At 39.1% G+C, this 58462-nt stretch overlaps 1 protein-coding gene and 1 long non-coding RNA gene across 17 annotated transcripts in view; both read left to right on the top strand.

Moving 5' to 3' along the window:
• Positions 1–9879: 9879 nt before the first annotated feature.
• On the top strand, positions 9880–42929 carry tle3b (TLE family member 3, transcriptional corepressor b). 16 transcript variants are annotated; one of them, XM_048184472.1, is made up of 22 exons: positions 9880–10025; positions 11545–11747; positions 12486–12586; positions 12937–13000; positions 14398–14442; positions 23579–23641; positions 23747–23851; positions 28271–28303; positions 30100–30304; positions 30449–30465; positions 34187–34306; positions 35152–35202; positions 35288–35440; positions 35858–35990; positions 36207–36382; positions 36977–37041; positions 37973–38222; positions 38967–39214; positions 39325–39472; positions 39786–39936; positions 40280–40356; positions 41332–42929. In XM_048184472.1, the coding sequence occupies exons 2-22, from the start codon at positions 11724–11726 to the stop codon at positions 41437–41439; spliced, it is 2337 nt and encodes a 778-aa protein (XP_048040429.1). In that variant the 5' UTR covers positions 9880–10025; positions 11545–11723; the 3' UTR covers positions 41440–42929. The 16 variants fall into 16 exon arrangements, with proteins under 16 accessions (XP_048040429.1, XP_048040431.1, XP_048040430.1 ...); XM_048184474.1 differs by having other exon boundaries at positions 9974–10109; XM_048184473.1 differs by having other exon boundaries at positions 10004–10025; positions 11460–11747.
• Positions 42930–58082: 15153 nt separating this feature from the next.
• The window catches only part of LOC125264125, a 4354-nt gene continuing 3974 nt past the window's right edge, over positions 58083–58462 (top strand). The window contains exon 1 of the long non-coding RNA XR_007183988.1: positions 58083–58345. This is a non-coding gene — a long non-coding RNA (uncharacterized LOC125264125). The remainder of the gene's footprint in view (positions 58346–58462) is intronic.

Raw genomic sequence — 58462 nt, 5'->3', positions numbered from 1 at the left:
TCTATCGATCGATCAATCGATCGATCGTTCTATCATTGTTCTATAATTTTTTCTATCATATTAAAAAAATTCAACCAACCAAACTTGATATTAAAAAATGTTTTTATTTTTATTTCAATTCAGTTTCAGTTTCAATTTATGCCTTTTTTTTATTTATTTATAATTCTTATTATATATATATATATATATATATATATATATATATATATATATATATATATATATATATATATATATATATATATATATATATAAATTGCCACCTAAATTACAGTTTTATTTGTTCCCTTTGGTACTATTTTCACAAGTAAGGTGTACATTTTCAAATAGTACCAAAGCAAAAAAAAAAAAAAAAAAACTGTAAACGGGAATTTAAAAAGCATTTTCAAAGCGATTCCAAATGACGCATGACCCTGGTGGGAATTTTGCAGTTAAGATTACATCCATATTGTAAGTGACATTACTCAAATCTATACAAACATTTTCCTCAGACGTCAGTCTGCGTCGATACTTACATCAGCAGTGATGTGTAAATGTAAATAATCTCATTTTATTCCTCTGATCTTGTTCTTTGTTCTTGTGTCCTCAAATATTTGTGGCTGACTTTAGCAAATTACTGTTGTGTGATGACAACGGCTACGCCTGTAATGTGATATTAATCGCCCTTCTTTATGAAAGCAAGTGTGCAGTTCTAATTCATCAACTGTGGTTTCCACACAATGTCTGTGATGTTTACCTTTCCTTGTTTTGACTGTTTGCTGGTTCTGGTTGGCTGAATTCACCTTTGAAACCATTTCCTATTGTCTCTGCTTGTGATGGCAACCAGTCACTCCACCTAATGCTGTTGAGTTATTTGTGTTTGTGGTGCTGGTGTAGTCAGCTATGTGTACGTATATGTGTTTGAGAGAGAGCAAGAGGGAGATTTCACACCCTGTAGGTTGTAGGCTGTCAGTGACGCACATTCCAGACTGTCCGCCCAGGCCTCTGTCACAGTGCCATTAACACTAGTGCATGCTGGGAGTGCCACTCTTCTCTGTGAGTGCATTAATGGAGCCTTTAAAAAAGGAAGGTTAAAAGCAACACATCCTGCTCAGATCAATTCTTTATTGTGGTAGTGAACCGTGGCTGCTGTGACTCTTTCCTCTTGTTAACATAATGCTTTAAAAAGCAACCGAACGGATTTTACAGTATAAATAATGCAAATGGAAGGTAATCACTAAAAGCAACAGGTTATGGCACGCTCATCACTTTTCAGTGCTGGCGGCAAACTGTACACAGACTTAAAAGCTTTCTGCAGTGAGAGAAGGAAAGAAGGAGGAAAATGCAGAGCTTTACGTGAGTTGAATAAAGCAGCAGCGTTGACAGAGAAGTATGGAGACAGCATTTTGTATTTCCAGAAACCCCATAACCTCACAGAAGGGGACAAACCTCTTAAGGCCTGAACATTAGATACAGCACGGCTGCTTTATTCCAGCAGTGTTCATTAGGTCAAGATGTCGGGTTGAGCTTAAAAGCACTCAGGCAGAGTTTATGGTCATTTATGAATCAGGCAGTACAGGTTAGAAAAATACAGGCATGTTTTGAGGAACTGAAGATTTTGCAAGAAATAAAGGAACACTGAGATGTAGTATTTTTTTCAATCTCATAACCTTGTTCTAAACTTTACGTAATTGTGTTTCTCACTATTAAGAGGTCATGTTAATTCTCTGTAGCATAATTAGAATAGGATACAATAGAACTTCATTGATCCCTGAGGAAAATGTCTTGCTACAATAACAGACCCCAGCACACAGCAGAAGGGCCTAAGATGTCATATCAGTCTAAAGTGATGAAACGTATATATCAAAGAAAAGGGAAACCTATTTTGAAAAAATAATTCAGTTTTTACTTTAAAATATATGAAAATGCATTCAATGATATGTAAAGTTGATGAATGAACATAATGTTTTTGTGTATGTACATTATTTAGTCTTTTTTTATATTTTTATAAATATATTTTTCCTACTGTGGAAGTCTATGGGGTCCATCAACTGTTTGGTTACCAATATTCTTCAAAATATCTTTTTTTTATAAAGAAATTTATACAGGTTTGGAACAACTTGAGGGTGAGGAAATGATGACAGAATTTCCATTTTTGGGTGAACTAACCCTTCAAGGAGGAACTAAAGACTTGTCACAAGTCCTCCGGCATCCCTACTCCAACTCTAGTTATATTATGTATTAAAAATTATATTAGCATTACAATTATAATTAATTAGTCCGGGGGATCCAGAAGCTGAAGGTGAGTTTTGCTTTCAAGTCTTCCGTCACGGACAGCAAGCCAAATATTTTTTTCTTTCATCTACCTCAAAGATTATATGAAAATATGAACTCATAAACTAAGGTCATCAATGTTAGAATAGAATTTGTAATAAGATGTTTAGTAAATCACGATTTGAATACATAATAGATTTTTTTTTACTCTGAAAACATTTTAGAGGACTAACATAGTATAATCCAAGGCCAAAAAAGCACCCATCCCCTTTGAATGTAGTAAACAAAATAGTACCATCAACAAGAGATATCGATCTATTTTTCACATATTCACCCATCCTCCGAGTCCTTCTGAGGTTATGAATATCATTATGAAAAATGCCTGCAGAGATATGTGCCTGATGGTGGGTTGTGGGCCGTGACAGCGAGCTCTCTCCTCCTGCATGAGTATCAAACTCACTCTATAATATTATCAAAGAGTACTTAACCTTATCTGCGTTTCAAAATGTGATTGACTACACACGGATGGAGTTTGTCCAAGAGTTTCTGAAATGTGTTACTATCTGAGAGATAGATTAAGAGAGAGAACTGCAGTGGCAGAATAGTCAGTGGTCTCTAGTGAGTTAGATGGACCTTGGGCAGCTCCCTAGCCCTAAGCGCTAAGTGGACTACAGGGAGACGCTGATAACAAGGTAGCAGCACTCTGTTAAGTCAACAGAACGAGAGAGCAAAGGATTGTAGATGTTAAAAGCGTGATAGAGGACACAGGAGTTTCAGATCAAGGATGTGATAAGAATATCTTCTTCTGTTTGCGTAAATGCGTAAAGAAGAAAGAAATGTTATACAATACAAAAGTCTGCACAAGGCATGATATGATATATTTGATAGTGTCTATAGTGTATGTGACATAGGTCTCTGCTTTTGTGTGGTCTGTTTATTTCAGTTCTGCCATCCAAAAACATACAATGCTGTATGTGTTTGCACCTTTTGTCATGTATATTGGGGATTTATCTTTGATCAAAGTAATGACACGAGATAATGGGCAATAAGAATGATATAAGGGAGAAGACAGCTGCTGGATGATAGAAAGTTCTGAAAAAGAGGACAATTCACAAATTAAAGCTTCACCTTTTAAATTAAAAATCTGAAATCTGAAGCTTTTTCATGGGAATGACAGCTGGGAAAAAAAAGTAGATAAAGGCCCTCAACAAAACAATTCTCACTAAAATTATTTTAGAATAACCTGTGGTCTTAAGCATAAACTCCCATACAGATCTCTGGCTATTGGGCAGAACAACTAAAAAAACTGGGTTCTGCGCGATATATTTTTCACATATTCATCTATATTCGTAATTCAGAAAGGGAGACCGTCACTGCAGACTGCAGATCCACAAACCGTAATCAAAGCAGCGCGTGCTTACCATTTTGAATATCATACACGCTGATCGCTTTCTATATTCCACTCGGCTAACGTTAATATTAAAAATTCGCCCAGGCCCACTCAGGTACATGATGTAAAATTAGAACAGCCTTCTGTCTGTACGGCCTTGTTTGCTCACTGTTTCGCTATTATTTTCGCTCTTCGACTGAACAGCCAATCAGAGTTATCTCTCTCACCGGACGGCCTGACGCCGATTCTACATGTTGAATCGGCCCACAAAAACCAGACGGCGTCCAACTAGAGCCAACGGTGCAGAACACACCGGAAAAACTTAGTCAGCCAATGCTTAAAAATGGTCTGACGTTGCCCGACGACCGATTGTCGGCTTGGTGTGTCCCGGGCTTAAGAGTAAGTTCAATTTGACCAATTTGTAAAAAAAAAAAAAAAAAAAAAACATACCTTGTCACTGACCCTAATTGAAAATGTGACACTCCTAACTATAACTACTTATATAGATTTTTAAGTATAATATTTAAAAAGAAAAATGAGAAAAGCAGGTTCACTTTAAGACTTATTTGCAGTGATGTTGTTGTCAGTGTTGCCAAGTTCACGGTTTTCCTGCGGAATTGGGCTACTTTTACACTGTTGCCGTGGGTTGTTTTTCATGTCCGCGGGTTGAAGCAACCACAAATAACATGATATTTAGCCCCTGGAATGCACATTTTACCAGGGGAACCACGCCAAAAATGCAGATTTTACCCCCCGGAACGTGATTTATACCAGGGGACCCCCCTAAAATGTGAATGGGCTAGTTTTGAGTAGCTACTGGGCATGTTTTGTTGTGGAAAAACTGGCAACCCTGGTTGTTGTGCAGGGGGGGCTGATAGCATGGGCATATTGGGCGTGCTAACCTGATCACAGCTGTGTCATGCTAATGAGACCCTCAGGACCCTCAGGGCAGGGCTGGACTATTGCTCTTTGTTGCGTGTCTCCCATAAGACCTGATCTGAGGTGATAACCTTTGTTTTACACTGGGCCTCATACAATACTGCATTTAGACAGGTGTGCGTGTGTCACAGGATAGGGGAATACTTACGTGAAATCTTCCTCAAAGAACAATACATTGAGTGTATGTGATTTGTCAAATTCAGTACAAATGACACAAAATATCTGAAAGTAGCTGAGAACAAAGGATAGATGTTTTCATCATGCAAAAGCCTCACATTTACAGTCATCAGTTATGGATTGAATTGATATCTTGCTTTATTAGAAAAAAAATATTGTTTCTCATTAAACAGTTGTAAAAAGGTAGTTTTTAATGAAAGGTGGCATGTGAGAGAGTGTTCAGTAGACCCACTTCACAGCTAGTGAGCATGAACAAGTATATCTGTGGGTGTTTGTGTGTGTGTAGGTGTAAAGTCAGCTATATTTCCTCTCATCCACTGTTCTCTCTGTCAGATGATTGCTTGGTTGGCACTATAGATACTGGTGGTGTTGAGGAGGTGCTTGACTTTTCATCCCCCCAAGCTTTCACACTCCGCCTGCAGCACCTGGCCACTTTGTTGACCTGCTTTTAAAGCCCTATCCACTTGTATCTCAATCACCAAAAATAACTGCACCCCTCTGAAGAACTCCGGACCCTCTCGCTTCTTTCTGTTTCTCTCGCTTTTTCTCTCAAAGTGCAAAAGCACCTATGTAAAGCGTTTTCTATTTATTTATTTAAAATTAAAAATAATAATGTAACTTATACTGTACATATTAACAAATGTTTAAAGTCAAGACAATTTAATCTGTCTCATTGAGCAGCAATATAACAGTTGAACAGCACTGGTCATTTCTTTTCACTGAGTCACTAATTCATTCATTCAACTGATTCCTTCAAACACATTGATTCATTAAGGAATGTAATGAGTCATTGAATCAATCATTGATTCATTTAGTAATCAGTCATTATTGATTATTAATATAAGACTTCTGCTGTGGCTTCATTTGGAACATTGGAGGAGCAAAAACAACTGACAATTTTGTCTAAAAATATAAGGGCCTATTTACACCTGGTCACTTCATGCGTTTTCTCTGATCTGATAGCGAAAAGACGAGGCTTTCAAGATCACTCAAACCACTTCAGGAGATGGTCTGAGATGCATTCCAGATGAAACTGGACAAGTGTAAATGCATCTTGGTTGTTGAAACCACATATGTAAATTTTACTTCTCCCAAAATGTTAAAAAAAATGTGTGAAAGCATTATTGGCTATATGACGTTATAGCCAGATATGACAGCGCTACTGCAACACACATCACCACAGGTGAGTAGATGAGTATCAAATGAAACTGAAATTAAGTTGTAGATGCTCAACACACAATCTTCTTCATTATAAGTAGTGAAACTAAATGTTCTTACCAGGGCTGATGGCACTCTTTCTCCTGTTGCGGTCTTGAAAACGCAACACAGGCTCATTGGAAAAACATAGCCTAACTGTGGCAACATTTCGGCAAAACGCAAAATATGTACCAATACATATAGTTTCCAACAGAAATCAACACCTAGAGGCTGTAAAAGCACTTTTAATCCTTTTCATATAACATTATGATTATGATTAATGATAATTTTCACATGGCTCCTTGCAAAATATTATGCTATGACCTCAAAACACTTTTTACTGTAGTAGCCATACATGATGTGTAAATGAATACATTTTGGAGTTTGCATCACATAATTAGCTGCATATGTTTGGCTTTTTTTGACATACAAAGCTTGCTAGCTCAGCTGGTATATTCCAAAACAATATCCGTAAAAATAGGACACAATATACTGTATTAATTTAATGGAATTAAATGGAGAAAATGCAGCACATTCTGTTGCTTTCGTTGACGTGTACTTTGCATATAGCGTGGGAATTGAAGGATTTATATTTGTTTTGCGAAGACACATTTATGTGGAACCATTTTAACAAATCAGATAGCTATCCGATCAGTAAAAACACATGAAGTGACCGGATGTAAACAGGCCCTAAATTACTACACATTAGGCTTATTATAGTAACTATATACTATAACTAAAACCATAAAAACACTTATTACTTATTTGAAATAAACCTTAAATTAAAGGGATAGTCAACCCAAAAATGAAAATACTGTCATCATTTACTCCCCCTCAAGTAGTTCCAAACCTGTATAAATGTAATTATTTGGAAGAATGTCAGTAACCAAACGAGATCTGGTCTGGTTACTGACATTCTTTCAAATATCTTCTTTTGTGTACAGCAGAACAATGAAATGTATACAGGTTTGGAACTACAACTAATTTTTGGGTGAACTATCCCTTTAAATGAAGTAAAATATTAAAAACTTATTTTATTTTAGCTAGTTGCTGAAGAGTAACACTTCTTATTTTCATTTTGTTTAACTTGATGTATTAAAGTAACAAACTGAAGTAAAAATTTGCAAAAAAAATACAGACCTTTAAAAAAGAAAACTATTACAAATGACAAAAACATACTACAACTTGAACTAAAATTAAAACCAAAAACTAATAATAGCATCTGAGTGATACTAAAGTCCATATTACCTTTTTGTTTGTATAAAAGCAATAGTGCTGCTTATGTAATACTGGTTATTTCACAGTAGCTTTTACACGGATAATGTACAATTTGTGTGAACATTTAGAAAGGAAAAACAGCATTCCTTCTCCAATAACCAATGAAACGTCAGACTCTTATGGATCATAAAATGTTCTCCATTACACCATTTTTATGGAGAGTCTAACATACACAAAGAGGGCCCATAAATGTTTTAAGCCTTGAAAAATAATCCGGATTCTCTTTAAATGTGTACTTAACCCATCTCTGAACCTGAGAGTGGACACAGCTATTGATTCCTTAGACAACATGGAGTAAAACTCAGCAAAGTATTGCTGCCAAGTTTTTTCACGAGAGCTCTCATGCCCCCTGTGGCTTACCCCCGGAGCTTTTCAAATAGCTGTGATAGGCAGCTGTGTCCCAAACAGGCTTATGAACATATAACACCCTCTTCAAATACACACACACACACACACACACACACACACACACACACACACACACACACACACACACACACACACACACACACACACTCAGCTGTGCTCAAAACAGGCTTATACACACTCACACACACGGTGACAGCCAGCTGAGTTCTCAACAGGCTTATATGCCACAGGTTCCTGTGTGGAATCCCTTTCTTCTTTATGGTGAGATTATAGTGAATCCATCAGTACAGATGCAGATTGGATTGGGAGGCGAATCCCTAAAGAGAAGCTTTTCTTTACCCATCATCTCTGGCAGCTCCCAAATCAAAGTGTTGGATTAACGGTCACAGATCCACAAGCACCAAGTCCTTTTATATGGATATATATCATCCATTACCTGCACATTAGCATCTAATATAAGCTATTTCTTCGAGCGGTGTGCGAGTCAGCGTGGTTATGACGCAGCTCCGGCTCCTGTTCGAAAGATATTACTTTCACCTTAACAGAAGCAGAATTTCCAAGTGCTCATTGGCTCAATTTCTCTCCCTCTTTCTCACACACACACACTCCGCATACAACAGGCTAGGGCCAACTGCCAAAACTCCATCTTTCTTACTCTTGTTTTCATTTGGCAATAGTGCTCATGTCTGCATTTGTCTCTTTTGATAAGGCCTTTCATCCTGTTTGCATTGATTACAGCCTGACAAGTCGCTCTGATACACCATGGCCTATTCAGCCGAGCGCTGCACACTGAAGCTATTGTAAGCAGGAATGTCTCTTTTCAAGCCCCAATCCCACATATGAAAGCACGTCAATAATCCAGAGACAGAGGCGCCCCACAATGCATGCACGCCATGCAGAGTCGAACCTAGTTTTCTGCTCCACTACCAGGGAAATCAAGCAAAGAAGAGAGAGGTAGGTAGAGGAGGGTTGTGTGGATGAAAAAACAGCCAGGCAGGGACTGAGAAAGAAGCATTTCTCACATACTGAGGATAATCCTGCCAGCTATCATTTGGAGATACATTAGCATGAAAATACAAAGTGTGTTTGTCAGAACAAAGGTGTGAATGAACAGGCACCATTGTGTGTTTCCTCTCCATAATTACGGCTAAATCAGTTCGATGCTTTAGCAATGGTTATATAGCAACACATAAATCCAGAGTGAAATTAAACTCTTGCAGGTATATGACAAATACTTGCTTTTATAGCCCAGGCAATAATTTGAAAAGAGGGGTGGGGTGCAGTCTGTCATCTTCAGCTGCTGTCAAAATAGACTTGACAGGACTTTGTTAGCCCTTGAAAACTCATTGACTCACACTTTTGTTGTATTATACAGAACTTTTTTGTGAGGGGTCACTGAGCAGGCAGGAAATCTCTATTATCTCAGTGTATACAAGTAGCTTGAAGATGGCTTAGTCAGAAGTATGTCTGCCATTAACCCAGTTTAGAACATTTCTGTAATTCCAGGGGGAATCAATATTACATTTGTGCACTGACAAAACGTTGATGTACAGTTCTCTTAAGTGTTATAGCGGTGATATGTCAATTATGGCTGTCTTTGTGACTCCATGCTCCGTCTCTGGTTCCACTCCTGACATTTGTTCCAGCCAATAACCCTCCCAAATAGGATGGACAAAAGTTTAGTATAATAGAACAATGTTGGCTTTTTCCCCAGACCTTTTGTATTGAAATGACCCTTAAGTACCTTAGTGCAAACATCTTAAACTGGAGCTTCTAATTGGACACATTTAACAATATGATCAGGAATCCCAGATTTCTGTTTTATACAGCAAATGTCTAATATATTTTTTTTTACTTATTAAAAATAATAATAACAACAATGGAGGATTATTAAAAATATATTAGATTATACCCCTATTTGGTGAAACAAATAAAGCCAGAAACAGTTGGCAACGATGAACCAGCCTCTGAGTGGAATAAATGTTTTGTTTTGTGGTAATGCGACTTGCATACATAGAAAAAAAATCAAACTGATATTTAGCCCCTACTAGCTTTTCCCTCTTTTGTTTTACGCAGGGCTCTTTTTACCACATGGTAGTGACAGATTGTTTGAGCTGGAAGGAAAAGCCATTCGAAGCTAATTAAGCAGCCATTCCAAGCACTATTCGCAGGCGGGAGGCTGAGAGGCACAGGCATTTGTCAGCGCTCTACCCCTCGTGGGCTTGATTGACAACTTAGGTCTCGAACTGACAACCCGTGTCGCTCTAAGCCAATCAGATGCAGGCCAGTGCTCTGATTGGTCAGCGGGCGCAGAACAAGGAGCTGCGCCCCACGTGGGTATGAGCAACACATGATAGGTTGGGTTTTTTTCGGGCGCAGACGTGGGCATGGAGGGTGTTGCTGAGCAGACAGCGTGAATCAAGTAATGAGGGCTGATTTCACAGATTATGCTGTTAATTTGAGTTACATTCAAAATCGGTAGCATAACTATACATTGGCAATGAGGGTGAGCACTCGCATCTCTGCTATCCATGTTAGGCGTCCTTGAAGGGGATAAAACGGGACATTTGAAAGATGCTTCCGCTCAAACCGGTCGATCAGTCGCTCACATATTTTTTTAAATCAGTGACGAGTTCGTAGTTTAGTGAAAACATGATATTAAGACATTATTTATGAAGCGGGAAAGAGTCAAAAGTATAACCAGATTTGGTGAAACAACTGATTTTCGCTGAAACAACAACAACAACAACAGCAGCAGGCGTGGTTATAAATCAGTGAATAGAAGCGCAACAGAAAATTTGGCTTGTAATATGTATTTCATAGGCTACAATCTATCTCTTGCGATTTCAGTTAGTGGCTAGACTTCGAACAATCGTCGCTCATGTAAGTTGTTTGTCTACGGGGAAAGCAACCTATTTTAGAGCCAAAATGGCGAACATGAGGTCAGTTTTATATTGGCCAATCAGCATGCGCCGAACAGACGAGTCCCACGTGGGATCCCAGGTTTGATTGGTCAGTCGCGGCGATGTTCTTTCCGAGATTTGATTGGTCGCGTTCGGTTGTTCTCGCGGTAGTTGAGCCCGCGTGTCAGTGGGCAGTCTGTGTGTGGTACTGCGAGTGTTGGAGAAACTAGTCAAAGCGATTGCAAGCGGCTGCCTCGTACGAGGCAAACTTTTCACAACCAGACCTTTTTAAGCAAACAAGCAAATAGGGATTAGGAGAAATTTCCAACAACGACAATTCTGCGAATTGTGTTAAAGCGAGACCCGAGTCTTGACTGAGGAAAACATTCTCGAAGCGACTGTAGGCGCTGCTTTTCTCGGGTTGGATTGATTCCCAACCAGCGCCTAATACTGATCGTATAAGGTCACGAGTGGAGGACTTCGACGTTTCCGCGGAGCGAGGAATTATTGCTGCATTTACATTCGCGGAAAAGGATTTTATGGAGACTAAAGGTAACGCGGAAGATAACTTTCAAAAATCCACTTGTAATATACACTGTTTATTTAGCAATTGAGCGCTCTTCGTGCTTTATTTTCTCCGTTCCTGTTTCCTAATTTGCAAAGCTGCCATTTCGTAATTTACTTCGAGGCGCGACATTGTGCTAAGCGGAATAAATGTGTATTTATTTTTTTAAGTTCTGTTTATCGCTTGGGATTCTCATGCTATATGTCTTCTCTCCCGTTTCTGACATTGTTCTGTAATCTTGTCCGGTTACATTCAAGCAAACAGCAGTCAGATAATCTTGTTATTGCGAGGAGACTTGTAAGCAGCTTGTTAGTCGCAGCTCGCAGCGCAGTTGACAAGCAGCAAATGTGTGTTTGACTCGCTCTACACAACTATTCTGTGTTTACAGCACACGCGCAGCTGAATGCTTGACTCTTATTGGAGATAATGAGCCAACGCGCTGTGTTTTTGTTTTGCTCATCGGCTCTGTGAAGGATAAAGGGGTTAAATCGGGGGAAAGGAGTGCAAGAAGCGCGTGGATCGGGTGGACGAACCGGGCTTTGTGTGTCCGCGAGTGCAGGGAGGGGTGACGGACGGGCTCTCGCTCATCTACTCGGATTACTGAAGAACGCCACATCCCCTGGATCTTCACCTCAGAAAGGATACATTCAAGATGTATCCGCAGGGCCGGCATCCGGTGAGTAACACATTATATTGATGCTCTGTGTCCGGCTCCACGCGGGCTCGTTACCGTTACCTTTTCGACCGTCGAGCTCGTGATCTGGTCTCTCGCGCACTATTGTGTCGCGTGACGTTTCTCGAGCGCGGTGTGTCCTTTATTTTTGTTTTAACTTAATGATGTGCTGCTCTTGATGTCCGTTAACTTGCTTCCGAACAGTGGTACATTTTCATCTCACTTTAAAGTAAAAAAAATAAATAATGGAAGGAGGGGAATCAGTTGCTAGTTTTTCTCCGGGGCTGTTTAGACGCAGTGACCCGTCTGTGTCACGCCGACCGCTGCTGACTGAGTGTTGGAGGTTGTTCCCACTAGAGTCTCCAAACCACCGACAGGCCGAGCTCGAGGGAGCTCCTGGGCACTTCTGACAAACCGCAGTTCTGCGCCGATAAAATATAATTTCCCTGAAAATCAGGAAGCATGAAATGTGTTATTGACACCCGTGGTTATACCCATGACTTGTTCAAAAACACCGTGAAAGTAAAACCTGACGCCTATGGACTGCTGTAAAAGGAGTAATAGAGAAGCTCGTAGTTTGTTTTGGTAATGGTGGTAGGAGGTCAAAAGTGACACATTAAAACACAGCTGGTGTAATAGCCTAGCATATTGCATCAGTGACGAGGTTAGGTTAGGTTATATTAATAATGTGAGGGTTATGCTTTGCTACAGTTCACATAAATTATTGATATTATTTTTCAGGCACCTCACCAGCCTGGTCAGCCAGGCTTCAAATTCACTGTAGCAGAATCTTGTGACAGAATCAAAGATGAATTTCAGTTCCTTCAAGCTCAGTACCACAGGTAAATATTGCTGGTAATGAACTCGAACTCTATCATTTCACACCTGTTACTAGACTCAGAGACTCGGACTCTGATGCTACTTTATGTCTGTGTAAATCAAACACGGCATCAGCGCAACCTTAAACGTTGCAGTTGTCATAAGAGTTAATGAGTAACTATATTATACTATGTATTATGTAATATACCTTTTTATATAAGTAACTGTAATAGTAGTTTCATATTTTTATTTGTAATTTCATGTGAATGACTCTAAGTATTCGTGTCAATAAGTCCCATGTGTATGATCTTTAAGTGACTTTGCCGTTCAGGAACACTTAGGGCTCATTCTGGGTCTTTTTCTCTTCTTACAGTCTTAAAGTGGAGTATGACAAACTGGCAAATGAGAAGACAGAGATGCAGCGACATTATGTCATGGTAAGAGCAAGATGTATTTTGTTTTTAATCTGAGGTCTGCTATCTGTTGTTCTTTTTTCCATGAAAACAACAATAGGGCCACCAGCCAACTATCTGAGCTAATGTTTAGTATCCACTACCTCTGTTTATTGTTTGATAGCATTTGCATTGATTGCACCAAAGGATCAGTGGTGAGATTATAAGCATGTGGGTGTTTTTATTTGTTGAAAAATGCCTGGAGGGTGTTTTGGACCGGGAGTTACTGCTCGTTCCATCTGCTCTGACCTGAGGTGCTGAGTGTCTCTTGACTTGAGTAAGAAAAAGGCAGGCTTGCTCAGTTTAATCAGGTGTTTTTTTTTTTTTTTTTTGGTTGCAAACAGCATTTAAACTCTATTGTAACTCATTTGTCAAGATTGAATGAGAATTTTACGATAATGGCGTGCAGTGAATGTAAACAACGTCGATTGTTGGGCTGTCAGCGATTTTCTCGGCTAACCATTTGAAAATCAAACAATGTATGCATTTATACAATTTAAGTGTGTATAGTTGTTTTTGTCTTAAATTACTCAGAGACCTGACCCAGCTGAAATGTTATCAACCTTCAGGATGATTGCAGTCTCACTCAAAATTGGCTTTTGTGTGCAGTTCAAGAATTACATTAATATTAGTTTGGCAGAACACCTCTTATTAGAAATCCAGTGAGTGGAAACTGAATTCCATCAGGATGTGATGTAATAGTGCACAGGTTGAACACTGTTAACTGAGCTCTACTCTCTCTTATCTTATTTGAACATGCAGTAGGTATTGACTCAACATGCCGGCACCTTTGTTAAATATTATTTTTCGGAGGAATGGCGTGTGGTGAAAAGGCCACTACCAGATAAACAAAATGAAATAAACAGACGTGCTCCGAGAAAAATAAATGTTTGCCTTAGTTGTTCGGATGAACATAGCCTGATCGGCTATTTTGAGTGTAGACTTTTATCTTGAGATGACACAGATGCCTATGAGGAAACTCTTCACTGAAAGTAAATGTTTCTTAGAGATGAAAATGGTGTAGAAAGAGAGAGTCAAGGGTGGCAGATAAAATACTTATTTGTCAGTTTTTGCTTAGTTTATTGTTAAGTGCTGTTTAGTAACAGGTTTGAGATTACTGTGCCTACATGAATGCTAGTGGTGAGTAAATGGTAAGTGGTGGCTGCTAAGGTAGTGTTACCAGAAAGATTCATAAACACTGCTTTCTACTCTTATAATCAGGTAATTATCTGTGTCTTGGCTTTGTGTACACTTTTTTTGTGTGTGTTAAAATGGGAAATAAATTGGTTGCATGATGTATAAATAGAGGTGCTACTGTAGGCAGTTGCACTGTACTAGCCTATTACTTGTGTGCTAAATGTATTTCTCATTTTCTCTTGCAGTACTATGAGATGTCCTATGGGCTGAACATTGAAATGCATAAACAGGTATGTGATCTATTCTGACACCAGATTCTTTTCATTGTGCATTGTGTATGCCTTATTTATGTGTATGCCTAATTTTTTGATGTGTGTCCTCTGCCACGACAGTAAACAAATTAGTCAAAGAGATGATAATAGCACAGCAAGGTCTTTGCAGACATTCTTGGACAGTGTAGGGGTTTTAAGAAATGTACTGCAGCATAATGGATTTTTTTTAATCTGTCAAAGAGTCTGCAAGCGGTGCATGCACAAAAACATGCAAGTATATGTTCTGAGTAGTGATGCATATGATTAAATGGATTACAGTGGTCAGAGACAGTGGTTAGTGCACATGTTTAAATCTGGCTTGTGCAAGTTTGAATTTGTTTCCTGAATCTGTTCTTTTTGTTTCCTATGCTGCCCCTTTAAATAAAAGTGGTGTCTGCAAAGATGAAGGCACAGACAGAGGCTAGGCCAGTTAAAGGTCATTAGGTCAGCTGTGTCCAGCAGGAATTATGTAACCTTTTTTAGTAATTGATGTGAATGGTTGCCATCACAGGCTGTCCTAATTGTTGGCAGGCTGTATGGTGTTTTTTTTTTTTTTTTTTTTACTGAAACTGATCGATTGGTTTTGTAACGAAAGCATTTTATGCATTTTAAAAGCTAGTCCAGCCAACATCTCCACTTTTCCTCTTTCTCTTTGTCATTAGTAGTGATATGATGTATAGTCATATGAGGAGGGCTCAGTTTGAAGAGGCCCTTTATGGTTCTCACCCTGAGGCCTCACAAGGTTAATGGTATCAATGTGAGGGTGGTGAATTGGAACAGCATGCACGATCCATCAGCTACTCCTTGTGTGTGTGTGTGTGTGTGTGTGTGTGTGTGTGTGTCTGGGCCACATGTCTCTCTCTCACAGACACTGCATTTTCTGAAAGGTTCTGTCAGGCACTTATCTCCAGCTGTGAGAGAGACGAAGAGAAAATGAAAAGGGAGGGAAGGGTAGGTGCAGGGGCTTTGCGCAAACAGGTTAATCGACTGGCTTTTTTTTTTTTTTTTTTTTTTTGCAGAGCCTCTCTTTTGTTTATCAATAGAGCTCTGACTGAGTGGACTCAAACGCATGAATTATTCATTGGAGCATGGACTCCCTGCTCTCTCTGGAGTTAGTGATGACAGCAGTCTGATAACACATAGTCTGCCCTTCATGTAGTGCTTTTGGCTGAAAAGGAATGGGAGGAAAATGCACCGAGGTGCCAGATTTGTCATGTGCTTTCAGGATCCACCAGATTCAGAATACTACGAAATAACTGTTTCATGTAAACACGCTTGAGAGTTTGTAATGGCGCTGATCGTGCGGTACGTTAGAGCCTCAGGGCAGGATGGCGAGTGTACAGTCATGAGGGGGAGGGCTGGCTATGTGGGGGCAGGAACTGGACGGCTGTGCTTGTCAATTTAGCCCTTTAATTACTGAGCCTCAGAGGCCCCTCATCTGCTGTCCCTCTGTGTTTAACACAGTTCCCTCTGTCTTCATTTTCTTCCTCATTTTGTCCTGAAGTACTTTCTGCTGAATGAATGCAGAACTAGTGTGTGTGTGTGTTATCGTTGGTGTGGCTGTATTTGGTCAGTTCTTTGTGTGTGCACACACTAAGCCAGATTCATTAAGTGAAGCTCAGTCTGTGGCCTTAGAGGGTGAGAGAGAGCGAGGAGGGGGATTGAGACAGGCGGCGGGGTGGGAACTTGTTCAGATGAATAATTTATTCAGGATTCCAGGAATTGTTTGCCAAGGTGATGATGGTCGATTTGATTCTGAGCCAAAGCAAACTGACTCAGAGCACACTGCAGTCTCTCTTCAGAAGTGTTTGTGTACATGTGAGTGAGATGTCTAGTTGTGACAAAGTGCACCCACATTATCATGGCAGGCCAGTGAATTCCTAAAAGGCAATCATGAGCTGCTTAAATTAAAGAGTGCAGACAGGGTTATATTATAATTGGTGGTCAGCTGATATATAGATCGATATTTGGCTTCTTTTTAAAAAAAATATCGGCATCACCCATTAAGTTTTTCTTCTTGGCCGATGTGTCAGAGATGGAACGTTTATTTTGACAGCACTGAGAACCACCAGTACCTGAGCACACAGTGCTATTCTGTCTTCATTAGTTTACGGTCTGTTTAATAGGGTTGTGCTGATAGACGATAGTATTGTGTATCAACGATAGTCAGAGATATCGGCGATGGCTGATGCTTTTGACGATATCAAGACGATAATTGGCTTCTCTTCCAATTAATTTATGAAATTATTATTAATATTGTTATCAAATTAATATTAGGACCTACAATTTATTTGCCTTCCCTAATTTCATAACGACATCGCCACATAACCACACTTGCAACACCGATACGCATGTATAAGAATTGAGGACCCCTTATAGTAAATGTTTTTAAAACAGACTACAAAACTACATCCCACGTCAAAATTGAATTGCAAGGTGATCTATTCAGACATTGACGAGTGCTTGTTATAAAAGACGCATCATTCTTATAGTTGTTGTTTAAGCCATGGCGATAACGACAGCATTTGTTGTTCATCAGCATTTGTTTCCATAGCACATAAACAAAACATGTAATGACACTAATAACACTTATAGCAATACAATTACAAATATTTATTATTACTACTAAAATTATATAGGTCTAATAAGTCTTTAGGTCCGAACACAGCACTATAATCAGCCTTTGTTGAAAATCAAAATCAGCTTCAAACACCAACTTAAAAAAAAAACTTGTTTAAGAAGAACTATTGATTCTTCTCATTTATTCACTATCATTAATGTATGGTCCACAAGAGAAATATTAAGCCAATAAATTAAGATTGATATACCTTAACTACCAGTGAGGCAGATTCAGCTCTTGTCGTCTCTGAGAAAATTAATGCGCCATGCAGCATCAGATGCCAAAAGCTCTGTCAGTTTTTGCTTTTACTTTTGGGGAATAATTGACTGTGGTTTGAGACTCCATGACATAACTATCTTGCAAAGTTTGCAGATTGCATGTGTGATATCCACAGGCTCACCTGTCCATCTTTGCTTGTAAAATGATAGAAAAAGATTCTCATTTCCCATGGTAATAAAACTAATTAATTAAATTATTAAATGAACAAGTAAATAAGTAAATTAATGATCAAATAAGTGAACTATTGCAATCTCCCCCACCAGATAATACCTTGTATCGGCATTCTGACAGGCTCATAATAGGATGTGATATGGCGCATTTCGCCCAACACTACTGATTAACAGTTATTAGACAGGACTGTTAAACAAAGAAAGGGTATGCAAAAAAGTATTACTAGTAATAGCGAACAGTAATAGTAGTAATGTAATACTTTATTTACCATCAGCATTCAGCAAATACATTTTATATCATTTAAACAAATCTATGAATATCTAATAAACGTTTAATTTCACAAACCTTGCATACTTAGTCGAATCAATATGCAAGATCTTCTGAAGTATGCATTTGTGCACACTTTAAACCCTTAATTTTAAACTATGCTGCGCTGTATTCAGTTATCCACTGTCATATTCATGTCATTTACATTGTGTGCTGTATAGGGATGGGTATCGTTAAGGTTTTAACGATATTACTACTCTTACCGATACTGCTTATCGATACGGTACTTTAACGGTATTCTTATCGGTACTTTTTGTTTATATATATATATATATATATATATATATATATATATATAAGAGCTGAATTAACATTGCTTTATATTATATAGTGTCCGGCATTTTTGGTGTTTTATGTAAGATACAGTAAGAACATGAACAAAGAAAGTAAAACAAACTGACAAATACAATAAAACAAAGATACAAATGAAATAAAGTGCTTTCATTTGTTCATGTGTTCAGGTAATATAGACCTAGCCTATAAAAGAAATCTAAGTAAAGTAACCAAATGTAAAATAACACTGGATGATTTTCACAGTATAAATTAATAGATTAATGCTTATTAAGGATAACTATATCCAGAAGAAGCGCTGAGTGATTTTATCTTTGCATTTTGTTGTTTGATTAGCATTGATGGCACAATCATCAGAATAAATGTTGTGACTGCTGTCACTTTAAGACAATAGATATTAACACACATCGGATTTTCTCCCAGCTGTTCATTTACACTTACGATATAAACTGCGTTTAAGTAGCTAAACACGCTCCAATCCGGTCATTTTAACATATTTGTGTGTGTATTTGATCGTTTCGACGTGCACCTGAAGCCCAAAGTGTAATTTGTTTGTCTATTAGAGACCCGTTTTCAGCCTCACACAATTCAGCCTGAGGAACAGCGTCTCTTGCGCGGATTATTGTGCTTTCAGCGTTTTAAAACGTTGATAATAATTATCAAACATTTACTGCAATTTAGCAACAGTAAAGACAACAATCACCGATTGTGCTGATTCTGACGTTAAGTTTGGGTTTAGGGAGAAATGAACGCGCGCAGCTGTGAATAGAATAAAGGGGTGGTAGACGAACCGTGGATAGTTTTTAATAGTTTGTTTTACCTCAGAAATCTTCTTTCTGATGATACTTGGAAGCCAAAATCGAAATCAAAAATAAAATAAGCATAATATCACAGACCTAAAGTGTAAGCAGACGTTTAGTTGTTTAGTTCTCTCCTCCATCGTCACCATTAAACAGGGATTTCATGTGAGCGGCTGTGCGCGCTGTAACTGCGTGAGCGCGATCTCTCTTCTGGGTTGCGAAAGCAAAAATGCACCATAGACAAATGTCCTAATATTATTGCATACAGACACAGCTGGCGACTCTGGCGAGATAGTATTCGCAAGATAATGTCTATATAGCAATAATAAATGTACGTGTATTTTTTTCATAATTTCTCCAGTACCGATAGCAGAACCGTTAACGTCAGAGCTTATCGATACACCGGTCTTTCAAAATTTAGCCCCGGGGTCAATTTAATACCGGGTTTCGGTACCCATCCCTAGTGCTGTATGTAAAATTAGTCGCATTGTCTTTATAAAAAAAAAATAAATAAATTCTCAATGCACAAACGTAGCAGATTACTGAGTGCCTTGTTGGCTACAATGTTTACTTCCTTTTTATTTGATTTTTTTTTTTTTTTTTTTAAACAATTTCTTTATTTGTAAAAAAAAAAAATAAATAAATAAATAAATAAATAAATACTGTAATAGGATTATAGAATCAAGAATGCAATCTAAAGTCTAAATTAATCTGCTCTCTAAGATATTTGCATCAGCCATTATCGGTCAACTGCTAATTCTAATATTTATTTTTTATTTTTTTGGCCAGTTAGAAACACTTTTTTTAATTTTTTTTTTTTAACCTACGTTTGTGTCCCAATTTGTGTACTTTAGCACTGTTCCATTACAGTTTTGAATAGTGATGTATAGTGTGTGTTGCGTTCACACTAAATATTTAGTATTTATGCACTTCATATACCTGCATGATGCATTGATTTAACTGGAAAAAATAAGTGAAATGTTGGACACTTTATGCACTCAACTGTTGTAAGCTTTAATTGCATAACATAGGGGGAGGTGCTATCATACTCTAATGTTGGATGATAAAATAACCTTATGAAGTTTATACAGTAGAGGGTGGATTATATATTATATTGTAAATGCGTAGTGTGTTGTGCATCATTTGGGACACAACTTATATTTAATCTAAACAAAAATAAAAAGTAAAATCATTTGCTTTAAATTAAAGTAAATTTGTCACAACATTATAATTTTCAGCATGGAATTTGCATTTATATTAAATGTTTATTAATTAATGCTTTAAAGGGCTAAAATGAGCATTTTTTTTGTGTCGCTCACAGTGAAATATTCAGTATTGCCCGACATGCATTTTAAATGTAGACCAAAACTGATAAATTTAAAGTCTCTAATAGAGCAATTAACCTATTGTTATTTACTCACTTGAAATGGCTACACTGAATATGTGTTATGTTATTGGACACTGCAGTGTGTAATCAGATACAAGCAGGAGATTTTAACCTGCTTGCCACATTGCATCTTTAGTGGTGGATATAGATATGGTGGTGTTTGTGTGTGTAATTTTAGGCCACATCTGTCTCTCAGCTCTGTTCGCTGAACCAGGTGGTCGTGTCTGTGTCCTTTGTGTCCGGTTTCAGCAGATGAATGCACAGAGAGACACAAACATCACTAAACAGTTCCAACAGGATTTGTGCTGCATATGCAGCAAGGGCAAGACAGAGACACCCTGTACAGACGACTGCTGCTCAATGCAGCCTTTCAGCCCGAGGGAAGCCAAGGGTTAGAGGACGCTGTGTCAGGCGAGAAGGAATGAACTCAAATGTGTAAATGCCATTGAGTGCTTTCCTTTATTTGTTAGCGTGTCTTATCTGTGAAGAATATGTGGCTTTTTATGTTTGAGTGAGCATGTAAATGCAAGTTCAACCATACAAACGGACTCCTTACTTTCTCTCCCTCTTGTCTGTAATTGTTCTTTGAGTCACAGAGAGAGTGCAGCTGTATGTGTTCATTTGTCAGTGAGTGGCTCTCCTTCAGTGTGCAGTTGTTTTGCAGCATATTTAATCCTCATCAGTGTCTCCCTGCACTCAGCTCGTACCCACAGCAACAGGTAAATGGCTTCTGGCGTGCCATTGACAAGGCTGTGTGTGAGAGCTCTTCACATGCTGCTTGACAGCACTGAGCACCTGGGATTGTGAAGCTGAGCAGAAAGCCTCTCTCTGCTGAAGGGCCTTGTTTTCACTCCCTGTGCCCTATTTTTTTTTTTTTCATCAGCCTGTGTGGGAGCTGTTCTAGTAGCTTACGGCACTCAGCAATACCACACTTCCTGTTCTCTTCCCATGGTGCAGTGGTTTAATCTGAGGTTAATGTATGTAGTAGTTTAGTTTGTGTGAAGTGATTCGGATTAAAATCCTTTTGGCTTGTTTTATGTACTCTATCAAGGGTGAATCACACAAAAACATCCCCAGTTCACATTTTACCTCTCAGGGAAAAGATAATTTTTTTTATTTTGCATAAAGTAAATGGCTCATTTTGCATGAAGGAAAATTAAAAAAAAATTGCATTGTTGAATTATTTGTTTTCTTTCTTAGTTTATCATTACTGTAATATGTCGGGGTCACTTTTCTGTTTTCTTTTGTTTTTGTTCTTTGGTAATTCCCTTAGTTTCCCCTAAATTGTTTGCCATTGTCTTTTTTACTGTAATATAGTACAGTGTTTTTTTTTTTTGTTTGTTTGTTTTTTTATCATCATGAGATTGGAGGATAAAATGTCATTTAATTGTCAATGTCACAATGCAGAAAAACTTCACAATTTTTATATTTGTAAGATCATTAAGCATAGACATTTTTATTTGAGATTCACTCTTGTATCATGTCTTACCTGAAATATTTTTCCAAGCTTGGATCCTGTGGTACATGGTGTTGTGTACTAACAAGTAATGTATGCCGTTTATCAGTGGAAAAGTCGCTTCTGATAATTACTGTGCAATATCTTCTCCTTTGGACAGTCACCAGGGTTTTTTGGCTCAGACATAAGGGGTTGTGTTTCTCAATCTTCCCTCTCTTACACACACACACACTTCACCCCACCCATGAAAGACAAGCCGTTACTCCCCCCCCCTCCCCCGTCTGCTCCCTTTCATCCCACATTAATTTGCTGAGTTGATCTGATCGACAGGCCGAAAATTCAATTTAATGACCTGCCCCTGTGCGCGTAATATGATTTTGCTGCCTGTTATGGTCAAGCAGAGCTCCAATTTACATAATGATCTGAGGGAGAGATAGGGGTGGGCCGGTTGCTGTGGCAACCTCAGAGTGGCATACAGGAATGGAAGCCTAGAGGAGGGGGGGAACTGATGGAGTGAGCGAGGAAAAAGAACTGTGTGTGTATGAGGGCAGGCAGCGTTTTTATGCCTGAATATTTCTTTTGGTTAGATGCCAACAGATTGTTGTATGCATTTGTTTTGTGAAGGAGTGTGTGTTTGTGTAGCAAAGCTGGGCTGAAAAAGTGTTAATAGCTCAATGACTCTGAAGGGGTGTGGAGAGGGCTTAGATCCTTTGTTCACGTCCCTAGAGACAGTTCATCACAGGTCAGAACACATCCACTCTGAACCGCTCTAAAGAGAGACCGAATCCATCAGAGTGCCAGGGTCAGCACCCTCCCACAGGCACCGAGGTCACGCTGCCAAAAAATGAATGGAATGTGGCTCTCAGTGAAAGAAAGAGAAATTTCTCTCCTCCCTCACCTGCTGGGCCATCTGCTCCAACCTATAATCAATTTGTTCACCGCCCCATACTTCCTCTCCCCCCTCCCTCATTCTCTCCTTTCCCTTCTCTCCCTTTCATCCTGAAGCGTTAGCATAGCTCATGATGAAATATAGCTCTTGGGGACTTCAGGTAGCTGTGAGTAATGCAGGAGAACCAGAGCATGTTGGCTGATTACCCTGTCCGTCTCTCCATATCAATAAAAGTCATTTTGAATATTGCTGTAGGGCTCTGGTTCCTCGCCTCCTGCGCTGCTGGAATGGGAGCATTGGGAAAAATGGTAATTGCTCAGTATTGCCATCGTTAATCTCCCAGCACCAAATCAGCATTAGCATATTTCAGCATCTTAATGAAATAATCTGTCTGGGTAATGAGGGGGTGGTGGGGTGGTTGAGGCCAGACGACCCCTCCCCCCCCACCTTCCTTTATCTCTCCTTCGCTCTCTCCATCTCTTGGCCAGATGGGCACCGCAGGCCTTCTGCCCATCTTGGCCTGGCAGAGCTGTGGATTTGGCCAGATCTGTTTCAGTAGCAGTGTGCTGGAGTGCCGTTTGGCTTTGTGAGGCGCACACACCATACCAGCCCTCAAAGAGCCTCACATTCATTATGCGCTGAATCAGACACATGGCAACATTAGCGAAAACAGACGTTTCTGAAATTTTTACTTCATTAATCAGGAGTTCTGGAGGTATCCCATCATGCCTCCTTTAGATCCACGGAGGCTTGATTAGAGCATTCAGCAACGTGAAAGTAACGTGAGGGTTTCGGAGCGCTTGCTGTTGGGAATTAAGTACATTTGAGTGATTAGAGAAGAGCTGACAACATTTAATAACCACTCTGTTCGTATGTGTCTCTTTTTCTATTTCAGACTGAGATTGCCAAACGACTAAATGCAATTCTTGCTCAAATAATGCCTTTTTTGTCACAAGAGGTAAATATTCTCCATCTCATTTTATAAAATGAGCTGTTTGCTATCTTTATATCAGTTAGCCCATGATAATTTACTGTGTATTGATTTCTTTTCTCTTTCTTCCAGCACCAACAGCAGGTCGCACAGGCTGTTGAACGTGCTAAGCAAGTGACAATGACCGAGTTGAATGCCATCATCGGGGTACGTGGACTTCCCAATCTGCCTCTCACCGTGTGTATACCCCTCTTTCTCCTTCATTTGACCAGGGCCAGGGACAAACCTGCACACATGCAGCTCATTGTACTAATGCATTCATGCCTGGCTCCTAAATGACAATTGGATTTATAGTGTGTAGTAATAAAGCAGCTAAATTAGCCTACTCCCACAGGTGGGGTCAAAGGTGATACGTCAGTCGTAATCCTCCACTGTAAAACCTTAAATCAAACACGTATCATCTCAGCAGCTCTTAAACAGCCGTTTATACTTGTGTTCTGGGGGGAGATCAGGATTGTTGGCGTGTCTTAGTCCCATCAGTCTCCTGCTGCAGATTTGCTCCTGCCCTTCATGGTCTGATTTTTACTTTGTTTTAATTTGTAATGTGATGTTTACACCATTTTGTTTGCCTTTTTAAGCCGTCGTTTTTGTCTTGTCAATATGTGCCAATCTGTGTGTCTGTTTGTCACAGGGTTTGAGATGCATGTGGAGAGAGACATGTTTGGGCTTGTGTAGTTAAGCTCTTGTTTTGATCACACAAAGGGAGAAGTCTAATTCTGTCAGGGTTGTCTGTGATTAGCCATGTTAAATACTTTAAAGAGCTTGTTTTAAGGAGCACTGAGAAGCTTCCTACTGACTTGGGCAACACAAACATTACTTAACAAACATTAAAGTAAACGGGTTTCTATATGCCAGCCAGTACGTTTAATTGATAATTTATTTAAATCAAAATTATGCAGTCCTGTAGGTCAGTAGACTATAAACAGAAGTACTCTTACATGCGCAGTTAAGCAAGCAATGGCAGTTTTTTGCGTAGTCAAGCTACAGTCTTCATCTTTCTGTCCAAATATACATGACACAATGCTTAATTGAATATTTAAAGTGTCGTTCAGAGCAAGCGCGCAACGCTAAGGTCAATTGTATTCTGACAAACGTGTATACATGCTTGACAGTCTAGGTCTGTTAGTGAGACTTTTCAAAAAACAAAGTAATACAATTTCAGTCAGATTAAAGGCCCATTCACATGAAAAACATAAACTATAAAGATAACTATAATGTAATATTAGTGTCCTCACCAGCTAATAATAATGTTCTGTTTATTATAAAAGTGTAGGCAGTTATGCCATCTTCCGATTTAAATGCTCAAGCTCTCTAAATTCCAGCGGATTCTGATTCTGATGTCTGTTAGGCTGCTTGATATTTCAAACTAGTATTTATCATATTGTTTTAATATATTATTGTAGTCATAAATGCACTGTTTTGTAGCGCAAAGTAGTTTACTGTTTACTGCACTGTTGTTCTAGTATTTTCCTATAGTGGCTGATGAATTAAAAGTCTCGCACGTTCACAAAAAATGGCTTTCTTCTGCATTGAACAAGGTGGACAATTATTGTGTGAACAGGCCTGAAAGCAGCATTCCCATTTCATTTTAAAAAGACAGATTATTGTTTTAGTCCAACTTATCAAACTTTGAATGCGCATGTAATAGTTCTTGGTGTGTCTCCTGTGGTGACTGTGGTTACCCAGCTTTGATTAGCCTGGGCTGGGCTTGTGGGTAGGAGGTCCTGAGCTGGGTCAGGACAGCCAGAGCCAGATATTGGAATTCAATTAAGGCAAATGAGCCAAGACTCTGACCCCTGTTTTCAAGGTAATTGCTTCCTCGAATCTGCCTGAATGCAACTGTCGACGGGGCTCCATCATTTAACAGCTAGCCATTCAGCAGAGCAGCTTGGCAAGAGGTGGGGGAGGCATGGGGGCAGGGCTTGTTGCTTCTGCTCACACATACACACACTTAGCAGTCACATGGTCATCATGATGGTGGATAAATAGATGTAGTCAGGCAGACACTTGCCGCACTGTTGCAGGAATTAACACACATCCTCACAGGCTTGGGAGAAAAAACAAGCTTTTATGTGTTGGCTGGTGAGATGGCAGGAGATCAATCTGTGTGCCCTGGTGAAGGGGGAGGGGGGTCATTAAAGATTCACTGTTAATCAGGAGCCAGCAGCGTTTGTCACGGAGAGAGAGAAAGGGAGAGGATAAGGAAGATTGTGAAAGGAGAGACATTGTGAGAGGGAGTGATATCCACAGGGAGGGGCAGAGGCAAATAAGTGGGTTAGCAAGAGGATAGAGACGCCCATGAAAGCTTTAGTCTGCGGTACGACTGACCTGGTAGTGCTGTACGTGTCTGTGGCTTTGCCAATAAGTTGCTGCCGTTGAGTTCTTGGGTTAATGATGCTGTAACAACAGTGTAAATGAAACACACGCACATATTACATTTGTTAGGGCTGCACGGTTGTTCAAAATAAAATTGAAAACGTGAAATGGCATAGTGCGATAATCAAATCACAAGGGTTGCGATATAATTAAATGTATGCGCTGCGTGTTTTAGAGTGAAGCATGGTACTGTTCTCTTTGTTCAATGTTTTTACTGTTACCTGGTTCAGTATTAATAATACAATGTAGTAATGTCTCATTGTTTTCGTTTCAATTATTAGTAGTAATAAAAATAAGTTACAAAACATTTATCATAATTTTTTTTTCAGGGGTGTAACAATATATCGTGTCACTATATATTGCAATACAAAAATGAAACAATATGTATCGTGATAGTGACAATATATGTTGTGTATAGTTCACCTAAAATGAAAATTACTGTGAGGGGAAAAAATTCAAGTTTACAGAGTTTTAGTGTCAGTTCTACATTCAAGTCAGTTATTTCAAATGTAGCCGCGCGGCAGGCACGCTCGTAATGGAAGCAACGCGGTCGCGACGCGCATTCGGTGCGTTTTCCAGGCACATTGAGATTTTCAACTCAACTTTTCAGAATGCCACAAGCGCACCTCAGGCCATGTGACAAGAACCAATCGATCAGCTATGGCCTTTCCGCAACAAAACATTAAAATCTCAGCCGAAAAGCTGATCATAGCTACAGGGTGGTTTTTATATCTTATCTCCATAAATTTATCTAGTAGTAAAGGTAATGCAAGGGCTAGAAATCAATTTATCCTTTGCTGAAACTTCCCACTCCTCTTGGAGAGCGCAGTTCATGGTTGCATACCAACGACTGACGCCACGGGAGCGCAAGCGCTTTGGAAAGGAGGAGAAGCGGTGCGGCCGCACCTTATAGCGTTTTTAGACGCGATATGTGAACGGTCCCTTAGGATTCTTAATTCTAATTTCATGTTTAACTTTTTTTTTTTTTTTTTTTTTTTTTTTTTTTTTCAGTGACAGACAGACCTATTCAGCTGTTGATTTGAATACAGAAGGTTTTTATTATTTTATTGAACCTTGAAATGTGATCTTGTATGTACAACAAGGAAAATTATTGGAATTTGTTAATGTTTTTTAAATAAATCTTATTTGAATTTCTTTTCAAAATATCGTGATGCGTATCGTATCGTGAACTCATTATCGAGATACGTACCGTATCGTGACCTGAGCGTATCGTTACACCCCTAATAATGTATAATAATACAGCGGGGGAATATTTGTGGGTCCTGATAATGCCAATAGTCTTATGTTATCAGTAAAAAATGGCCTACATTATTCTACATATATCTAATTAATGACAGAGTGCAAGCATATTCATATTTTTCTGCATTTTCAGCTTCAGAATCATGAATATTTTTATTCTGGTATCAACATTGTCCTGTGCATTGGTTTACCAGCACCAGGTTTAAGCCTATTCATTTCCACCCCCAATGTAATACCAAATTTAGCGTTTTGATCAACAGTTAATTTTTGTTAACCTTTTACCATATGTCTTGAAGTATCCTAATTACATCCCTATTATTTTTATTAAGTCATATTGAGATATAATCACAAAAATATTTCACCAAATTGTGCAATCATTTTAAATTGCAATCACAATTTTTATCAGAGAAATTGCAGTTAGTTAACTTAATCACCACTTGAGATGGAAATTAATTCAGGTGTGATAAAGCCAAACTGGACCTTCATTTCATACATTTTATGTAGAAGTCAATGTGTATGTTAATGCTTTTCATGTAAAACATTAGTGGCTGACTCTGAGGTTTGCTGCTGGTTTGCTCTTTGTTTTGATACAGAACACCAGATTCACTTTGCATACTGTTTCTGTTCATTTGCATTTCAGATTTCACACTAGCAGTATAAATGGCCTCAGTCTGTCTCAAAACATGGCTTATGACAATAAAGGCGAATGTTCAGGCAGTTATTTGCCACTTTTAAACCATTAGCGGTTTACTAACTTAATTTCTAGGAAGGTTAAGGGTGTTCAGCTCTGTGCCAAGGTTAGAAAAACACACATTTAAATACAAAAGCACCCTTCATTGCTAAAATAGTGTTGGTCAGCATGGTGTGCCTGGGTGGATTTGTGAAGTAGTGATGTGTTATTCATGAGTGACTGTCTATGTGAGCGTGTAATGACATGCTCGTCTCTTTTTCTCTCATCAGCAGCAGCCTCATGCTGTCTACCCTTCTCTGATGGTCAGTGGTGAAGACAGACTGTGTGTATTATATTGGGGTTTTTGAAGTGAAGCTGAGACCCCAACATTCTTTAGATCCTAACGCTTCTGTTAGCTAGTGTGTTTATGTTCAGCATTGTTCTTCCTTCAGTCAGTGGTGTCAAAGCAATGGCTTTTTACTGCGGGAATAGTAGTGCTTGCTCACACGGGTTTATAAATATATATTATATATTTATGAGTGTTCTTTAGATGATCACTGCAGGACTGCTGACGCATCAATAATATGTATTTGATACACATTTTGTTTGCTTAAAAGAAAAACTGAATGCATTAAATTTTGCATGAGAAAAATGTTTATGTATTTAGAACCACAATCTTGAATTACTATCAGTTGTCTATTCACAAGTCTAATATATACAGTATGAACACTACTGTTCAAAAGTTTCTTGTTTCTTGTGCTCACAAAGGCTACATTTATTTGATCAAAAAATACAGTGAAATGCTATATATATATATATATATATATATATATATATATATATATATATATATATATATATATATATATATATATATATATATATATATATATATATATATATATATATATATATATATATATTATATCTTTTCCCAATTTTGATCAATTGAATGCATCCTTGTGAGCAAAAGTATTAATTTCCTATAAAAAGTCATACTGGGTCGTACAAACTTTTGAACAGTAGTGTAATTCAGCTTTTTATCTGACATTGAATGAATGTCAGTATTTTTAAGCATTATATGGACTGAATTATTTTGATTTACAATTAAAGTACTGATTTGAACTGAATTGGCTTTTCTGTAGTTATTACTAATGTGGGTGTGTCTGTCTACTGTAGATGTGGGAAGCTCGTGTGCAGTGAATGTATGTGCCACAAAACCATTAATAAAGCAAAATTATCTTGGTTATAAATTATACATTTATTACACTGTGTACAATTAAGAGAGTTAATATGAATGAAAGCAGTGCAATGAGATATGTAGCTTTTATTTACTTTTTTTTTTTTTTTTTTTTTTTTTTTTTTTTTTCTTTCAGACATTTAGCAAGGAACAACATAATGTTTGATTCAGATGGGATTCAAATCACACAATGAAACACAAATTTACCTGATCTCTTCAGTTGCATCACATCTTCCTGTAATCAACCACTGCTTTGACACCACGTGTTAATTTTAAATTAACACAAACGTAGAATGGCATATCTCATTGGCTGTTGTTAAGGAGGCATGGAGGAGTAGTGTAGCCTATGCGATGGTAACCATGGATCTGTGTGTAAACTCAGAAATACTATGGGCTGTGAGGTGACTGCAGTGTTTACCAACATTTCACTTAACTCACTTGACTCTTTGTGTTAATGTATGTCTACATATTGATTTAGTGAACCAATATCTGATCTCATTTTCTTTTTGCCTCGTGTAAGAAGGGAGTGTATATAAATCAAGCCTGTTTGAAACTCATGTATTTAGTAAAAGTTTTGTGCATTTCCTGATTTGTTACAATAAGATGCATGTTACGTAGTGTGGATTTTCAAGAGCAGTGCATACATTTAGAAATCTGTATTATGTGTTGGAGTGAGCTTGTCCCGCTGAGCTCGAGGAGGACATGTCCTTGTGAAAAGTGTCCTGATTTGATCCAGCCACTAATGGAGGAGTTAGGGTGCCAATGTTCCTCTCCATGCATCCTGTGAGAGAGGGGCTTAACCGGTCACCTTTATTCAGTGCTTGCTGTCCATATGCCTTTTCCATCCGACCCACTTGATGTAAATGTGTGTGTTGACAGCAGCAGCAGCTTCAGGCACAGCACCTTTCTCATGCTGCCCACGGACCCCCAGTCCAGCTGCCCCCTCACCCCTCGGGGCTACAGCCCCCAGGCATCCCTCCAGTCACTGGTTCAGGATCAGGTCTGCTGGCGCTGGGAGCTCTGGGCAGTCAGGCCCACCTGCCAGTCAAAGATGAGAAGAACCACCATGACCTGGAGCACAGAGGTAACTCACACGTGCACTGAAGAGAAAACAAAAACAAATGTCCTGAAACAACGCTCATGATTTGGTAAGAAAATAAATGTAAATGCTGACTTGATGTTTTTCTTTGTTTCTTTTATCGTCTTCATCATTCTCCTTTGGATAAAGAGCGGGAGTCTAGCACGGTGAGTTCTGTCAATTTCTGATTCTCTGAATACTTGCTTTATTTTTTCCACAAATAACTTCAGTTTTAATGTGTTCCTCACACAAAACTACCGTATGGTTGCAGAAGTTTTTGCATGAGTTATTTTGTGTCCCTTTTAAATGTGCCTTCAGTAGCTTTTTAGCTAGCGTTCGTATCACTGTTCTTCATGTACCGACACCACAATGGTGTTAGACACTGCACTGCCATCTGTCAAAGCAGATCAGCATGATCATCTCTGAATTTTATGTAAATTACACCGATACTAGTGTGTTGAACAGTTAACACCATTCCCTTACCTGTTCAGCAAAAAAATAAGCAACTTGGGCATCACTACTCAGGATTTTCTTTGTCATGTCTTTCTAATTTGTATATGCCATAGTGATGTTAGAGATTTTTTTTTTTTTTTTTTCCCTTGGTCTTTGTTTTCATTTATTTTACCATTGTCTCTGCTGGTCAAGTATGATAATAAGTGCTATTTTTAACAATAAAAGTGTAATTTTCACTCTTTGCAACAGCAAACAGCACTATACCGCTAGTGTATCTACAGAGACTGCAGCCAGTGAGCGTGAGGATTCTCTATGATGTTTAGTAAAACACCTGCACATTACAAAATTAAAGTGCTTTTAATAGAAAACTATTGAGTACAGTATTCATTTCATGAGTGTACACCATTCAGTTGACTCTTTACAAAAAAACATGCTTTATTACTTAATATGTGGGGAAAAAATAGCTAGTACAATCTTTTACATTACTCCTTTTGTGTTCCACAAAAGTATACTGTTTGGAATAAGGATGAAATGTCATGGCAGAATTTTTATTTTTCGTTCAACTGTTCCTTTAAGTCGTGACGTCTGATAAAGAGGGAAGTCAGTGGTACGTTAACAACGAGTAGAGCCGAGCAGGCAGCATTAGGGCACACTAAGCTTTTAAAAAAAAAATAATAATAAAAAGAGAAGGGAGCCTGCTGTATAATCCTGCTTTTAATCCAGGTAAAAAATGTGCAAAAGCACAGGCCAGGGATTAGCAGCGCTATAATTTCATCACAATTAAAAAAGACTTTGACTCTCTATCTTAAAGGATTTGTCCTCACCCACTCTTCATGTCTGCAGCTCTTGGCTCAGATAAACCTTACTCTTTCAACCATATCTCATTGCCTCCTCCTTTGTTTCTTCAATTTTGTTAACTGCTCTTTCATTCGTTCCTTTTGCTCTTTTTCTTTACAGCTCTGGTTCTCTCCCTCTGAGCCTACCTCTTGCCGTGTTTATTTGAAGTTTTCATATAACCACTTAAATTCTCTGTATCTCCCAAATGCTGTATTGCCCCATTTCACCTCTTAAACTGGATATGCAGAAAGGTTTGACTTGGCAATAGAGTTTGTGTATGTGTGTGTGTGTTGAATGGGTGCAGTCATGCCTGCAGAAATCAGACTCTGCTGCTGATTAGCGCTTAGTGCAGCAGCGGCCATCCTGCTCTCTGCCCGCCAGGACTTCCTGTTGTCACGGGTCATCTGATAGCACCGCTCTGACTTTGCTTATTGAGTCACGTTAAGCCTGTCTTAAAAGGTCAGCCTATTAAACCTGCAGCTGAGATGCACACATACACGCTCAGTTGCTCGCTTGCTCCCTGTCAGGCTGAGAGAGCAGTCTAGGTCTATTTATTACTTTTGGATTAGCAGCAGAAGGGGGTGGGGAGAGAAATGGGCTGCTTAATGCTGACAAAAGCAACACTGAGATTGTTGTAGAGTGTTTGTGAGTGGGGTTTAAGCTGCTGGGATTCCTTTGTGTCGTCTCCAGGAGAGCATGGAGTTCCTTCTGCCTTGGAGATCACTTCCTTTTGCCCAACCACATCCTCCTTTTCATCTATCTCCCCTTCACTCTCTGCATGAATAGAGGTTTGTCAGTCAGACTGAGAGTGTGGGCTTGGCTCTGAGATCATGCCCTGGCAGGGCCGCACTCTCTGGCCCAGAGATGGTGCCCGTCTGCCCAGCCGTGCTCACAGAGGGAGCGCCACTCAGCCACTGCCATTCTCACTGCATTCTGGGCAATGAAGCTTTAGCTGCTCTCCCTTTCTCCCCTCTCTGCTTTTACTTTCTACTGTATCTACACACACTTTCTTATTTCTATATTTTGTGTGGTGAAAACCCAGGTTTGCTGGGCTTATTTGGAAGCCTCCACAATTTGGTCAAAAATTGGGATTTGTATATCAATATGAGAATAATAATAATAATTGTATTAATATTGTGAAAATTGTTGTTGCTGTTTTGTTACTACTAACAAAATAAGAAATTACTATTGTAATATTTCACTGTAAAATAACATTTAAAAATATAATAATATAATTCTATTTTACAGAACAATTGTAAAATTACAATACTAATATATATGGCTTTCTTAATTTTCAAATGTTAAACAGCTAAGCTTTTATTTAGCGGAAAACCGAAGAAAGCTCTCAACTCTCTATTGTGCTTATTACAAGTTTAGGAAGTTGATTGACACGGGTTGTGTTTTGAAATACACAAACTCTCATGCTGAGACGGTTTTCGTGAGGAGCAGCATTTACTGTGAACCAAGCTGTTCTGAGACACTGAAAACATCCAATCATATGCCACGCTTTACTCAAACACACTGTGCATTTTATTTAAATTGCAGCATTTGAGTTTTGATAATCGCACTAAACCGCGTTGCATTTTCGTGTAAACCTACAGTAAAAGATCTTGGTAGAGGGCCATGCATGGACTCGCCTCCTCTCCTGCGGCCTCAGTTAAGGCCCACTAGTTGTGGTGAAAGGGTGGCTTTTTGCTGTGTTTTAGTTGGGATGGGCATGTGCGGGAGGGTAGGAAAACAAGCTGTCGTCTGGCTGGTTAACTCTCAGGGTGAAGGGCCGTTTATTCTGGTCTGGTGTTTGCGTTTCACTGTGTTATTCTCTCTCTCCCCCTCTCTGTGCCGCAGAGATCAGTTTTCGCTTGACCCTGCTGTCCAGTTTGGCGCATTCATGTTGTGTAATGCTCGGTGCAGGTTGCCCAGGGCTGCGGGGTTAGCCCAGAATGTTTGAAGTGTGGTGTGGTCAGGCTGGTTTAGAGGCCTCACTCTTCAGGGATAGTTTGCTCAGCTGTCCCGCCTGCTTTGCTTCATGGGGCCTGGGCTTGCTTGCTTGGCAGGCCCCACGCTCTCTCGCTTCCTCATTGCCAGGGAGTACGGGGTGATCTAACAGGGCCTGGGGCTTAACCCCCTCGCTTTTCCGTGTTTACCTTGTATGAGGGAGGAATTTACACACATGGCTCGCTCAAAGCCACCGGTGGCCCCATGTCGCCTCTGATATTTGTATTTGTGCTGCTGAGAGCCTGGGCCATCCAGAGCATAGCTGACTGTCTGCAGCTAATGAGCTGAACCTAAAGTGCCTGTTACATTTATACTGAGGGAGAAGTTTTTACATGGAGTGTTTAAAATGTAATAAACCTGAATATATAAATGTACGTATGCTACAGGGTGTTCAGGGGGTTCTATCAATTTGAGTTTCTCAAAATTACACCTTTTAAAGGTGGATCCTGAAATATTGATTAGACTGTGGGAAATGTACATATCCTTTAAATGTAATGCTATTTTAAGGGAACGTTAGGAGTTTGTACTGTCAGCAATTGCACAGTGATAAGCTTTTATTTGTGATTTGTTCTGATCAACTATTTTCTCTTTCTGTCTCTACAGAATAATTCAGTATCGCCGTCAGACAGTCTGAGAGCCAGTGAGAAACACAGAGGCTCGTCTGAGTACAGTCTGGATCCGAAAAAACGCAGAGTGGAGGAGAAGGACAACATGAGTCGATATGTAAGCTTCTCTCCTATAAGCCCCAGCTATACAGTATGAAAAATATTAATTTTGATACAGATTACATTCAGCAGTGTTACATTAGTGTTTTAAAGATTAATTTTACCTGATGGCAAATGTAATCTACAAACTATAAATAATGTCTAATGAACAATGTGATACTAATATATTGTGCATCCCTAATTAGTGTATTTTCATTTTGCTGTTAAATTTCTAGCAAAAACCTATACTACTGTTCAAAAGTTTCTAGTCAGTATGATTTTTTTGTAATATTTAGCAAGGATGTATGCAATTGATCGAAAGTGGAAGTAAAGACATTTACATTGTTACAAAAGAATTTTGTTTAAATGCTTTCCTTTTGAACTTTTTATTTATCAAAGAGTCCAGAAAAAATGTTTCGCGATTTCCATAACAATGTTAAGAAGCACAACTGTTTCCAACATTGATAATGTTAATACGTTTCCTGAGCACCAAATCAGTACATTAAAATGATTTCTGAACTGAAGACTGGAGTAATGACTACTGAAAATTTATCTTCGCTTTTGCCAGGAATAAATTAAATGTTAAAATATATTAAAATTGAAAATGGTTATTTTAATTCATAATATTTCTGAATTTTACTGTTTTTCCTGTATTTTGATCAAATGAATGAAGCCTTGATGAGCATAAGAGACTTCTTTCAAAAATGTTTAAAATATCTCACCGACTCAACTTTTAAACTTTAGTGTACATTTCTTTTTTTTTTTTTTTTTTTAATTTTACTCATACCCTGTTGTAAAATTATTGAACCAAAATCCATAACTCTTAAATCACTCAAGAATTGATCTACTATTTATACACTACAGGACAGTGATGGCGACAAAAGTGATGATCTAGTTGTGGATGTGTCTAACGAGGTAAAAACTAACATGTCTTTTCCATTTTTGTTTGGAGGACATCTTCTCTTTTGTATGTGACTGACATTTCACTTTCCCAATGTAGGATCCTGCCACTCCAAGGGTCAGCCCGTCTCACTCTCCTCCTGAGAATGGACTCGATAAGACCAGAGCACTGAAGAAAGATGCCCCCAACAGCCCGGCTTCTGTGGCCTCCTCTGGGAGCACCCCCTCTTCTAAAGTGAAGGACCACCCACATGTAAGGCTTAAAGACTAGAGGATGGGCGTTTGTGGTGTCAAGTCTCTGCACATTTGCAAACCCTCTTCCTCTCAGCAGTTTTATAGCTGCAGCATAAATGTCAGTTTGAAGCGTAACATGAATACATCAGCTACTGTCAGACAAACAGCGGCTTAGCTGCTAGCCTTGGCTAATATCTCAATGCGCTTAGCTAGCCTCAGAGGGGAAGAGGAGAAAAGAGAGAAGAGAGAGTGATTAAAGATGAGTGAGAGGATGAGGTCTCGGGAAAGGGTTCGGTCTGAAGTTTAGCTTTATCCTCCTCAGCTATAATGAGCTGTCAGTGTTTGACTGGATTAGTGCGAGAGCTCTCTGGATCCGAGCATTTGTGGTATGTAGCTTTAGCTTCGTTAATTCCATCTCTGTTCCTTCATCTTGCAGAACGACAAGTCCTCCACCCCAGGTTTAAAGTCCAACACCCCCACCCCACGCAACGACGCTCCCACCCCAGGAACCAGCAACACCCCTGGGCTCCGGCCCATACCCGGAAAACCACCTGGCATGGAAGCGCTGGGTAAGTAGTAAATGCGCACTTTATAAATCTGTCCCTTCATCAAACATTCCTATTTGTCTAAACTTATAGATTGTGACCATATTTTTATTCATGGGACAACCTTTTGAGCCAATTGAACTAATCTTTTCTAACCAGCCAAACTTGTAAGTGTGAGTAGCCTATATAGTTATTGCTTTTAAACTTTTGGCTTTTCTTCTCTCCATATATTCCCATCAGCACCTGCCCTACGTACGCCATTGTCAATTGCGGCGCCGTATGGGGCTCCATTCGCCATGATGGGTCACCACCCAGAGATGAACGGCTCATTGACCAGTCCAGGTGTTTACCCTGGTCTTCACATCTCTCCTCAGATGAGCGCCGCAGCCGCTGCTGCCTATGGACGCTCACCGATGGTTAGACTTCTTTTGTCATCATTTTCTGTGATTACATAAACATTCCTAAAGGGTTGCAGAAGTTTGTTGTCCTGTTCGTTTTCCTTTCTTCACCTCCTGTTCTTCTGATCATCTAGGATAGTGATTCTCAACTCCAGTCCTTGGGACCCACCTCTCTGTATGATTTAGATGTCTCCCTATTCAACACACAAGGAAGCTAAGATATTGAATCAGGTGTTTTAATTAGTGAGACATCTAAAACATTCTGGTAGGTGGGTCCCCAGGATCTGGAATGTCCCTCAGCAGCTCTCCTCCATAACTCCGTCTAACCGAGCATGCATACCCTGTTAGGATAGCATTCCGTTTAAATATTATCTTTTGTATTTGTAATGCGTTTGTTCTGCATCTCTATTTTTGCATGGAAAGTAAAACAGTCTCTAATAAAGGCTTGAGGGGAGAGTGAAAAGCGCAAACAAGCGCTCAACTAGAATATTAAAAATATATTACAATAGAGCTGATACAGGAAAAATTAGACTGTCAAATCAGTTTCAGTTTGCTTTGTAGCTAATGTATTGCTCACATTCTACTTTATGCTAAGATGTCTGTGTGTTGCAGGCGGGCTTTGATCCTCATCCGCACATGCGTGCTCCCGGTCTGACCTCTATACCTGGAGGGAAACCGTAAGTGCTGTTATTGAGCTATATATAACTATGTATAACACACTACTTTTCAAAAGTTTGAGATCTGTAAAAAAGAAACTAATAGAAGTTTAGTTTAGTTTAGAAGCTAATAATTTTATTCAACAAGGATGCATTAAATTGCTCAAGTGACATTTATAATGTTAGAAAAGATTTACATTTAAAAAAAATGCTATTTGTTTGAACTTTCTATTTATCAGTGAACCCTGGGGAAAAAAAAAAAAAAAAGTATCAGTTTCCACAAAAAAATTAAGCAGCACAACTGTTTTTAACAAGAAATGTTTCTTGAACAGCATATTAGAAGGATTTCTGAAAGGAAGAAATTACATTTCAAGATATATTAAAACAGAAAAGTTCATTTTATTGTTACACTTTAAATTGTAATAATATTTTACAGTATTAATTAAAAATTTGAGTTGTCAAAAGTACAGACTTCGATACCAAGTTGGATTTTAAAAATGTGATGCTTTGAGTGCTGTTGAGCTGATTTGTAAACACCTCTGATTGGCCTTTGTTTCACATGCTTCAAAAATGCTTTGTAAATAAACATCAATGATGCCCTTCACTGAGTGCTTACAGATACAAACGCTTTCAAATTCAAATTGTAGCCAATCACAGACATATCCGATGAGCACATGAACAGAATGGCCAATCTGAGGTGTTTACGAATCCACTCAACAGCGCTCAAAGCATCCCATTTTTAAAATTATAGTATGGAATTGGTACCGAATTCAGCACTTTTGACAATTCTAGTGTTAATGTTTTTACTGTATTTTTGATCAAATGAATGCAGCCTGGCTGTTGCTGAGTTTAACAGATTTATTTTAAAAACTTTTGAATGGTAGTGTAAGAGAATTTATAAATTTTTGATCATTCTTATTCTTTTCTCATTCTTTCATGTCCTGGTAAATAGGGCCTACTCTTTCCATGTTAGCGCGGATGGCCAGATGCAACCAGTACCTTTTCCTCCAGACGCTCTGATTGGACCAGGCATTCCCCGTCACGCCCGCCAGATCAACACACTCAGCCACGGTGAGGTGGTGTGCGCCGTAACTATCAGCAACCCCACGCGGCACGTCTACACTGGCGGCAAGGGCTGCGTGAAGATCTGGGACATCAGTCAGCCTGGCAGCAAGAGCCCGGTCTCGCAGCTCGACTGTCTGGTAAAAATTTATGTTGTCTAATCAGTCCACACAAATTACCAGGCTTATTTTTAAATGATCCTTTCTGAAGTACAAATCCACTCTCTTTAATTTTTTAAACATTACTATTTTTAATCTTTATCCTCCCTTTAAATCCCCCTGCCAAACTAAGAACCAAATCTGTTAGCTATGCGTAGTTATTTTAAGGGAAAATACCACGATGGCTCACCATTATTCCCCTCTATCAAAATAACCTGCTTTTTTTGTGTGTGCATTTCCCTGTGCTTGCTCCATAGTGCAGAAAGCTGTGTATTTGATGAGCTGTTTGGCCATTATAAAGTGATTTAATTTGTCTGAAAGCCTGAAGTTATTGATCTCCCTCAGGAACAGATCTAGAATTCTCCTGCTAATTTGAAAATGTGCTTCATCCTGGTCCTGCAACTAAAAACCCTTAAAAGCTTTTCCCTACCCACTTACCATTCTGTGCCCTCTTATCGCCCGCCTCTTCTCCTCTATTAACCTTCATAAACACAGGTTAGACAAGATTTAGAGAGCCAAAGCAAATAACAGGGAGCTGGACTGTTTTTAGCTCTGCCATTTTGATTGGTCTACCTCTTTAGCCTGATTATTAAGGGGCTAGAGATGGATATTCGTACGTATTCTTGTAAAATAGAAAAAAATGTAATTGCTTTTGTAACATTTTTATCAAAATCCTCTTTTAATGCAGCATTTCTCAACATGAGTTCCCCTCTTCTCTCTCTTTAGAACAGGGATAACTATATCCGTTCCTGTAAGCTGCTTCCGGATGGCCGTACTCTGATTGTTGGAGGAGAAGCCAGCACTCTGACCATATGGGATTTAGCCTCTCAGACTCCGCGTATCAAAGCTGAGCTCACCTCTTCTGCCCCAGCCTGCTATGCGCTGGCGATCAGCCCAGACGCCAAGGTTTGCTTCTCATGCTGCAGTGATGGAAATATTGCTGTCTGGGACCTTCACAACCAAACCCTTGTCAGGTAGGAAGCACACCAGGGGATGCCACGTGAGATAGTGTCTCTTTGTGGATAGAGATGTATACACTGTATTGATGCATTTAAAGACAATGCCTATATGTTTGTGTATGTAGGCAGTTTCAGGGCCACACAGATGGGGCAAGTTGTATAGACATTTCCCATGATGGCACCAAACTGTGGACAGGTGGACTGGACAACACCGTACGGTCCTGGGACCTGAGAGAGGGACGACAGCTCCAGCAGCATGACTTCACTTCACAGGTAAACTTCACATGCTTACACACGAATACTTTGCTCTGTGATACATGAGCACAGGTATTGTAAAATGTTACCTAATTTCTTTTACGTACTAAATAGAGAGGAATAACTTGGCAATTACTCAAACATTGTAGGTTTGAACCCTAGAAGAACTGATTCATGTTGTGTTAATTGTGTATAATAATATAAAGGTGATATTTCTGTGGTGAAAAGAGTTTTGTGTCTGACTTATTTTAAAGATTTACTAATGGTCTGTATGCTAAGTGCTCTATATGCTTTTAGATCAGTGTGTGATGTGCTTTGCGTTCTGATGCAGATCTTCTCTTTGGGCTACTGTCCGACGGGCGAGTGGCTGGCTGTGGGAATGGAGAGTAGTAATGTGGAGGTGCTTCATCATACCAAGCCTGACAAGTACCAGCTGCACCTGCACGAGAGCTGTGTCCTCTCCCTCAAATTTGCCTACTGTGGTAAGACACTGTTATTCTACCTTTTATATGTAGAATAGATGTCTTGCACCTGAGAATAAATTGGGCAAAAAAACATTAGACTTACTGTAAAGTATGTCTGAGACATGACATGGGAAAACAATTGCACTTTAGCTTTAGTTTGGTATTCAGTGCTGTTTTTCCATTATAGCGGGGCTAGGTTGCACTTTGTACCACCCACAGCTCTCTTTCTCTCTCTTTCTCTCTCTCTCTCTTAATGGCCCACTCTACTTCCAAATAAGTCGAGCCATAGTGAATCAAGTCATTTAGATCAACCTTGACTCTGTACCCATTAGTGCATGTGTGTTTGTTCCATTTCCTAAAGGTAAATGGTTTGTGAGCACTGGGAAGGACAATCTCTTGAATGCCTGGAGGACTCCCTATGGTGCCAGCATTTTCCAGGTATGTCAATCAATACCTCATTCCCTCCCCCTTGCTACAGTGGTGCTCCAAATGTCCATATTACATTGGAAATGTTTGTGTGAGTTGTAGTGTGAGTTTGATTGATTCTCTCTTCGGGCTTTCATTGGGACTTTTGTCCCTGTCCTAAGAGTCATTGAGTGATGGCTTTTATTTTTGCTTCGGAATTGCAGCTGTACAGAAAATGCCATCTTTTTGTTTAATGGTTTGGTGCAAGGCTGCCATTTTTGAGCTTACTCTGTCTGAATGGCCTTGTCAAATAATGCACATAAAAATCAATCATCGGAGCATGTCAGTAGAGTTGACGATACTCGGCCTTGGCAGCTAGCTGAAGTTTAAGTACTAAAATTACTAAAACTGAAATAAAAATAAAAGACTAAATGGCAATAAAAAAATAACTAATAGACATGGCAAAAGCACATAATAAAATGACAAAAAACTGAAAATGAAAGCAAAATATAAAAATAAAAGCTATACTATAACAGTATATAAATAACTAAAATAACACTTCAAATCCTGCACAAAGCATTCTGTTGCTACTCCAACCTGGGTTTATTATGTTCGATCCCCAATGGTTAGAGTTAGCTTAGCGAAATGTTTGGTTAATTGGGAGAAAAGTTTCACACCTTCCATCTTTCTTTCAGTCTGACTGCTGATAATCCATTAACACTGTGTAACACTCGGTGAATTCTTGCAATACATGCAATTAGATGATAGCCTTTTAAAGTGTTTTAAGGCTCCCTGCTCCAGGCAAAAATCACACAACTCTGCACCGCTCAGATACGTTGCCAATTGTCTATTTATAACGCACCTATTTGCCTCTTAAAGTGGCGTAAATTTTTCAGTTAATATTTAGAAGGAAGTGATGCTGACACACTTCTGTTTGGTTTATGATTTCACCGAGGCTCTATTTGATTATGTCAGGCTAATTGTTTTTCTGCTATCCTCCCTCCACAGTCCAAGGAGTCTTCCTCTGTCCTGAGCTGTGACATCTCGGCTGATGATAAGTACATTGTGACGGGATCTGGAGACAAAAAGGCCACTGTGTATGAAGTGATCTACTAAATTCACTGCTTCACCAGATGTAAAGACCTATGGATGGAGCTTTGGGCCTGATTTTGATCAGATTCAAGGGATCACTCCTCCACTTTTTCCTCCTTTTATAGTAGGAACCCAGGTTAGGATTTGGTTGGTCCACTGGGATCGGATTCCCAGATGTTTTCATTTTTAACACACCTGGATTCTTGCAGAAGTGGAGCAGCCCTTTACAGATCCAAGCAGAAACGTGTTAAACTGTCCCAAGGACTCCCTGACGGCACTAATGTAGTAAATATTGTCTTGCCTTTGCTTTCGGTCTGCTCATGGGATTGTGTGTGCCTATTCCTTCCATAGTATTTTTTTTTTTTTTTTCCTCCCTCACCTTCCTTCCTTTTGAACAAAAAGTGAACGATCTGTGATGTAATATGAAGCAGTGCTTCAAATTTAGCCTCCTGCTCCCTGGACAATTTGTTAAAAAGTGTATATATGGAGTAATAAAGACGTTTTATAAGTATATAAATATATATATATATATAATTATATATATTTCCATGTCCTGATATACTTGTGATGGGTTTCTTTGTCCTCATGTCCTTAATGCTTGATGAATGTAGATTAGGACACAATTTTTAATTTAGATTTTGTAAGCACACTCTCTGGGCTGGCCATTTGCTAAAAGGCTCACATGGAAAACCCCTTCGAGAACAATCTTAGTAATTATTTTTTTTGCTTTTTGAGCCTGTGTGCTGTTCATGGAAACGGGATCAGACTGGAATCCTGCGGAAGTTGGAATCTGACACAAACATCCCAGAGGAGAGTGAAGAGTCGTTTGTAAATTGAAAGCGATTATTAAACTTGGAGAATGACTAACTGTACTACTTTTCTGTGCCCTTTGCATTGTGTGGCGTCTTGTTGGAAAGAGGAAATCAGATAATGAAGTGTGATTGTAACATGCTGACTCGGCATGAATCGCACGCTGCGATGAGTAACTTGCCAACTGATCCCATAAGCGGCCCCGCTATAGCTCACTGTTGTTGAAACGGGATATGACTCACCCCAGTGATTGACAGCTTATTTCTGCTGTAGAGCCCCACCCCAATGAGCCTGCAGCCCTGTTTTCGCTCAGATTGATGTAGACCTTCTTGGTGAGTGATCAGAGTCAATTGGGGATTCGCTTCTGTACCAGTTGAGCCAGTTTTCTAATGAATATATTCATTGCCTGCACTTTGGTGGAAGCTTGGTGTGAAAGTGTGTGCGCATGAGAGAAAGAGAGAGAAGAGCAGCGCTTTTAAACCTTTTTGTGTAAATGTGGACTGTTTTAACTGTGGGAACTGGAGTCCGTTTCATGGGGCCGCAGCAGAACCGGTTGCGGCAAACTCTGTCTTTAGTACAATACAAACCCTGACCCGCCTGCCTTTCACAACCTCTCGACTTCACACCAAAGTATGTAGCAAACTGTGTCAGCACTGATCATGTACAGTTGTTAATAATTCAATAAACTTTTTTTGTAAAACGTGTCATGAATGCTGGTTTATTTGAGAGTGCCATTGTCAGATTTAAATCATAGGCTGGGTGTGTGTGTGTGTCATGCTAACTCCATTTGTCTTAAGTATGGAGATTAATGACACTGGATATGTCATCTAGATGTTCCCACATGGTGTCAAGCTGATGAAAGGCTGATGGAAGAGTTGAGACATGGTGTGTGTGTGTGTGTGTGTGTATATAAAAGAGACATAGTTTCTGCTGTCTCAGCTGTCTGTTGTAACCACAGACCCAGCTGACTCAAATATCCCCTGCGGTCCCCCAACCTCAGTTGGTGACACACAACACACCTTTTTGATTTCCTCACCTCAAGTGGATTATCAGCCAGGAAGTGTGTTTGTGTCTATTGATTTATTCTGGTGGTTTGAGCTGGTTTCATTAAGGGTGTGATTTCAGCATATGTCTCTGTCTCATCTGCTCCTAGTTTCTGATTCTCTAGAAGTAAAATGAATCCTGCCTAGAGAAATGAAACTTTCTCACACTTTCTTTGCCCATAAGCCTAGCTATTAATGTTTGCCCATGGTAGCTCTTTGGTAAATGTGTCATGAAATTGCTTTGCTTTTTAGAAGAGTCATCCATACAACTCTACACTTTGTCTGTACGTCTGATAACCAGAGCCCCACCTCCTATTAATGTGATTTTAACCAAGGGGGGGCACGTGGATTTGCATTTGGCCTGAATACATTGTCTATGCTGATTTAAGTGGGGAATCTGTTCAATTTTGCGGAGTTAAATGTGGTACAATGTTTTAAACTGCCTAGGCCTATTGCCAACTAGTAGAATAACCAAAATTAGGCATATTAAAATAACTTGCAAGTATAAAAGATGGTTGTAATTCTGTGGAAATGTATGGTTTTCTATAGTCACAGAATCCATGTCTATGTGGTAGTCATTGCATGCGCTCCAAAACATTGCGTGGTGAAGCTCATTTAGGCAATGTGAGTTCGACTCCAGCTTTTAATTGCATCCCACCTCTTCCCTCTGTTTCCTCTCTTAATGCACACCTAGAACTATATTAGTTTCAACAATTGTTTATAAGCACACACTGCAATTGTCATCTGCTTTTAATGCCCAAGCTGGATTCTGATTGGCTGTCAATGGTTTGTAGTTCATCATCTGGGAAAAAAAAAAAAAAATTCTAAAAGTGATTCTAATGATATACCAATTTATCGTTATTGTTAAAGCTGTGGTGTGGACACAATTCTCATAGAATTAGAATATTATTAAAAAGCTACAGTTATTGTCCTTGATGTGAATGGGCCTTTTCTGTTTTTTTTTTTTTTTTATGGCAGAACAGTAAAGTAAACTTTACTTTAAAGTAAACTTAACCTTTACTCTTTCCATATACCTTCTGTTCTCTGACGGGGAGCTTTTAAACTCCCACATCAACATTTCACATCAGCATGAGCTGCTAATGTGGGCGCTCCTGTCTGAATACACCATACTGGATGATGAACTTGGTCTTGCTGTTGGCAAAGGAGTGTCAGCAACAGATTTTATGATTCAGCTCTGGACCGATGTACCAGCCTGTTAAATGAGCTGCCGGCTTTGTGCGTTATGGCAGTAGATCAAATGAGAGTTATTGATTTGCGTTAATCTCTCCAGATTTCTGTTGTCTTCCTCAGAGGATGACGGACTGACTGCTCTATATTTCCCTGCCCGGCCAGTCGGGCGTCTGCATTATCCACCCTGTCCAAAAGCCCTTTTAGAATTTCAAACCCAAACTAATTCAGTTCCTGTGAATTCTGTTTAAACTCGACTGACGGAGCGCCTTTTAGCATTTGTGAAGCCAGTTCTTTTCTTTTCTCTTTTGGTTGCTTCAGTTTCCTCCTTCGGTCTCTCTAAACCTTACCTTTCTTAGCTGGCAGCCCTGAGTTTGATGTTCTCCTCGGAAAGAGTGCTTCAGAGGATGAAGGAGAGGGAGTGATACACTCCAAATCCCAACATACTGATTTTCCTGCAGGCTCTCGTTCTGCTCTCGCTCACTCTCATCTTCCCTTTCATTTCTTTTGCTCTGATCTGAAAAAGCTGTACATTGACAAGGTATGTTTTTATTTTCTTCTTTTTTTTTTTTTTTTGTTTCTTCCTAGTTTCACTCTTAATAAGGGAGCCGCTGAATAGGTGGAGATTAAAGGGCTATCCTGTTGAGTGGCACTGCTGAAGAGGAAGACAGAGAGAGAAAAGAGGCTCTGTCGAGAGGGGGAGATAGAGAAGGGCTTCTCTATGAGAGCGATCAGCGATTTGATACAATCCTCCACTCTTTTCTCTCCTCTGAAGAGCTTTCATCAGGCCTGCACACAAGTGCCCTCTCCACTCAGGCCTCAAATTAGTCCAGGCTTACTGAGCCAGATGAAATGGTAACCTCACTCATCCTCCGCTGCAGTCTCTCTCCTCCTGCGTGACGAGCGTGCTCAGGAATCTTTCCTGCGGCTCTTCAGGAGACTCCTACTGAACTGAAGGAGAACTCTGTGTGAGAAGATTAGTTTCATCTGTCTGATTAGACACTGAGAGGGCAGTTTAGTGTGTATGTGACGTTAGTTGAGTTACTTGCTGAGGCCGAGGTAGTTAGTGCGTGATTAAAACTTAAAGGATTAGTTCACCCAAAAATGAAAATTCTGTCATTAATTACTCACCTCATGTCATTCCAAACCGGTAAGACCTTTGTTCATCTTTGGAACACAAATTGAGATATTTTTGATGAAATCTGAGAGCTTTCTGTTCCTCCATAGACAGCAATTTAATTACCACTATTAAGGTCCAGAAAGGTACTAAAGACATCGTTAAAATAGTCCACGTGACTACAGTGGTTTAACCCTAATTTTATGAAGCGACAAAAAAACTTTTTGTGTGCAAAAAAAAAATAAAAAAATAACGACTTTATTCAACAGTCCCTTCTCTCCCCTGTCAATCTCCTTACTCAGGTGACACAGTAAACACAGTGCAGAGCTTCCGGGTTCTACATCAGAAGAACCTGCAAAATCCCATAGATTTTTGTCAGTACATCCATGAAATTTACATGAAATGTTAAGTTATGTGTTGCCACAACATCCCAACATAAATGCTCCCGATAAAATATTTGTTATTAAAGCATCAACATTCACAAACCACAGTTAGTTTTAACAGAAAAGTAAGCTGCTGCGTGCATGGTTTGGTATGGCAGAATGCGCGCAAAGAGCGCTCCCTTTATAATGACTAAAAAGCTGACATCTCAGTTCATTGTGATCTCACAAAGCTCTGTTATGACACAATGGATATATGAACAATGAATTTCATAATGTCTACACTTCATGTGTTATAACAATAGGATTCGTGAGCGTGCAAATTTCAGCACTGCATAAAAACTCTGTGTTTTGAGCGGTGAGAGGATTCTAACATAAACACCTCTGATTGGCCATTGCGTCTCACAAATCAATGTCTGTGATTGGCTACGTTGCTCAACACTGCAAACACGTGTTATAAATAGAATCTCGCATATGATTGCGACTGTAAATCGTTTTTATTTTATATGAGTTGTTCTTGTTGCTTTTGTGCAATATATGAATAACAATTTATTAGTTTTTATATATTTTATGTTTAGATATTTCTATTTTGTGGGAGTCCCACGAATCATTTTACTTTCCCGCAACCCGCACACATGAGCGTCTTACCGTCCATGCCCGGATGTGCCCATCAAATCTTTTCCCGCGCTGCACTCTGTTGCATTGGTTCCCGCGGGATTGCAGGTCTCTAGCCTCCACTGTGCTTACTGCGTCAACTGCGTAAGGATAATGACAGGGAAGAGAAGAGATCGTTGAATAAAGTAGTTATTTTTGTTTTGTTTTTGCGCACAAAAAGTATTCTCGTCACTTCATAAAATTAAGGTTGAACCACTGCAGTCACGTCGACTATTTTACGATGTCTTTAGTACCTTTCTGGCCCTTGACAGTGGTAATTTGCTGTCTATTCAGAGTCAGAGAGTTTTTATATTTCATCAAAATGTCTTAAAGGGATAGTTCACCCAAAAATGAAAATTTGATGTTTATCTGCTTACCCCCAGCACATCCAAGATGTAGGTGACTTTGTTTCTTCAGTAGAACACAAATGATGATTTTTAACTGCAACCGCTGCCGTCTGTCAGTGGTATAATGCAAGTCAGCGGGAACTTGGACTATAAGAGTAAATAAAACACGACAGACAAATCCAAATTAAACCCTGCGGCTCGTGACGACACATTGATGTCCTAAGACACGAAACGATCGGTTTGTGCGAGAAACCGAACAGTATTTATATCATTTTTTACCTCTAATACACCACTATGTCCAACGGCATTCATCACTCGATTCGTTTGGTCTGATCGCGCTCTGACAGCAGCAGTGATGTCTCGCGCATATACTTCAATGAGAGCGAGACATCACTGCCGTTGTCAGAGTGCGATATATACCACTGACAGAGGGCAGCGGTTGCAGTTAAAAATCATCATTTGTGTTCTACTGAATAAACAAAGACACCTACATCTTGGATGCTCTGGGGGTAAGCAGATAAACATCAAATTTTCATTTTTGGGTGAACTATCCCTTTAATTTGTCTTCTGATGGTTTGGAACGACATGAGAGTAATTAATGACAGAATTTTTGGGTGAACTAACCCTTTATACATGACAATCTCACCACATCTCTTCGAGTTCAGTGTTACGTTTGTTCAGTCTGAGACATTATAGCAGAAACAGACCACTTCACTTCCTTTTGTTCTCTAAGAATGTTTTTTTTAAAGAAGTCTTTGTTCACCAAGGCTGCATATATTTGGTCAAACATGCAGTACAAACAGTAAAATTGGAGGGGAAAAAAATATGATCACAATTTAGTTTCTGCCATTTCATCGAAGGATCTTGTAAATATCCTATTGTACCCTATAGTTACATCCATCATGGAGTTCTGACAGACTGGACAGAAGAGGTAACGGAAACAGGAAGTGATTATTATGAAGTTAATCATCAGGTATGTCCATAATGGTCATTAACCTGTTGGAAGTGGAAATTTATAACTTTAGCAATTAGACAGGATTAAGGGAACACTTCCTGCAGTGGTCATTAGAAGTGTAATAGCTCAATCTTTCTGCTAAGGTCATTTAGCAGGAGCACCAACAAACCATTCATTTCTTGAACGGCCTGCCCTGAACAATTTTGTGGCCCATCTCTCTGACAAAAATCAGATGTAATAACCACAGGAGGCGAGTGCACGCTGTTCCGCACAGATGGACCGATAAAGTTGGGAGGGTTTCCCCTTAATCCTTATTCAGACAATGTTTTTGAAGCGGTTTTGTGCTACGCTGTGACATTAATCTCCTTTTCTTTGGTTTTTAACACTGCAGAGCTTATGCTATCATCACACATTTTGCCAATGATTTATCATTGCTGCACATGCAGTTCATATCTTAATTTTTACAATGATAAATGTCCGTCATGTACCAACATTTTAGGGTGTTGAGAAATGATGATGTATCGGTGCTGCTTTAATTGTTAATATCCTGTTTTGGCAGAGCAAGTGAAGCAGCCATCTTCAGAATGATTCACAGCAGATATGAAAGATTTGCACCATGCTGAGAAGGTGACTGTTTGAGGAAATATTTTATTTGCACATAAATTACATTACATATGCAGTGATACATCACACAAAGAGTGGGATATGAGCATTGGATGATGATTTATATTCTGTGATGAGTGTATGTGTTGTGTAGGAGAGTGTGACAGCCACAGATCATCTCAGCGCAGTTGGGTTCTTTCTCTGAAACGCCACCTGAAGTGACTTTGATGCTGGTTTTCATCAGAAGAGTGTGAGCTTCCTCTGACATATTCCCCTGCCCTGTGTGTGTGTGTGTGTGTGTGTGTGTGTGTGTGCTCTAATGAAGAGGGCTTCACACTGGCATGATTGCAGCTGCTACTGGTTAATTCTGAGGCGAAAAGGGCTGTTAATGGGCTCAGTAAAGCAAATAATTGGGACAAATAAGTAATTAAGAGATTGGGAAGGGTGAGATTAAATCTAAAGGACCTTTAATTTAACATGATTATGAAGTTCTCCTTTAGCTCCTCAATCAGACGGAGCAGAACTGAAATGAGCTCTTACTGCTAATGATTTCCTGTGGATACTGGTGCACTGAGGGCAGTTGCCAATGCTGCCTCAAAAATGCCATTAAATCCTTAAAGAGAGATGTTTTTATATTCATGAGCAGCATGTTGCAGTGTTGTTCTTGAAGACCTCAGCCTCAGTAGTCCAAGTAAAGCATGACCTGTTTGTCTCATGCTGATTGAATGAATGTCAGAGCCATTGGGGCGTCAGTGGTCGTGCTCTTGAGGTATGCTGTGAATGACGCTGCCATGTGAGATAGACTACTGCGACTAAATAAATAGTCATAATGAGAATAATTAGAGAGTTGATGATAATGACATTGAGAGAGTGAGAACAGATGGGACTGGTTGTAATTCATACCTCTTGACACCATAAGCCTTTTTCTTCCTAATCTGATGAGATATTTTTTCCGCCTCTGTCCCTGATCTCTGCCGTGACTGAGCTGACCCACCTACGCACACATTTCACAATGCTAATATGTTCTCACATCGGGCTAACAGCGCACACAGGAGCAGATGGTGATGTTTATGTGTGTGAGAGAGAGACGCAGTTGGTGGTTGGTGCACAACTGCTTCTGTCAGTAAATACTCTCCACCTTCACGCCATTTATAAGCTTGACTGTGTATTACTTTTCATTACCCAGGCTTACGTGCAGATGAATGCATTTTGTTTTGTGTAACATAATGCAAAGTTGCTTTTGATGAGCACAGTTTAGTAATGGATTATTCTGCTTCATTAACAAAACTGTAAACAAAGAGCAAGGCCTAAATTACATAGTTTTTACATAACTGTAAAACTGAAATTGTAAAATCTGTAATATTTATTGTGAGAAGTGCTCTATAAATTATTTTGAATTGAAATTAAAATGTTTATCTTCAGGCTTAGATATAACATTATTCCAATAGTGGGTAGAAAAAATATATTAATTATTTGCCTTCTCTTTAAAACAGCAACAATATAAAAGCTGATTATTTAATTTTGCATTATTTCTCACAAAGTATAAATAGGTCTTTACTACATAATTGAGGACATTTGACCCTCACAAGTATAGCCACACACACACACGCACACACACATACACTTACCTGTCCAGATGCACACTTAAGATTATATTCCAACAATCACTTAAACACACATGGAGTTTCACAGAAGTATTAAATTCCAGTATCTTGATTTTGATATATATGTTAAAGAATGATCAAATATATCATTCGCCTTCTGTTAAAGACCTAGAGACTTAGGCCCTGTTTTACTCCTGGTATTAAGATGCATTTTGGTTGATCAGATCACAGTCTAAAACGTTTTAAAGGGTTAGTTCATCCAAAAATGAAAATTCTGTCATTAATTACTCACCCTCGCGTCATTCCACACCCATGACTTTGTTCATCTTCAGAACACAAATTAAGATATTTTTGATGAAATCCGAGAGGTCTCTGACTCCTCCATAGACAGCAATTTAACCTTTAACAATTTAAGTTCCAGAAAGTAGTGTTGTTGTACTTGAGACCAGTCTTAAGACCAGTTTTTGAAGGTCTTGTCTTGGTCTCAGACTAAAAGGACTCTTTTTTTTTTTTTTCAAGACCAGTCAAGACCACAACTGCGGGGATATCGCTAAATTGCAGTTGTTCATTAATTTGACTGGATGTAAAACTTCCTGTGTCAAATGCAATCAATAACTTATTTCTAATTTCATTTATTTTGTTACTGTTGTGCCAGGTCAGAAATCAACAAGGGATTGTCAGAAATATCACCAAAATTAATAAAAATGCCCTCAAAATTCAAGATATGTTTGCAAAAAAGTACTTGTATAAGATCTTGACATTATATTATAGCATATGATATAATTAAGCAATTTCACAAGAAAGAGGATTGTTTTCACAAATATGAGCACAACTGCAAATGTGATATTGATTTTTTTTTTTTTTTTTTTTTTTACAAATGTTAAATAAACAAATTTTTTATTTTTAAAACATTAATCTCAACATTATTTATGCATTTGTAATTGTACAAATTCAGATGCAACTTCTGTTCCACCTCTGCAGTGTAAAGATGAATTTTGTTGTTAGTGATTTCAATTGATTGGTAACGGCTCTATATAGTGTCTTATTATTCTAACTGTAATTATTGATCAAAAATAAGACATTTCCCAGGCAGTAAATGTGGATCTTTCAGATGAATTTGAGGAGTGCTAGTCTGGTCTTGGTCTTGTCTTGGTCTCAACCCCCCCAAAGTCTTGGTCTTGTCTTGGTCTCGACACACACTGGTCTTGGTCTCGACTTGGTCTCGGTTTAGGAGGTCTTGACTTCAACACTACCAGAAAGGTACTAAAGACATTGTGAAAATAGTCAATATGACTGCAGTGGTTCAACCTTAATTTTATCTGTCTATGGACGAGTCAGATACCTCTCCGATTTCATCAAAAATATCTTAATTTGTGTTCCAAACATGAACGAAGGTCTTATGGGTGTGGAACGACATGAGGATGAGTACTTAATGATAAAAATTTTTTTGGTTGAACTAACCCTTTAAGCTTGTCCACTTTCGACCACTTCCAGAGGTAGTCGAAAACACATTTGACCGGATTGCTTTCGTAGTGTATAGACCACCCATGTGGTCAAATGTGTTCGAACAGCCACAAAAGACCGCCTACTCTCTGCATACTGACTTAATGCGTAATTATAGGATTTAAACTTTGTGTACTGAAGGCCAAAGTTTGGTTTGAAGATGAAAACTTACCATGCACAATGTTCTCTCACCATTCCTGATTTCTAACACACACTCACAGTGTTTGGCATGGTCTTGCGGATTTCAGAGCAGAAACAAAAGCTGCTGCTCTCCGTGTATTTTTCCTGTGTCTCTGGCACATTCATATCAAAATTGTGCATGCTTATTTTGTCATTTCAATCGAAAGATCAGAAAACACACATACATTTACCCGCCCATAGACCCTCACCTCAAAGAAATCAGGACAGAAGTGGTTAAAAGTCAACAAAAAAAGGTGTAAACGTGTAGGTCTCTGTCTCGACTACTCGACAAAACGCATCTTAATACCAGGTGTAAACAGGGCCTTAGTCATCTTATCCATGAAAGCTATGAAAAAGAAGTGCATCCCTCTTCTGTTGATTTGACTATTGATGACCCACAGGGTAAATGGTACATCCAGTAAGTATCATTAACATATAGACCCTATCCCTGGTTATATGGAACCGTATGTGTCGGACACAACATGCCACTGTACAGTCAGCTTGCCTTTTTTCCCTGTTTAACCAAGTCTGTGTGTTCAGTGAAATCTATCACCATGGAGATTCCTCCTTTCTGCACCTAACAAGCCAAGGAAATCATGCAATATGTTTTGCTTTAATATCCCATTTCTTGACTTGATGTGCCTATTGCACAGCATGACATCTTTCCCATCCGTTCCTAACAACATTACCAACAGGAGAGGGAGGAGATGGCAGAGAGGGGAATGAAATGGAGAGATTGAAAGAGTGAACAAGGCAAAGGTTAAACCAAACGTTTTATTAAAAAATGCATATTAAAATAAAAGACAGTTTTTACCTATCCAGTTTAAGTGGTGAAACCGATTTGTAATGGACCACAAAATTAACCACTATAAACATTTAATTGCATAGTGTAATATTTTCAATAATGGAAAACAGATGGGAGACAGTTCTTTAGTTCTGATGACAGCAGTTAATCCCACCATAAACAGAATTATGTGGAGAATAAAATTACTGTTTTGATCGCTTTGGCAGGGTTTAATGCAAGCCAAATGTCAATTTAAATATGGGCAGTTTTACACATTTGATGTTATTATACTTCATTAATGATTTTATGATATAATATTAACAAATACCAATTTTTACTTTTAATATTAAAGTTTCAAAATATTGGCTGGCTTCATTATCATAAGTACATACAGAATGTGCTGAGTGTATGTAAATAAACCAGGCAGAACAAGTGTGAAATGTGTGTTCCAGAAAGTGAGGGATGGATATTTCTGTCTCTGTTCTGTTGTCACTCTGTTATCAGGCCGAAGTATTTTCTTGCTAATGCTAGCAGTGTGTAAGTGTGTGCTTTTTGCTTCATGCATGTGTGTTAACAGGAAATCCCAGGAAGAGATAATGAGCGTGAAGCTGCAGTGGTCAGGGCACAGGACCTGTGCCAGCCCCAGACTGCATGTCCTCTATGGGTTGGCAGAGGCGAGTGAGTGGGTTCTGTCTGTCCCTGGCACAGCAGGATGGCTGCTTTGCCACCATGTTGGGCATATTGTCTGTCTCATTTGATCAGTGTAATCCACTGATCAGTGGTGGAGATAGAGAATGGGAGAGGAGGGTGTCTGGATGTGAGAATGCTTGTGCTGGATCTGGAGATTGAGGGGAGTTGCGGGTTTTGTTTTGCTTTCAGCAGCTAGCTTCCATTTATTTTCAAACGGTCTTCCATGAAACTTTTACAAAAAATAAAATATGACTCATAGTTTAAATGTGGTAAAGTATGTGTTAGCTAATGAATAATTTGTCTCTATTTTCCTTGTATTATTTTCTTAAAGGTTTATTTCTCCCACAAACAAAAAATTCTGTCATCGTTTGCTCACCCTCAAGTGTTCCAAATCTGACTTTCTTTCTTCTGTAGAACACAAAAGAAGATATTTTGATGAATTTTTCTACTGTTTTTTTGTCCATACCATGAAAACAATATTGGATACCATTATTGTACAAACAAAAAACGGTGAGTAAATGATGACGAAATTGTCATTTTTCGGTGATCTATCTCTTTAATAATTGCCAAAGCATTCGTTAACATTGCATTGCTCTCTCACACTCTAACACACACCATCCCGCTTACAGCTGCATGTTTTTTTTTCTTTCTTTATATCCTTTATTTAATTTCTAAGCTTCTGTACTGGTGTAAGCTTGTTCTGTTTCTGTTTTAAAGCTTCCTCTCTCACATTAAGTCTCTCTGTGGAGTGCTTTGGAGGGGTTTAATGATACAGCAGTTTGATATGTAAACACAGCAACAGCTGCTTAGTGACATGAAGTTGAAGTCTCACTCACTTCTGCCTCGTTAATGTCTCCAATAGTATCAAATGAGGCCAGTGAGGAGATGCATTGACACTAGTCACGTGGTATCAAAGCAGATTTACCTCATATGTTTTTTTAGTTGACATATTTTGTTGCCATATATTGGTAAGGATAGATTGGGGGTGTTGGGTACGATATAAAGTTGTATTTTTGTTATCTGTTCTAGAGAACATAAATTCTACATTAACAAAACATTTGGCTGGCTCTAAAAATAACTGCCATTTTGAACATTATTGTTGCTCCCATTTATTTTTCTATAAGGAGCCAGTCATCTCAGATTTCTGCAGTGTACTTGCGCACACGCACACACACACCCACCAACCACTGGTTTCATTCTTTGAGGTCCATAAAAATGCTCTAAAAATGTATGAACTCTCTCTCAATCTTTTGATCTCTCTCTGTCTCTTTTTCTGTCCAGCTCTGTCTCTCAGACTCAAATGAAAAGTTGATGACTCAGTATTTCAGAAGTTGGGCTGACCAAAGTTCATTAAGGTCATCTTGAAAATTGTAAGGTTCAAAAACCTTTCAGATGGATCTCTTTGAAAACTAAATCACAACATAATCATATTTTCCCGTAAAAGCCCCTATAGGAGCCCTCGCAGAAAGTATGTCTCTATTGCCTGGCCGGAACAAAAACAGCCATTTTTTCTTAATGGACTGAAAGGTGAAGCATGGTTCTCCTCCATACTCAATCTAAGAGCCTAGTGTTTCAGAAAAGCCACTCTTTGCTAATAATGGGACCATAGTTGAGGATTTCTCAAAGCATGAGATGCATGAGATGAGTGCTACAGTGTTTCTCATACGCAAACATATTTGTCTTTTTGATGGCTTTTGATGGAAATTATGTCTACATATAATGTTGTTCCCCAAAGCTTTTGGACTACAAAAGCCTTGAGACTACATCTATATGCCTATGTGTGCAAACTTGTAAAGTTATGGTGTCATTGTTTAACAACGCCCTAATTGCGAAGACCTAGTCTGTCCAACTGTTGCCATGGGAGATCGTGACCTCATGTCCTGAGGGGCTATGAGTGGTGTCTGAGTGCTGGTGGAGTTTGGAGAGGAGCTAATGAGAGATCCTGTCTGCCTGCTGTTCCACTGAGCTCCCAATTAATCAACGACTCCCTCTCTCGCTCTCTTTTCCCGTCTGGAGGGGTGTACTACTGATACTTTTCCCCTATTGTTGTGTAAGCCTGTGTCCGCGTGTGTGTGTGTGTGTAGCTCTGTTTGGGAGGCAGCCATTACCGAGAACAAAAGACATTAATTGGCAGTTAGAGCTTAATGAGGCGGGAGAGGAAATTAACAGAGCTCGTCAACAGAAACAAATCAAATCCTCCACTGAATTGATGCGGAGAGTCGCTGCCACTAAGCATCCAATGCTACAATAAAGAACGGCTCATCTTTGACTCCAACTTTTTCCATTCTCATCGCCCTGCTTTGCAATTCATGGCAAAACTGAGACTGTAACAGAATTACGGAGAGAAAAAAAAATGAAATAACAATGAGGAAATGGTTCCCTATTACATCTCCTTGTTCCTGGATTTCAGCAGGATTGTGATTAAGGAATCAAGCCTGTCTGCATTAGCATGTGAATAGACCGGGTCCTGAGAGCTCAGCCAGAGCCAGGAAGGAGATTGGGAGGATATTTAGCGTCTATTCAGAGTGCAACAAAGGCAAGGCACCCAGGCGGACAGACAGCACAGGCCTCGGGTTGATTAGGTGGTGGGAAGCTATTCTTACAGATCAGACTCAAGTAGTATTTTGTCTAATGCTAGCTTAAATCTCGAACAATCCCTCTCAGAAGACATGTACATGTGAAATCCACAGAGAATTGAGGTTTTTGAGGCTTAGGGAATTTTATTTTTTCTTATTTTGTTTTAAAATGTTTTTTTAAGTGGTCATTTAATTGTGGAAATGTTTTCCTACAGTTTCTGTATTCTGTAGACGTGGGTGTGTTATTTTTCTACTTCATTGTGTCTTTATACAATTAAGCTGCCTCAGTTTGATGAGTCAACCAAATATATATTGAAAGGTCATTTAATCTGATTGTGTCCGTTTAAGTGGGTGTCTGAATGTCTGAGAGCAGTTGTAATTATTTAGAGGGATTTAGGTGGCTGTGGTAAGGAAGCAGTGGGGTGGGTGGGTGTGTGTGTGCGCGAGAGAGACTCCAGAAATAAAGAGGTGACTTTAGACTTAGCAATCTATTATATTATCAATCAATTAATTTAATTTATTTATTTATTTGGTTGGCCAACAACAAGTGGAATTGTTTTTGACCTTTTTTATGGATTAACTCTCCAGTTCATGTATCACACATTCTGGGGTTTCACTCTCCGTGTTACCAGTCCAGACCTTTAACCACTGTGCCCACAATATTGGTCTGTAAATAATTCAAGTTTCCTTTCCATAATGCTCTGTTTCCAGTCTTGTTATCCAAGCCTGTTATCCTGCCATATGTCTCAGTTGACTGAGTATTGATCAGTCACTTGCTACATAATTAAAAATGTCTGTTCAAAAATAACCTCAAGTAGTACATAATCTCAATATTTTTAATGTGTGATTTATGACCGAAAAGAAAGAAGCAAACTTACTGTGCTATCTTCAGTGGCCTATTGGTCTAAAATACTTTTCAAAAGCTGAGCTGGATCCTCATAAGACCTGGAGCTCTCTCAACTGATTTCACATTCACTGTGTTCCTTAAGTCCCCCTGTAATCAATAATTTTGTCCCTTAATACTCATCTTTGATCACCAAAATGACATGTTTAAAAAAAAAAATTCCTGTGGAAAAAAAATCATGACTTAAAATAGCTTGAATGTAACTCTACACCCTTGCTTCATTTAGTATACGTGGATTCATGAATATGCTAATACGCTACACCGGATGCGAGCGGCGTGACGCAACTGGTCAAAGGACAATAAAACCCATTATAATCAGTGAAATTGTCTACACTTGATGCAGCATGGAGCGACGTGACAAGAAATTCCCAACAGTAAATGGATTCCCTATTCTATTTCTCATGTAGTGCTTTGCAACGGTTAGTTTGTCGCGATCAGTGTAGACAGCTGTTGCGTTGCGGCGCGATGTGACAAAAGTCGCATCTGTTGTAGACATGGTGTCAGAGTTCCACTCGGTCAACTTTACTGTAGTAAATGCTGCACAATGGCAAGTGAAAATACTGGTTTAATACATCCATATATGTTTGAACCGGAAACTGATTCAGAAGAACAGCGGACACATAACGGAAATTAATATGATTAGCCTTTTGCTTGACTGTGTTATCCAACCGCTAATAATGTGTTGCTAATTTACACAAACCATGTTCCCGTTCTTCATCTCAGAGTCGGACAGCTGTCTTCTGAAAATCAGCATCCTTACAAAGGCTTTGAACAACTCAGATCAGTGGAGAAAGGCATAACATAGCAATACACATCATACACCCGCTACATTGCTAAATCTACCTGATTTTTCATATCAACAGAAAAACATACCCAGATAACCTGGCTTCTCTTGAGACTGCCCTGCTTCACAGCATAGTAATGATATGCTAAAGCCGTTGGAGTTGACGTGATTGGTTACGAAGTAGTTTGTGACGTCACAAACACCAGCGATTTCAAACCGTGTTTTTGAGACTGTCTTAAGATCACTGCAGTTTTAAAGAGAAAATACTCAGCAATGGTGTTGACTTATGAATGTGCACATGGTTTGTCTTAAAGCATATTAAAATCACCACATAGACATATAAACATTAAATACTTGATTTTCACCACAGGAGGACTTTAAGACCAGGGAATTAATTTTCAGTGCTATGAGTAAGAGGAGTGGAGTGGAGACAGAAAGAAAGAAAGAGAGTATATGACGGCTTATGTAAAAATCTTCAAGGCATTAAGTTTCTTCTTAGGTTTCTTCACATATGCTGTGGTCGGATTTTGGTTGAAAAACATATATTTAAATATGACAATGTGCTTTTCAGTTCAGTCGGTAACCTCAAAATGATGTCTGAAATGGACTAAGCTATCACTCAAGTTCAGCAAATACAAGCAAGAGCGAACTTGATAAGTAAATTTAGCAAATTCCACATAAAACAATACTTCCCAGACAGGAGTGGAAATGATATCGTTCCCTGTGTCTCTCTCTGATTTTATATCAGGATGAACCCTAGGGGGTATCCGGTTGATCCTAGACTCCTCAGCCTCTACATTGATCCCAGGTCAGTAAGTACTGCTGTCGTCTTTTTACTTTGATCCTAGATCAGGCTTGCTCACAGATCTATAATGTGTGTGTGTGTGTGTGTGTGTGTGTGTGTGTGTGTGAATATACACCATTT

The sequence above is a fragment of the Megalobrama amblycephala genome, linkage group LG3 (assembly GCF_018812025.1).
Source record: "Megalobrama amblycephala isolate DHTTF-2021 linkage group LG3, ASM1881202v1, whole genome shotgun sequence".
Lineage (NCBI taxonomy): Eukaryota > Metazoa > Chordata > Actinopteri > Cypriniformes > Xenocyprididae > Megalobrama > Megalobrama amblycephala.
This window is presented reverse-complemented; position numbering and strand designations above follow the sequence as displayed.

What these genes read in the sequence shown, in the direction of transcription:
- tle3b (XM_048184472.1), top strand. Translation starts at nt 11,724, where the DNA reads ATGTATCCGCAGGGCCGGCATCCG. An exon ending in ACCTGGCATGGAAGCGCTGG is followed by an intron (nt 35,991 to 36,206) that starts GTAAGTAGTAAA and finishes TATTCCCATCAG; the next exon opens with CACCTGCCCTACGTACGCCA. An exon ending in TCTATACCTGGAGGGAAACC is followed by an intron (nt 37,042 to 37,972) that starts GTAAGTGCTGTT and finishes CCTGGTAAATAG; the next exon opens with GGCCTACTCTTTCCATGTTA.